This window comes from Molothrus ater, chromosome 24 (genome assembly GCF_012460135.2).
Source record: "Molothrus ater isolate BHLD 08-10-18 breed brown headed cowbird chromosome 24, BPBGC_Mater_1.1, whole genome shotgun sequence".
Taxonomy (NCBI): Eukaryota; Metazoa; Chordata; class Aves; order Passeriformes; family Icteridae; genus Molothrus; species Molothrus ater.
The window spans coordinates 5172884-5238683 of record NC_050501.2 but is presented as its reverse complement, the minus strand read 5'-3'; the positions used below and the strand labels follow the sequence as shown (position 1 = coordinate 5238683).

Sequence of the window (65800 nt, the reverse complement as noted above, 5' to 3'; positions counted from 1 at the left end):
CAAACATCAAGTCCTGCTCCTGAACTTCCCTCAAACAGCAAATCCTGCTCCCAAACCACCCTCAAACAGCAAATCCTGCTCCTTAAACACCCTCAAACACCAAATCCTGCTCCCAAACCACCCTCAAACAGCAAATCGTGCTCTTTAAACACCCTCAAACAGCAAATTCTGCTATCAAACTGCCTTCAAACAGCAAATCCTGCTCCTTAAACACCCTCAAACACCAAATCCCGCTCCTTAAACACCCTCAAACAGCAAATCCTGCTCCCAAACTGCCCTCAAACAGCAACCCCCCCTGGGCTGTGCTGTGTTGCAGCTGCTGGCGCGTGGCAGGAGTGGTCCCCGTGGAGCCTGTGCTCGGTGACCTGCGGGCGCGGCGCCAGGACCAGGACGCGGCGCTGTGCGGCCCCGCGGCGCCCAGGGAAGGCCTGCGAGGGCCCCCAGCTGCAGGCCAAGCCCTGCAATATCCAGAGCTGCCCCGGTCAGTACCTCCCTCCTCTCCCCACGCTCCTTCTTCCCGCTGGGAATGCCAGGAGATGGTGCCAGCTGAGCGCCAGGGCTGCTGCTGGTGCTGGCGTGGATGGGTGGCACCGCCACGGGCTGCTGTGACACTCGGTGTCACAGCGTCCCGTCCCTGCTGGAGATCCTAGAGGAAATTTGGTGCTGTTGGCTGTGCCGGGGTCTCAGGACCCCATCATGGGCAGGGCACCACAGAGGAGGCGGCTCCTTCCCTCCCCTCTGCCGTGCCTGGCACTGGGGTGGCACAGGGACATTGTGGGGCACAGGGAGGTGACAAAGGGGGTTGGCTGAAGGGTCTGCCTGCGCACAGGTGGCAGTGCCACAGCTGTCCCTTCCTCCTGCGTGCCACGAGTGTCCGTGGTGGCGGCTGTGGGGTTTCTGTGCTGACGGGCAGGGATGCCGTGTCTCAGATATTGTTCCTGTGGGGACACCACGTGTGACGTGGGGCAGCCGGAGCAGGAGGGAACGCGGGAGCTGCTCCTGCAGCAGCTCTGACAGGGATGTGGCACCATGGCACGCAGCTTTGGCCATGGCTGTCCTGTGGAGACGCTGCTGGAGTCTTGAGCTTGGCAGGGAATGATGCCAGGGCTGCTGGATTTGGTTGGAAGTGATGCCAGGGTTTCTGGATTTGGCAGGACTTGATGACAGGGATTCTGGATTTGGTTGGACGCAATGCCAGGGATGCTGGATTTGGTAAAAAGCAATGCCAGGGATGCTGGATTTGGCCAGAAGCGATGCCAGGGATGCTGGGTGTGGTTAGAAGTGATGCCAGGGCTGCTGGGTTTGGCAGGACCAATGCCAGAGACGCTGGGTTTGGTTGGAAGCAACACCAAGGCTGCCAGAAACGCCAAGTTTGGTGCGAGCAGCACCAAGGTCCCCACCCTGAGCGTGTCCCTTGTGTCCCAGCCGGCGCAGGGGCCGGTCCCAGTGACAATCCCCCCTCCCAGCATTGCCTGGCCAGGATGAGCTGGCACATCTGTGGCTTGGACCCATTGCCCAGCGAGCCTGAGCCGGGGCCGCAGTGCAGCGGGAGCTGACACCTGTCAGAAAGCAAGGCAGCAAATAATGGATCTGACTCCACTGATATCAGAAGCAAAATTAATTGCTTTATTGTGCTATATTATTCTATACTATATCACACTGTATTACACTGAATCTGCCAAGCACTCAGCTCCACTTAACTGCCCAAAATCTCCTGATTGTCTGTGACAGTGTTCACAGGGGTCTGAGGATGAGGGAAGAGACGAGGATCTGACTCCATGTTTCAGAAGGCTTGATTTATTATTTTATGATATATATTGTATTAAAACTATACTAAAAGAATAGAAGAAAGGATTTCATCAGAAGGCTGGTTAAGAATAGAATAAGAAAGAATGATAACAAAGGCTTGTGGCTTGGACAGAGAGTCCGAGCCAGCTGGGCTGTGATTGGCCATTAATTAGAAACAACCACATGAGGCCAATCCCAGATGCACCTGTTGCATTCCACAGCAGCAGATAACCATTGGTTACATTTTGTTCCTGAGGCCTCTCAGCTTCTCAGGAGGAACAATCCTAAGGAAAGGATTTTTCATGAAAAGATGTCTGCGACAAATGTGAATCCCAGTGGGAAGCTGTGCCTCGCTTTTCTCTGTGAAGGGAAAGTGAATCCCCGCAAACATCCTGGGGAAGCTGTGCCTCGCTTTTCTCTGTGAAGGGAAAGTGAATCCCCGCAAACATCCTGGGGAAGCTGTGCCTCGCTTTTCTCTGTGAAGAGAACCGCGGCTACAGACGCCGCTCTCCTTGTCCCCGCAGTGGAAGGGCAGTGGCTGCAGTGGGGCGCCTGGAGCCGCTGCTCCGTCACCTGTGCCAACGGCACCCAGCAGCGGACGCGCAGGTGCAGCGTCTCAGCCCCCCAGGGCTGGGCCGAGTGCCGGGGGGCCCACGCCGACGCCCGGGAGTGCTCCAACCCCACCTGTCCCAGTAAGGCCCCGCGCGCTGGGGGGGGAGCGGGGAAACGGCACCGCGCACCCAGCACGGGACACGGACAGGGGAACAGGGACACGGACAGGGGAACAGGGACACGGACAGGGGACAGTCACAGGGGAACAGGGACATGGACAGGGGAACAGGGACACGGACAGGGGAACAGGGACATGGACAGGGGAGCAGGGACATGGACAGGGGAACAGGGACACGGACAGGGGACAGTCACAGGGGAACAGGGACATGGACAGGGGAACAGGGACATGGACAGGGGACAGCCACAGGGGAACAGGGACACGGACAGGGGAACAGGGACATGGACAGGGGAACAGGGACATGGACAGGGGAACAAACAGGGACATGGAAAAGGGAACAGGGACACGGACAGGGGAACAGGGACATGGACAGGGGAACAGGGACATGGACAGGGGAACAAACAGGGACATGGAAAAGGGAACAGGGACACGGACAGGGGAACAGGGACATGGAGAAGGGAACAGGGACACAGACAGGGGAACAGGGACATGGACAGGGGAACAGGGACACGGAGAAGGGAACAGGGACACAGACAGGGGAACAAACAGGGACACGGACAGGGGAACAGGGACATGGACAGGGGACAGCCACAGGGGAACAGGGACATGGACAGGGGACACAGACAGGGGAACAGGGACATGGACAGGGGACAGTCACAGGGGAACAGGGACACGGAGAGGAGGACAGGGGCAGGGGACGGCAACACAGACAGGGACACAGGGGCAGCAATGCCACCTTCAGGACTGTGATGGGGACAGGGGGACAGCAGTGCCAGGTCCAGGACAGGGACAGCGACACAGGGACAGGGGACATGGACAGCAACAAGGGGACAGGGACACAGAGAGGAGGACGGGGCAGGGGATGACAACACGGACAGGGACAGAGGGACAGCAATGCCACCTCTGGGACTGTGATGGGGACAGGGACAGGGGACAGCAGTGCCATGTCCAGGACAGGGACAGGGACAGGGACAGGGGGACACGGACGTGTGTCACACAGGGTGACAGGGGCAGCAACAGTGGGACAGGGACAGAGGGACACCCCTGGGGTGGGGACGGGGGGACGGCAGTGCCACCCCCGGGAGGGGGACACGGGGACAAGGACAGGAACTGGGACAGGAGGGTCCCAGTGCCACCCCCACAGTGTCCCCGCGGTGTCCCCGTGGTGTCTCCGCAGTGCCCCCGTCCCTCCCAGCGCTACCAGCTCGGGGCCAGGGGCCGGTCCCCACCCCCGGGAATTCCTTGGGAATTTTTCGGGAATTGGGGGGGTCCCCACGGGCTGGGGGGTCCCGGCTGGGCCTTGGGGTGTCCCCGCGGTGTCCTTGCGGTGTCGCGGCTCAATAAAGGTCCCTGTGCCTCCTGAACTGGGAATACCGGGAATTTCGGGAATACCGGGAATGTCGGTGATGCCAGGGATCACCGGGCACGTCTCAGCTGGAGGAGCCGGGGGTTGGCACTGTCCTCGTCATGGGCCGCGTTGGGGACCCGTCGGTGCCAGGTGGCGGCGGGTCCCGCCGTGCTTTGGGCGTACAAGCACGAGGGAGATGTCACCGTGCACACGGGGCTGGGGACAGCGCTGGGCGTGGGGACACCGGGCAGAGGATGGACCATGAGGTCCTCGTCCTGTCCTTTGAGCCGCTCCTTGTTTGTGGGAGAGGTGGTGGCACCGGTGGCAGCCACAGGGCGGGAGGTGGTGGCTGTGTAAGGTGGCTTTTTCTACACTTCCCACAAATTTCTCCTGAGGAAATCCACAATATTCAGTTTTGGGACAAAGCAGGGCATGAATTGATAACCTTGGGAAAGTCTGGGAATGCGTCCTCAGCTAAATTCGTGTTGTGGAGTCGACAAGTTCGAGCAGCCTTGCTCAAACAAAGGGAAATGGAGAAAAAGTCAAATAACAAGGAATGTACATGGATGGTGGCAGGGAATGAGGGGCATCTGCAGCAGGATGGGCATCATCTGCAGCAGGATGGGCATCATCTGCAGCAGGATGGGCATCTGCAGCAGGATGCCAGTCTGCTCTAAAAGAGATTTGAGATTTCAATCACTGATCAACGCATTTCACACCCCGCGGGATTGCGGCTCACAGCGCGTGGGGCAGCGCCGAGGGTGCCCCATCCCTGTCCCCACGGGTGCCACTCTCTGTGAGCGGAGCCAGGTGTCCCACAGTGTCCCCATCCCCACAGCAGACAGCAAGTGGGGCCCTTGGAACCACTGGAGCCTCTGCTCCAAGACCTGCGACACCGGCTGGCAGCGGCGCTTCCGCATGTGCGAGGGCACGGGCATGCAGGGCTACCCCTGCGAGGGCACCGGCGAGGAGGTGAAGACCTGCAACGAGAAGAAATGCCCAGGTATGGGGTACCCCCCACCCCACAGCGGCCCTCGCCCCACATCTAGGCTGTGCTGATCCCCCCTTCCCCACCCAGCCTACCACGAGATGTGCAAGGATGAGTACGTGATGCTGATGACCTGGAAGAAGACGGCTGCAGGGGAGATCATCTACAACAAATGTCCCCCCAACGCCACAGGTGAGCCCAGATGTCCCCAGGGCCTGGCACAGGGCACAGGGTGGTGGGTGGCTGGGCACCCCAAACCCCAGGGCCAGTGGGTGGCATGAGGGACAAATGGCCCAAGCCCCTCTGGCCTGGAGCAGAGTGGGGGGTGTGGGTGGCATTTGGGTTGAGCTACCCCAAAGCCCCAGGGGCAGGGGGTGGCATTGGGGTCAAGGCATCTGGAGCAGGGCAGGGGGTGGTGGGTGATATTGGGGTCAAGCAGCCCTAAATCCCCTGGTCCCGGAGTTGCTCAGGGTGGCATGGGGGTGCCAGGGAGGGGATGGCAGTGCCAGCCCCAATCCCAAATCTCCGTCGCAGGGACTGCCAGCCGCCGGTGCCTGCTGAGCCCCCACGGGGTCGCCTATTGGGGTGTGCCCAGCTTCGCCCGCTGCGTGTCCCACGAGTACAGATACTTGCATCTCTCAGTAGGTGCCCGCTCTGGCACGGCCCCTTCTGTCCCCTGTCCCTGTCCCTGGGGCTCTGTCCCATCCCTGGTGCTCCAAGAGCCACCTGACCTCATTGGCATGGGGAAACTGAGGCACGGCTCCGTGGGTGGGCAGGGAAAGGGGGAAATGGTTCTTGGGATGGGAAGGTTCCCTCAGATCCCCATGGAATCCCCTGTGGGGTGGGAAGAGGGATCCCATCCCAGAGCTGGAGGGGGGTTCTGCTTGGAGTTGTGTTCCTGTGTGTTTGGGAAAAGGCTTTTGGGATGGACAGGATGCCCCTTGACCCCCATGGATGTCCCCAGACTTTTGTGACCACCCACAGATCTCTGTGGGCTTGGAAAAATATCCCAGTCCCGGAGCTGGCGTGTTTGAGTTGCATTCCCACGGGTTTGGGAAAAATGTGGACAATGACCCCAGACCCCATGGATGTCCCCAAACATCTGTGAATGTCCCCAAACCACCCTGGATGTCCCCAAACCCCTGTGAATGTCCCCAGACCCACCTGGATGTCCCCAAACATCTGTGAATGTCCCCAAACCACCCTGGATGTCCCCAAACATCTGTGAATGTCCCCAAACCACCCTGGATGTCCCCAAACCCCTGTGAATGTCCCCAGATCAACCTGGATATCCCCAAACCCCTGGGACTGTCCTCAGACCCACCTGGATGTCCCCAAACCCCTGTGAATGTCCCCAGACCCACCTGGATGTCCCCAAACCCCTGTGAATGTCCCCAAACCACCCTGGATGTCCCCAAACCCCTGTGAATGTCCCCAGACCACCCTGGATGTCCCCAAACCCCTGGGACTGTCCTCAGACCCACCTGGATGTCCCCAAACCCCTGTGAATGTCCCCAGACCCACCTGGATGTCCCCAAACCCCTGTGAATGTCCCCAAACCACCCTGGATGTCCCCAAACCCCTGTGAATGTCCCCAGACCACCCTGGATGTCCCCAAACCCCTGCTGACTCCCTCAACCTGCACATCCTTGCACCTGCCTTAGTTAACTCCGCAGTGTCCCCCGGGGCTCTGGGGACAACAAGGGACACTCAGCACCGCTGTGGGGTGGTGGCAGCGAGGTGACACCGCTGTCCCCTCCCTGTGCCAGCTGCGGGAGCACCTGGCCAAGGGCCAGCGGGTGCTGGCAGGGGAAGGCATGTCCCAGGTGGTGCGGAGCCTGCTGGAGCTCATGGCCCGCAAGAGCTACTACAGCGGGGACCTGCTCTTCTCCGTGGACATCCTGCGCAACGTCACCGACACCTTCAAGAGGGCCACCTACATCCCGTCCTCCGAGGACGTGCAGGTAGCGGGCAGGGGGACGGAGAGGGTCCCCCCAATCCCCGGGGAGGTGGCGGTCTGTCGGTCGGCCGGTCTGTCGGTCTGTCCCCAGCCCCGCTGAGCCCCGTCCCCGCAGCGCTTCTTCCAGGTGGTGAGCTACATGGTGGATGCTGAGAACCGGGAGAAGTGGGAGGATGCGCAGCAGGTGAGTGGCACAGGGGTGGTGGTGGCAGCTGGGATGTCCCCACCACGGGGGTGTCCCCACCACGGGGGTGTCCCCACTGTGGTGACAAATCCGGAGCTGCTCCCATCTCCCGCAGGTCTCTCCCGGCTCCGTGCACCTGATGAAGGTGGTGGAGGACTTCATCCACCTGGTGGGGAACGCGCTGAAGGCTTTCCAGAGCTCCCTCATTGTCACTGACAACCTGGGTGAGTGGCAGGGTGTGACCGTGCTCACAGGGGTCTGAGGATGAGGGAGGAGACGAGGATCTGACTCCATGTTTCAGAAGGCTGATTTATTATTTTATTATATATATTATATTAAAACTATACTAAAAGAATAGAAGAAAGGATTTCATCAGAAGGCTGGCTAAGAATAGAAAAGAAGGAATGAATAACAAAGGCTTGTGGCTCAGACAGAGAGTCTGAGCCAGCTGGGCTGTGATTGGCCATTAATTAGAAACAACCACATGAGCCCAATCCCAGATGCACCTGTTGCATTCCACAGCAGCAGATAACCATTGGTTACATTTTATTCCTGAGGCCTCTCAGCTTCTCAGGAGGAACAATCCTAAGGAAAGGATTTTTCATAAAACATGTCTGTGACAGCAGGACACGTGCGGAGCCATGATATTTTCTGAAAAATCCTTTCCTATATATATTATATATATATATATAATATATATAATATATATATATTATATATTATATATATTATATTTTTTATATATATATATATAAAATAATAAATCAAGTTCAATCCGAAACATGGAGTCAACATTCTCACCTCTTCCCTCATCCTGGGGCCACCACCACCCGAGTGTGGGGGCCTGAGGGGACCCAGGAGCGGGGAGGTGACCCCGGTGTCCCCTGACAGTGACCAGCATCCAGCGGGAGCCCGTGTCGGCCGTGTCCAGCGACATCAACTTCCCCATGCGGGGCCGGCGGGGGATGAAGGACTGGGCCCGCAGCTCCGAGGACAAGCTCTTCATCCCCAGGGAGGTGCTGAGCCTCGCCTCGGCAGGTGAGCGGGGGGAGCCCAGCTGTGGGCACATCTGGCGGGGCGCGCACAGCTGGAGGCGGGAATCTGTCCACCTGAATGCTGCTGCACGGCCGGGACAGTGCACAGGTGTGTGCTTGCACATCTGGAGCTGTGCGTGGTGGGAGCGTGCAGGTGTGCGCATGAACATCTGGCTGGGCACAGGTGTGTGAGCCTGCACATCTGGAGATCAATGAGTGTGTGTATCTGGGAGCGTGCAGGTGTGTGCACAGGTGTGAAGGTGAACATCTGGCTGTGCACAGGTGCGTGAGCCTGCACATCTGGAGGTGGGCACGTCTGGGAGTGTGCAGGTGTGCGCACCGGTGTGAGCCGGCACATCTGGAACTGTGCATTTTGGGAGTGTGCAGGTGTGCGCACAGGTGTGAAAGTGCACATGTGAGTGCACATCTGGGAGTGCACACACGCCTGCACATCTGGGAGTGTACAGGTGCGTACACACGTGAGAGTGCACATCTGGGAGGTGTACATGCTGGGAGTGTGCACATCTGGGAGCATACAGGTGTGCACACAGGTGTGAATGTGAACATGGTCCTGCACATCTGGATGTGCACAGGTGTGTGAGCCTGCACATCTGGGAGTGTACACACATGAGCGTGTGCATCTGGAGGTGTCCACAAGTGCACACCTGCTGCAGATGTGGGCTCACATCTGGCTCCCATTCACACACACGTGAGCTGCACCCCCGGGCGTGTGCAGGTGACCACGTGTGCTCTCGAGCCGTGTGCCAGCGCACATCTGGGCGCACATCTGGGCGCACATCTGGCCTGCCCTGCGTGTCCCCCACTCCGTGTCACCCAGCCTGTGGCTCTCTCTGTCTCTGCAGAAGCCGAGGAATCGTCGCACTTTGTCATCGGGGCGGTGCTGTACCGCACGCTGGGGCTCATCCTGCCCCCGCCCAGGTGAGTGGCGCCGCCCGCCGTGTCCCCTGCTGTCCCCGGGCCTGTCACAGCCCGTGTCCCTTCCCACAGGAGCCCCCTGGCCGTCACCTCCAAGGTGCTGACGGTGACGGTGCGCCCGCCCACCCGGCCCGCGGAGCCGCTCGTGCTGGTGGAGCTGTCCCACATCATCAATGTGAGTGTCCCCTCCCGTGTCACCAGGAATGTCCCTTCCACATCATCAACGTGAGTGTCCCCTCCCGTGTCACCAGGAATGTCCCTTCCACATCATCAATGTGAGTGTCACCTCCCATGTCACCAGGAATGTCCCTTCTCACATCATCAACGTGAGTGTCCCCTCCCTTGGTATCACGAGTGTCCCTTCTATGTCACCATGTACCCCTTCCCATGTTACCAGTGTGAGTGTCACTCTTCCATGTCACCAACATGAATCCCATGTCATCAATGTGAGTGTCCCCTCCCATGTCACCGGAGATGTCCCTTCCCACGTCACCATGTTCCCATTCCCATGTCACCAGTGTCAGTGTCCCTGTCCCATGTCACCGTGAATGTCCCGTCCCATGCCACCAACATGAATGTCCCTCTCCCCATGTCACCAGTGTGAGTGTCCTTGTCCCATGTCACCGTGAATGTCCCTTGCCACGTCACCAATGTGTCTCCTCCCACGACATCAACCTAAGTGTCCCCCTCCAATGTCATCAATGTGTCCCCTCCCCATATCATCAGCCGGTGTCCCCCCTGCCACGTCTGTGTGACTGTTCGTGTCCCTCACCATCACTGAGTGTCCCCTCCCACGTCACTGTGAGCGTCCCCCTCTGTGTCATCCACACAGGAGTCCCTTGTCCCACATTGCCATCATGACTGTCCCCTCCCGTGGCATTGCCCTTCCTCATCATCAACCTTCCTGTGCCATCAACGAGTTCCTTCACCACCGCCATGAGTGTCCCCTCCCACGCCATCCATGTGTCACCCTGCTGTCCTATCACTGTCCCTTCACCGTGTCCCCTCCCAGTGCCATGTGGGTCCCTGTCACCTGCAGGCACTGAGCCGGGCAGGGACCAGCAGTTCCCAATTCATGGCACGGTCCCTGTGCCCACGGTGGGGACATGCCACCCCTGGGACACCCAGGGAATGTCCCCAAGGGGTGGCATGTCCCTCGTGGGGCGGGGACAGGGCTGGGGGCAGCTCTAACCTGTCCCTGTGTCCGCAGGGCACCTCCCACCCGCAGTGTGTCACCTGGGACTACTCGAGGACGTGAGTGAGGGGCAGGGACATGGGGACACGGGGACACTCTGGGGACAGGGCGGGGCTGGCAGTGCCAGGGGGCTGCTGGGGGAAAGGGGAGAAGGGACTGGGGGAAAGGGATGGGGACAGGGAGGGGAACAGAGATGGGGACAGGGATGGGGACAGGGAACAGGGAACAGAGATGGGGAAACAGGGATGGAAACAGGGACAGGGAACAGGGACAGGGAGCAGGGATGGGAACAGGGATGGGGATGGGGATAAGAAACAGGGATGGGAACAGGGATGGGGACAGGGAACAGCAAACAAGGACAGGGAGCAGGGATGGGGACAGGGATGGGGACAGGGAACAGCAAACAGGGACAGGGAGAAGGGATGGGGACAGGGATGGGAGCAGGGACAGGGAACGGGGATGGGGGAACAGGGATCAAAACAGGGACAGGGAACAGGGACGGGGAGCAGGGATGGGAACAGGGATGGGGAACAGGGATGGGAACAGGGACAGAAAGCAGGGATGGATACAGGGATGGGGGAGCAGGGATATGGGAACAGGGATGGGAGCAGGGATGGGAGCAGGGATGAGGAGCCAGGACCATCCTTTGCCGCATCCCAGCCCCACTGGCACGGGTGAATTGAGCTCCCACGGGATCGATGTGGCCCCGGAGCCGCTGCCAGGCTGCCAGATGTGATTTGTTAGCGCTGGCAGGAATGAGGGAAAGTAGGGCAGGAAGGGGGGCGGGCAGCGCTGCGGGCTGGGGGAGGGCACTGCCAGCCCCCCTGCCCAGGTAGCCACGGGAACCCCACAGTTTGGGGTCACTGGTTCCATTCACCCCCCAAAGCGGTGGGGAGGTGTTGGCTGTGATGAGCATGGCAGGTCTCAGCCCTGCCCCAGGGACAGTCCCCAGCTGTCCCACAGACACAGTTCCCGGTTTTCCTGACGTGCTGGAAGCTGTGGCTGCTCTCCCAGGGCGTGGCAGTGCCACCCCGCTCTCTGCCCCCTCACTGGGGGCATCCCCTGTGGGGTCCCTGTGACAGGAAAGGTCCCCAGGGTGGAGAAATCCCTTTAACAGGAAGGGTCCCCATGGCAGGAGGGGTCCCTGTGACAGGAAGGGTCCCCAAGGTGGAGAAATCCCTTTAACAGGAATGATCCCCATGGCAGGAGGGTCCCCAAGGGGGTGGGTCCCCATTAAAGGGTGGTCCCCATAGTGGAGAGATCTCTCTAACAGGAGAGACCCCATGACAGAAGGGTCCTCAAGGGTGGGAGGGGTCCCTAAGGCTGGGAGGGGTCTCCAAGGGCAAGAGAAGTCCCAAAGACAGGGGTCCCCAAAATAAGGGATCCCCATAATGAGGGATCCCAAAGACAGACGGGTCCCCATAATGAGGACCCCATGGAGGGAGGGGTCCCCATGGAAAGAGGGAATCATCGCCCCCCTGGGAGGGGACACAGGTGCCAGGGGGCTCTTGGGGCTGTTCCTGCCCGTCCTGGCACTGCCCAGCCTCTCTCTGTGATGTTTCTTCCCTCCCAAATCTCTGTGGGATGATTGAACCCGAAGCCTTCCAGGGCAGGGATGGCTTCACCCCTGTCCCCAAGCTCGGGAGGGTCCCCTGGCAGTGCCCCCTCGGTGCCCTCCCCCTGGGCAAGGCCAGGAAGGGGTTAACTCCGGAGAGGCGCGAGGGGCTGCCGTGTGTTTGATCATTTCAAATTGCTCTCCCTCTGCTCTCTCCTGCCATTAATCAGGGATGCTGGCTTGGGAAACTGGGACACGGAGAGCTGCCAAACCCTGGAGACCCTCCCGGCGCACACCAAGTGCCAGTGCCGCCAGCTCGCCACCTTCGCCGTGCTCGCCCAGCTGCCCAGAGACCTGGTAGGGGACAGGGACGGGCTGGGGACAGCCACCAGCCCGCTGGGGACACAGGAAGTGGCTGGGGGGTGACCCCTGAGCTGGGCAGGGGTGGTCCTGAGGGAAGGTGGGGATGGGCACGGAGCATTTCTGGGATGAGGTGGGCACTGGAGGGTGGGGATGGGCACGGAGCATTTCTAGGATGAGGTGGGTGATGGAGGGTGGGGGTGTCCCCAGCAGCAAGGGAAGGGTCCCAGCACCCCCCAGCACCCCCAGCACGCCCAGCAGGGTGGGATTGTGTGGGCAGAGGCTGCCGTGGTCCCTAGAGCTCAATACAGGGCACTGCTGTGTGCCAGGAGGGGAGGGGGCACCCATTGCTATTCCTCCCGTGTCCCCTGTTGGCACAGAGTCCCCTCTGGCTGTGCCACCGCTGCCACCGACCCCTTCTGGCACCCGGGGGCCCCAATGAGGGGCTGGAGGGCACAGAGGGGCTGGCAGGGAGCAGTGGGGAGGGGGCTGGGCTCAGCCTGTGTTGTGTCCCCCCCCAGGCCATGGACCCCTCGGGGACGCCGTCGGTGCCACTGATGATCGGCTGTGCCGTGTCCTGCATGGCCCTGCTGACCCTGCTGGTGATCTACGCCGCCTTCTGGAGGTGACCCCAGGGCACATGGGGACCTGGGGGGCTCCTGGAGCCTGGGGCGGTGTGAGGAGGGGGTGGCAAAGGGGGACAGGGCACCGGGGAAGGCTCAACATCAATGGGATTAATGGGAATGGAAAATCTGGGTGGGAGAAGATGCCTGGGACTGTCCCCGCCCCAGGAGAGTGCCCACCCTGTGGCAGCATGGGACAAGGGATGGGGACATGGGACAAGGACAAGGGACAAGGGACATGGAACAAGGACATAGGACAGGGACAGGGACAAGGGACAGGGACATGGGACAGGGACAGGGACAAGGGAGAGGGACAAGGACAAGGGATGGGGACATGGGACAAGGGACAGGGACATGGGACATGGAACATGGGACAGGGACAAGGGACAGGGACAAGGGACATGGGATAGGGACATGGGACAGGGACAAGGGACAGGGACAGGGACATGGGATAGGGACATGGGACAGGGACAAGGGACAAGTGACAGGGACAAGGGACAAGAGATAGGGACAGGGACATGGGAAAGGGACAGGCTCAGGGACAGGGACAGGGACAGGCTGGCCCCACGCCGCTCCTGCCGCAGGTTCATCAAGTCGGAGCGCTCCATCATCCTGCTCAACTTCTGCGTCTCCATCCTGGCTTCCAACATCCTCATCCTCGTGGGCCAGTCCCAGATGCTCAGCAAGGTGGGTGCCACCACCCTGCCACCACCCTGCCACCACCCTGCCACCTTTGGCGGGGTCCCAGGCCACTCGCCTGGTCCCCTGCCGGCTCCCAGCTGCAGATTGGATTTGGATTAACTCGATCCCGGCATTAAATCCCCCGCGCCCGCCCCTGGCTTTGACACAAACCTCGCCGGGCGTGGGGGTTTAACCACCGCGGTGCCAGACACGCTGTCCCTGTGATGTCCCCGTGTCCCCCCCTGCAGGGCGTGTGCACCATGACCGCCGCCTTCCTCCACTTCTTCTTCCTCTCGTCCTTCTGCTGGGTGCTGACCGAGGCCTGGCAGTCCTACCTGGCGGTGATCGGCCGGATCCGGACACGCCTGGTCAGGAAGCGCTTCCTGTGCTTGGGATGGGGTAAGAGCCCGGCCTGGCTGGCAGGGGGGCACCCCTCACCTGTCCCTGGTACCCCCCAGGCTCATCAGTGTGACCGTGTTCACAGGGGTACGAGGATGAGGGAGGAGACGAGGATCTGACTCCATGTTTCAGAAGGCTGATTTATTATTTTATGATATATATTGTATTAAAACTATACTAAAAGAACAGAAGAAAGGATTTCATCAGAAGGCTGGCTAAGAATAGAATAGGAAAGAATGATAACAAAGGCTTGTGGCTCTCTGTCCGAGACAGCTGGGCTGTGATTGGCCATTAATTAGAAACAACCACATGAGGCCAATCCCAGATGCCCCTGTTGCATTCCACAGCAGCAGATAACCACTGGTTACATTTTGTTCCTGAGGCCTCTCAGCTTCTCAGGAGGAAAAATGCTAAGGAAAGGATTTTTCATAAAAGATGTCTGCGACACATCAGAGGGGAAACTGAGGCACAGCAGAGGAAAGCACACCCAGGTGTCTCAGCTGTGGCACCCTCAGGCTGTGGGGAGCTGTCAGAGGAGCTCCATCACTGTCCCCACCCCTGGGTCTGGCACAGGGGGGACAGTGCCACCTTCCTCCAGCTTCTCCAGCCCTGTGTCCCCTCTCCAGGGTTGCCAGCCCTCGTGGTCGCCGTCTCTGTTGGATTCACGAGGACCAAAGGCTACGGCACAGCGAGCTAGTACGTGGGGACAGGGGCCATGGGGTGGGGACAGGGGACACAGGGTGGGGCACGGTGGCTGCTGCGGGCTGGCTGGGAGCAAGGGACAACCACAGCGCTGTCCCCTGACACGCCACCCTCTGTCCCCTACAGCTGCTGGCTCTCCCTGGAGGGCGGTTTGCTCTACGCCTTCGTGGGACCCGCTGCTGTCATCGTGCTGGTGAGCCCTGGAACCCCCCAAAACCCACCCTGGGGGGGGGCTCATGGCAGCTGCTGCCGTGGGCAGGGGGCTCCGTGCCAGCCCTGAGCCCACGCTCCCGCAGGTGAACATGCTGGTGGGCATCATCGTCTTCAACAAGCTCATGTCCCGCGACGGCATTTCAGATAAGTCCAAAAAGCAGCGAGCTGGGTAAGTGCCCTGCGCCCCACAAGGGGGGGGGGAGGGTCCCGGGGCTGCCCCCCGACCCCCACAGCCTGTCGGGGGCTGGGCATGGGGTGCCCAAGCGGCGGGCACGGGCTGGGGCAGATTTCATCAGTGGGCGGCGGGGGCCAAGCCCGGGGTGAGCACAGCCCCTCCTTGTCGGGGGCTGCTGGAGGGGCAGAATTTGGGGGGCAGCCCCTCGGGGAAAAGGGGGGGGGGGTCCGCAGGCCGCAGCCCCCCCTCCGTGCCCGCCCCCTCCCCTGCCGCTTGGCCACCCCCCCTCGCCATTAACAGCCGCCGCCCTCGACTAACCCGACGCTCTCTTTCTCTTTCTCTCTCTCTTTCTTCTCCTCCTCCCATTTGCTTCTTGCCTGTGTCCGTCCATCCCTCCATCCATCTGTCCGTCCATCTGTCCATCCTCCCCGCCCTCCTGCCTTGCTCCCTCCCCTCTCCCCGTGCCTGCATCCCTCCTCCTCCTCCTCCTCCTCCTCCTCCCCGCGTGGCCCGGTCCTGGCCGCGGGGCGCCGGGGGGGCGCTGGGCTCGTAGCTCCAAGCCCCCCCCGTGCGGCAGCCTGCTGCTGAAATGCACCAAGTGCGGCGTGGTGTCCAGCGCGGCCATGACCTCCGCCACCGCCAGCAGTGCCATGTTAGTGCCCGTCCCGCGCCCCCCGCCCCGAGCACAGCGCGGCGAGGGGGCTCTGGGCATCTTATGGGGCGGGCTGGGGGTCCCCGAGGGGAAGGAAGGAAGGAAGGAAGGAAGGAAGGAAGGAAGGAAGGAAGGAAGGAAGGAAGGAAGGAAGGAAGGAAGGAAGGAAGGAAGGAAGGAAGGAAGGAAGGAAGGAAGGAAGGAAGGAAGGAAGGAAGGAAGGAAGGAAGGAAGGAAGGAAGGAAGGAAGGAAGGAAGGAAGGAAGGAAGGAAGGAAGGAAGGAAGGAAGGAAGGAAGGAAGGAAGGAAGGGTGACGCTGTGTGCTCGGGGCGGGGTGTCCCATCACGTCTGCATGGCATGGCTTCCCATGGCAGGTCACCTCATCGCTGGGGTTGGGGGGCTCGTCTGGCCTCGGGGTGGGGGGGGGCAGCAGCTCGGGATGTCCCCTCCTCCTGGAGCGTGGCTGCCAAAGTCCCTGCTCACGGGGGTTTGGTCACAACACAGGCAGCCCCAAAATTCTCGACTAAAAATATAAAAAAAATAAAAAAAAATCCCCTCTGTGCTGTTCTGGTGGCCGTGGGAGGGTGGCGGTGTCCCCCACGTCCCCCCAGCACCCTGTGGCTGTGTGGGAACAGGGACACACCCGGGGGGCTGGAGCCCGCAGATCCGCTCAACCCTCAGTTCCCAGCCAGCGCTGGCTTGGGGACACCGAGGGAGAGGGGACAGCTGTGTCACACAGCCCCGGCCGTGCTTGTGGGGCGCGGGGCAAAGCTCGGGGGGCCGCTGTGGGGAGGGGGGCGATGCTCGGGGGGCTGTCCCAGGGCAGCCCCACCCCGTGGGCTCACCCCGGCCCCTCTCTCCCTGCGCCAGGGCATCGCTGTGGAGCTCCTGCGTGGTCCTGCCTCTGCTGGCGCTGACCTGGATGTCGGCCGTGCTCGCCATGACCGACCGGCGCTCCATCCTCTTCCAGGTCCTCTTCGCCGTCTTCAACTCCGTCCAGGGCTTCGTCATCATCACCGTGCACGGCTTCCTGCGCCGAGAGGTGGGGGCGGCGCCGGAGGGGCGCCGGGGGACAGCCCTGGCCGCGGGGCCGTGACCGGCTCTGTCCCCGCAGGTCCAGGACGTGGTCAAGTGTCAGATGGGGGGGTGCAGGAGCGAGGAGAATGAAAACTCGCCCGACTCCTGCAAGAACGGGCAGGTGCAGATCCTGGTGAGTGGGTCCCCCCCTGGAGACCCCCGCCGCTGCCCGTGCCCGGCCATGGTGCTTCATTTCCCCGTCTCTGTCCCTCTCTTTCTCTCCTCTCTGTCTCGCTCTCTCCCTTCTTTCTGGATTTTTATAGACAGATTTTGAAAAGGACGTTGACCTGGCGTGTCAGACAGGTGAGCTCCCCCCTGTTGTCGCCGTGCCACACCTGGGAGGGACAGGCAGCACGGGGGGGAGGGTCTCTCCTGTGCCCCCCATCCTCCGTGGGACCCTCAGGGCCGGCTCTGACCCCGCTCCCCGCCCACAGTGCTGTTCAAAGAGGTGAACACCTGCAACCCCGCCACCATCACGGGCACCTTGTCCCGCATCTCCCTGGACGGGGACGAAGACCCCAAGCTCAACACCACCTCGGAGGGCGGCCTGGGCTTCTCCAGCCTGCCCGGGAACATCCCCCCCGCCAGCATCCTGGTGCAGGTGCCCAAGATGACGCCGAACGTGGTGGCGGGTCTGACCGAGCTGGGCGAGCCGCCGGCGCAGCAGCTCGGCCTGGAGGCGCCGGGTCCCGTTTACCTGTGCACCGAGAGCAGCCTGAGGCCCCTGGAATACGGCTGGATCCGGGCTCCCGAGCCCCCCCGAGAGAGCGATTACATGATGCTGCCCCGCCGCACCGGCAGCCTCAAGCCCTTCCCCCGCGAGGAGGGAACGCTCGGTGCCGGCGCGGAGGAGGCGGTGCCCGGCGGGACGGGGCGCCCGGCGGCCGAAGGGGACGCCTATCCCGGCTTTGTGGCCGTGGATCACGTCAATGTGAACCTCAACCAGCCCTACGCCACGGTGAAGGCGCCCTACGGCCTCCAGTTCAAGCAGCACCCCACGGTGAGGCAGATCCTGGCCTCGGAGCTGTCGGAGCGCAGCCGCACCATGCCCCGCACCGTGCCCGGCTCTGCCATGAAAGTGGGGTCCCTGGAGGTGAGCGGGGGGCTGGTGCCCGTGTGCAGGCGTGTGGGGAGGGATCCGTGTGCCCGGGACACGAGTGCACGTGTAGGGTTGCATGAATTCCCCCCTGTGCTGCCCCCTGGCCATCCCAGCCCTGGTGGGATGAGCTCCGTGTCCCCGGCCGGGCATGGATTGGGGCTGGCATGAGCCCCTAAACCCTGTTCCCCCTCATCCTGGCCATGCAAAGAACTTTCCCTTTTCTTCTCCATCTCCTCCCCTGCTCCTGCCTGTCCCCCTGCCAGAGGAAGAGGTTGCGGTACTCTGACCTGGACTTCGAGGTAAGTCCTGCCATGGAGGTGGCACCGGTGCCATCGTGGGGGACTGATCCAGGTTGTCCCCACTCCCTTTGCTCCGCCAGCAGCTCCTGAGCTCTGAGGGGTTTAGACCAGGCAGTACCAAGCGTTGGCTCTGGATTCAAACACCCGTGATGAGCCTGGAGCGGGCTCTGCTGCTGGTCTGGGGTGCGCCAGGAAGGCAGGGATGGGGACAGGGATGGGGACAGGGGGCAGTGCCGAGGGACAGCGGGCAGAGCCGATGGCCACAGGCCCTGCTCTGCCCCCGCAGAAGGTGATGCACACACGGAAACGCCACTCCGAGCTCTACCACGAGCTCAACCAGAAATTCCACACGCTGGACCGGTACCGGGCTCCGTCCACCGGCTCCTCCAAGGTGAGGTCCTGGAGGCCCCGTCCTGCCCTGGTGTGCACCCTGCCAGCCTTTTCCTCCTCCTGCATGGACTGTGGCACCCCGGGGACACTCAGGGCACCCAGGGGCGCCGCCGGGGCTGAGCGCTGGGGTTTTTCTGCAGCGAGAAAAGCGGTGGAGCGTCTCCTCGGGCGGCGGGGACAAGAGCACGGCCAACGTAAGTCCTGGCTCCCCCTGGGGGTGCTGTGGAGAGGGCAGGAGGTGGCTGTGCGGCAGAGCCTGGCCACAGCTGCCCCTCACCGTGCAGGATGTGACCAGCCCCGAGGAGCAGCGGCCGAAAGCTCCGGCAGCGCCGCCCAAGCCGTGGAGCACATTCAAGGCGATGACGCTGGGCTCGCTGCCCAGCGCCCAGCGGGACCGGCTGGAGCTGTGCAGGGCAGACTGGGACAGCCCCTGCGCTGGCCTGGATGCGGCCGACGGCGATTTCCAGACGGAGGTGTGAGCCCCGGGGGTGTGAGCCCCGGGGGTGTGAGCCCCGCGCCCGCCGCCGCCGCCGCCCCGTGCGCGGCCCCGCTGGTTTTGCTCCGTGCTCCGGGGCAGCCGGGGGGTCCCTGTCCCCCGAGAGAGCCGCCTCCCACTCGTCCTCGCGCGGTTCCTCCTCCTGCCACCCCCAGGACGCGGGTGTGGAGGGGACCCGCGCCCTCTCCCCCCTCCCCAAAATGCTCACCCACGCTCACGCCTGCACCCCAACCCCCGGGGCAGGACCGGCCCGTGGAGGCCCTCAGACCTTTGTTCTTTTCTACCGGGATGTTTCTTCACGCCGTGCACCGTGTGCACGCGAGCGGCCGCCCCCCGGGACCCCCCCCGACCCCGGGAGCCCCGCGGCCGCCCCCTCCCAGCCCTCCCCACCGTCCCCCACCCCACGGGGCAGGTGCTGTCGTTGTTGGAAATAAAAGTTCACTCTCTGTGGTGCCGTGGGGCCGCGGCCGCCGCCTCGTGTTTCGCCTGGGGGTGGCTGTCACCCATTGTCACCCATTGTCACCCAGTGTCACCCATTGTCACCCAGTGTCACCCTGCTCTGCCTGCACCCCCCTGCCCCAAAAAAACCCCCCCTGAGCAGGGCTGATCCTGCACCCCCCGTGCTGCAAATGAGCGCCTGATCATGGGAGCCAGGAGTGGTAATTATAGAGTAATTAATCTGTGAGTAAATGAAGGAATTTCGGAGGTCATCACCACGTGGAGTCGCTCCAGGTGGGCTGCACAGCACTGTGGGAGCTTCCCGGCATCCAGAGATGGAGGTGGGAGCTCCAGCAGGAGCAGCAGCTGAGTGTGGGAATGCCCAGAGCAGGAGCTGGGTCAGGACATCTCTGCTGGTGGCTCCGGGCACATCTGGGATGAGAGATTCGGATCCATGGTGGGACCACGGCACCAAAACCCTCCTGCTGTGAGTGCCATGGCTGTGCCGTGGTGGGAGCAGATCCCTTTCCCTCTGGGAAAAGCCTCCTGAGCTTCCTGAGGGCTTCCCTTGGACAGGACAGGCTTGGGAGGAGCAAAGGGCACAGGCCGGGCTGGGCTGGTGGCCACTGACCATGGGACGGGACAGGACAGGGCTGGGACACTGGGACAGGATGTGACCCTTGGAGTGGGGGGTCCTCTCCCCAGCCCCCCCAGGGCATGGAAATCCCAATTTCATAACCCAGTTCATCCCAGCAGTGCCCAGTTCAGGTCTGGGGCTCTGGAAGAAGCCATTTGGGTTCCCACGTGGTGATGGGAGTGACGAGGAGGGGGTGGAAGGAGCCAAATTGTTCCACTGCCACCTCCTAAGGGGGATCCAGCTGTGTGGGGAGGGGGCTGGCACAAGCACAGACATTTTTGGCTGCCCATGCCAGGGGGTCAGAATCACGAGTGGCTGCTGTGGGGCTCCCAGCCCCATGGAGGGTGCGGGTCAGGGGCACCATCCCCTCCTTGGGGTGTCCCCCCCTGCTGGTCCCTGTAATTCTGCTGGAAAATTCTGCTGGAAATTAATTCTGCTGGAAATTAATTCTGCTGGAAATTAGTTCTGCTGGAATTCTGCAGCCACATCCTCCAGCTCTGGTTTCTCAGAGCTGCCACGCACTGGGATCCCCCTGCCCGCTCCCCCTCCCTGCTTTGGGGGATCCGGGGCCTGCTCCAGCTCCCCTCCTCTCCTTTCCCAGCCAAACACAGCCGCGAGAGGCAGCGTCAGGGTTTCCTGGGGCATCTGTTGGCAATTAGCAGCTTTTATTACTCATGGAGACGCCAGATGGGGCGAGGGAACGGAGCCCGGGCCAGAGGCACAGGCCCGTGGAGTGTCCCAGCATGAGGGGACAAGGGACAGCCCCCAGCCCTGCCGGACAGGGTGGGTCAGAGCAGATCCCAGAGCTCTGGAGCCGCTTTCCATCAGCCGGACTGAGTCCCTCCAGTGCCAAAAATGTGAATTTTGGGGGGCGGAAATGATGGAGAAGCAGCTCTGAGGCTGCGCGGCCGCGGGGGGAACGGGAGCTCGCATCGGAGCTTCTCCCCCCGCTCCCCGTGGAAGAAACTTCACCAAAAAGAGGCAAAAAGTGCTGTTCTAGCACCGCGGCTACAGACGGCCCAGGGAAACTGGAAAGAATTCCTGCAGCGCTTTCCTTCCTGGCTGGAATTAGGCAGGGAGGAGCGGGGAATTGTGCCTGGATTGGAGCAGAAATTAATGCTGAGCCGCTGAAGCCCTCAGTCCTGCCAGACAGGGGGTACGGGGTGAGTCAGAGCAGATCCCAGAGCTCTGGAGCCGTTTTCCATCTGCAGCTCCCATCGGAGCCGTGCTGAGTCCCCCCAGTGCCAAAAATGTGAATTCTGGGGGGCGGAAATGGTGGAGAAGCGGCTCTGAGGCTTCTCCCTCGGCTCCCCGCGAGAGAAACTTCACCAAAAAGAGGCAAAAAGTGCTGTTCTAGCACCGCGGCTACAAACAGCCCTGGGAAGCTGGAAAGAATTCCTGCAGGCGCTTTCCTTCCTGGCTGGAATTAGGCGGGGAGGAGGGGGGAATTTGTGCCTGGATTGGAGCAGAAATTAATGCTGAGCCTCTGAAATCCTCACCGCAGGAATTCCCTCCTGTGCCTTGCCCAGGCCGGCAGCTGCCTCTGAGCCAGCGCGGTCCGGACGGCGTCATCCCAACCCTCATTCCATGGATTTGGGGAGCCTTTCGGGGAAGGGCTGAGCTCGGGGTGAGACGTGGGGAGCCCCAGGGTAACAAAACCGCCGCGTTGCTCGGAGGCAAAATTGTCTCCAGCCCCGAAATTGCCGGGCTCTGCTCCGGCTCGTGTTTTTTGGCAGGCGGCGCGGCAGTTTCTTGGAAGCGCAGCGCGCCTCTGCTTTTTCCATGATGGGATGGAGGGTGGGCAGGGGCTGCTTGCTGCAGGATCCTGCTTTCCATCCCCCCGCTGGGCGCCGCTCCAAGCCCGAGGTCTGGGGAGGCGGGATCCGGCTCCTTTCTCCCTCTGGAAATGCCGATCCCGTGCTCTGGAACAGCCAAGGGAAGCAGGAGCTGCACGGAGCCGGGGTTTTCCACGCCGCTGCCACCCCTGGGGATGTCGGGGTCGCTTTGTGCCACCGGGCTGGGGACAACGAACCCAGGGGAGCACCCTGGGAAGTGAGGGGAGCTCCATTGTAAACCCTCCCAAGTGTTTTGCAGATGGACTGAGGGTCCTGGGAGATGCAGAGGATGGGACGAGGCTTCATCCCTGCTCTGCTCTGGGCTTGGGGTGGGATGTGGGGCCAGTTTTGGGGCCGTGCCCCGCACTCACAGGACACACAAACCCAAGTTTGTGGCCCCAAACAAAGAACAGCTCGAGGAGAACAATCATCCCAAACGAGAGAACAGAGGAAAATTCGCTGTGTTTTCGTTCCCACTTGCTTTAATTACCCTTAATTACCTCAGCAGGCACCTCGCGGGAGCGTTGTCACCACGTCGCCGGGACTGGCTGGGCTTGCCCACGACAGCTTATTTACTGCCTGTGCACAAGCAGCAGTTGTTAATTAGCGACTTTATTGAGATCCATGCGTCCCTCACGCGTCTCTAAAGCTGCAGCCTGAATAGATCCGTCACAACTTGGGAGAAAACGCAGCTGGGCCATCCTGAGGGTCCCTGTGCCACCCCAGCGCGGTGACACAGCCATGGCGATGCCAGGGGATGCTTTGCACCCTCCAGATCTAAAATTGCACGAGCTGAGCTCGTTCCCTGCCTGTTTTTGGGGGGTCAGGGCGGCCTGGCACGCACGGGAACGGAAGGATGGGGCAGCCAGGCCCCGGGGCAGCATTCCAGGCTGGCACATCCCGGCTGGGATGGGCCGGGATCCCTCCAGGGCTTGGCAGGGCTCTGGGAAATCAGCAGGACGCGGGAGCGGCGGCGGTGGCAGCGGCAGGGATGGTGGCAGCGGTCCCGTCTCGTCGCTCTGACCCCGGGCACCTCGCCCTGAGCCAGACTGTCCCCAAGCCACCCCCGAGGCTCAGGGAGGGGACAGCAGCTCCGTGTCACACGGCGGGATGGCCTCGGGGGTCTGCCCGGAGCTGCTCCGGGGGCCGTGCCCGTGCAGGAGCATCCTTGAGGGACACCCTCCTTCCTTGGGGACACATTCTGGCCGCGCTGCCACCAGCGCTGCCACCCCCGGGTGCCCTCAGCTCCCTGTGGGCAGGAACAGCCGCTCCACAGGGGGGACAGCCAGGGAATGGGATCCCCCCCAAATCTGGGATTGGGGCCGGAGGGGGGAAGGAGGGCGGGGAGGGAGCGGAGGCGCTGCCGGGGGAGGCGCCCGGAGGAGGAGGAGGAGGAGGAGGAGAAGGGCGGGGATGCGAAGGCGGCCCCCCGGGTTTGGGGGGGGGGTGCGGGGGGCGGGCAGCGCTTGGGGGGCGGCTCGGGCTCCCCCCGGAGGGAGGCGGGGAAGGCGGCGGGGGCGGCGCGGCGGCTCCCGGTGTCCCGCACTGCACCGGAGGTCCCGGTGTCCCGCACTGCACCGGAGGTCCCGGTGTCCCGCACTGCACCGGAGTTCCCGGTGTCCCGCACTGCACCGGAGGTCCCGGTGTCCCGCGGTGGAGCTCCCGGTGTCCCGCACCCCCCAGAGCCCCGTCCCCGCCGAGCCCCGCGCAGGTGAGCCCCGGGCAGCGCCGCACCGGGGGCGGACGGAGCCCCGGCCCTGCGGCGGGACGGGACGGGACGGGACGGGACGAGGGGGGATTCCCGTTAATCCCCGGCGTTAATCACGCCCCGGGGCCGCGGGGACCCGCCGGTGCGGAGGGTGCGGCGCGGGGAAGGCGGGGAGCGGCCGGGGGGAGCTGCGGGGGTGGGCGAGGGCAGTGCCAGGCCAGCGGAGCCGGGGGGCAGCACAAGGGACAAGCGGTGAAGGGGGGCTGGAAAGAAGAGCTGGGGGTGCCAGAGAGCCCCGGGCAGGCAGGGCAGGGGTGGCCCCGCTGCCGGGGGTGCCGGGGGCTGTGCGTGGGTGAAGGACGGGGATGTCCCGCTCCGGCAGCAGCTCCGGAGCCGAGGGTGTCCGTCTGTCCCGGCTCCGGGCCCCGCTGCAGCCCCAGCTTGCCTCGTGGCAGGAAGCAGGAGGGAGGCCAGGTCGGGGTGACCTGCAGGGACACCCCCGGGGATCCACACGGGACCGGGAGATGGAACGGGAGGTGCTGAGCCCTTCCCGGGCGGGTACACCCGGTTCCACTCTGGGGAGCTCCAGTCACTGAATTTCTGAGTGTTTGGAGTAAATTCGGGTGCTGGCCTTTGACACCCAGGGATGCTGGGATGCTGCAGCTTGGGCTGGGTGTGGAGCAGAGGGATGGGGGCCACAGTGACCCCCCAAAACATCACCGAGCCATGGCCAGGAGGGTCAGTGCCACTCCATGCTGGTGGCTTCCCTGGTGTGGGCAACCTCATGGGCCACCAGGTGCCCATCTCGGGGTCTCTCCCTTGCAGGTGGCCCTGAGGGCCCTGAGCCTCTGCCACAGGCACCATGAGCAGTCTCTGGGCCCTGGTGCTTGCCGGGCTCCTCAGCGCCTGCCAGGGGATGGAGCTGCTGCCAGCAGAAGGTAAGGACCAGCAGGGGCTTGGGAGCCACCTCCCTCCTCCTCTGTCCCTGCCACAGCTGGGTCAGTGCCAGGGGTGGCAGGGCAGAGATGACAAACACCGTGAGCTGTGCCAGGACTCGAGTGGTGGCTCCAGACTGAGCTCTGGGCTTTGCTCAGCATCCCCCGTGGGCAGGGGGCCAGGGAGAGCAGATCCGAGTGATCCCGGCTGCGGGGAGCCAGCCAGGGACACCCCAACACCGCCCCCACAGCCTGGCCATGGGCAGGGATGGATGGGGCTGGGCCACTCTGGGGACACTCGGTGACAGCCGGGACAGCGCGGCTGGAGCCGGGTCCAGGCGGGGCAGGTGAGCCAGGACAGGGCAGGGTGAGGATGCACGGAGCTCCCGAGGGACGTTTGGCCATGACCCACACCGTGGTGGAGGGCTGGGGGGGGTCCAGGTGCAGCTGGGGACACGGGGATGGTGGCAGAGGATGGGAACAGGGATGGGAGCAGGGATAGGGAACAGAGATGGGGGAATGGGGATTGGGGAATGGGGATGGGGACAGGGAACAGGGATGGGGTTGGGAACAGGGATGGGAGCAGGGATAGGGAACAGGGATGGGAGCGGGGGTAGGGAACAGGGATGGGGGAACCGGGATGGGGAAATGAGGATGGGAAAAGGGATGGGAACAGAGATGGGAACAGGGATGGAAACAGGGACGGGAACAGGGATGGGTCCCGGTGTGGGATGAGCCCCGGGCCCCGGGGGAGGAGCCGCTGGAAGCGACACCGGGGTTGCATCAGGCTCGGTGGGGGTGGAGCGGTGGCTCGGCCCGCGGGGTCTGCCTGGGAGGGGACACTGACACTGTCACTGTCACTGTCACTGTCACTGTCACTGTCACCCACTCCTGCTGCCCGGCACGGTGTGGGCTCGTGTGTCCTGGCCTTTCCTAAGGGACAGAGGGTTGGACAGGCAGGATTTTCCCTTCCCAGGGCTGGGAGAGGCTGCAGAGCGATGGCATGGGGTGGTTTAGGCTCCTTGGTGTCCCCTGCCCTGCTGAGGGTGATGTCAGCGCCGGCGGGAGGGGACACTGCCCTGGCTGTGACATTCTCTGCCGTGACATTGGCCCAGGCATGTCCCCACATCGCTGCTGGCCCCTGGTCAGCCTGGACCACAAGCCACGGTGGTGCCAAGCTCCTGACAGAAGTGGGGAGGGTCTGGAGGGGGTCAGAGACCCCCAGGAACATCCTAGGAAGGGGTGGGAGAATCTTTGGTGCCCATCCTGCTCCAGGGCCGCTCTGCATGGAGACAAAACCAATCCTTCCCTCCCCCCTTGTTTACTCCTTTATCTCGCACCTCCCAACATCTGGCGCATCTGGAGGTGGCTCGGTGCTGCCGGGGCTGGGATTTATCCCTGCAAGCAGCAGCAGCACCCCCGTGACCGCTCCTGACACGGCATTTCCTGCTCCTCAGCCTCGGGCTGGACCCTCGCGCCTGTCCCCGAGGGCCACCGGCTCTGAGCTGTCACCGGGAAGGGGCAGGAAGGGACAGATGTCGATGGCGCTGTGGGTGTCCCTGGCAGCCGTCCCAGTCTCCTGACGCTGATTGCAGCCGCGGGGCTGTCTGCAGGCAAAGCAGCCAGGGCTGGGAAAGCGTTTCACCTGTGGGAGGCAGCAGCGCCAGCTCTGTCCCCTTTGATGCTCTGTTCCCTCTGATACTCTGTCCCTTCCCAATCTCTGTCCCCTCTGATGCTCTGTCCCCTCCCAGTCTCTGTCCCCTCCCAATCTCTGTCCCCTCCCAATCTCTGTCCCTTCCCAATCTCTGTCCCCTCCCAATCTCTGTCCCTTCCCAATCTCTGTCCCCTCCCAGTCTCTGTCCCCTCTGAAGCTCTGTCCCCTCCCAGTCTCTGTCCCTTCCCAATCTCTGTCCCCTCCCAGTCTCTGTCCCCTCTGAAGCTCTGTCCCCTCCCAGCTGCTCCTGGAGCACTCCAGTCTCCTCCTCCCGACTCCCGCGATTGGGGTTTGCTTGGTCAGCGCTGCCTCGGGAAGCTGGGGCTGGCTCCCTCAGCACCCCCAGACGCTCCTGGGCTTGGGGAGCTCTGTGCAGTGCCGCCCTACTCGTCCCACCGTGCCTGGGGACACGGCAGTGACAGTGATGTGCTGGTTTGCCTCACAGGAGAGCTGTGCCCGCCGCTCTGGGACGAGGATCTGGTTGGGGACAAGTACGAGAATGTCACAGGTAAGGAAAGGCCCTCTCAGGGATCCTCTGACACCCCAGGATGGGCTCTGGGGACTGTCACCTGTGCCAGGGCCAGGTCTCATGTCCCCTGCTCTATCCTGCAGGTTTTAACCTGGTTAAAAGGTTCGACCTGCTGAAGATCTCGTCGGTCAAGAAGATCCGCAGCGCCCGGGGGCCGGTGGTGCTGCGCCTGGGCACTGTGCCCCTGGTCCAGCCCACGCAGTGAGTGACCCTGGGTGACCTTTCAGGTGGCCTTGGGTGACCTGTGGGGTGGCCCTGAGTGACCCTCAGGTGACCCAAAGCTCCTCCAGGTGTAAATTTGGGGTCTGGATGCAGCTGAGGTGTGCTGGTGTTCACAGGGGTCTGAGGATGAGGGAAGAGACGAGGATCTGACTCCATGTTGGAGAAGGCTTGATTTATTATTTTATGATATAAATTATATTAAAACTATACTAAAAGAATAGAAGAAAGGATTTCATCAGAAGGCTGGCTAAGAATAGAATAGGAAAGAATGATAACAAAGGCTTGTGGCTCAGAGTCCGAGACAGTTGGGCTGTGATTGGCCATTAATTAGAAACAACCACATGAGCCCAATCCCAGATGCACCTGTTGCATCCCACAGCAGCAGATAACCATTGTTTGCATTTTGTTCCTGAGGCCTCTCAGCTTCTCAGGAGGAACAATCCTAAAGAAAGGATTTTCCATAAAAGATGTCTGCGACACTGGGTGGGCTTTGCCCTTAGCTCGTGCCAGGGATGCCAGGCAGCTCCGTGTCACCCCTGGGGACACTGAGGACCCCGAGGCTGCCCCAACACCTTTCTCCTCGAAAGGAAACCCCAGGCTGCCAGGGCTCTGCTGGCTGGTGGCCAAGCCTTGCGCAAGCAGGGCTCTGTGGCTGCTCTGTGGTTGCTCTTGGCAGAGCCTGTGGGGTCCGGACGAGCTCCAGAGGCTCTGAGCAGGCACTGCCGGGTGTGTGGGGGGCTGCTGGGGGGCACACGGGGCCTGGCCCTTGTCCCCTCAGTGCCCACGGTGCCAGGGCTGGCAGGGACAGTGCAGCGTGGCAGGGCGGGAGCAGATCCATGTCCTCGGGAGCTGCTCCTGCAGGAAATGGCTGTGGCGTGTCCCCACATTGCCCCGGGGCTGGCACAGAGCTGTGCCGGGCATGGGGCTCTCCAGAGGGCCAGGAGATCCAGCCTGGGCAGCCAAATCCTTGGATGGCTGCGGGATGGATGGTGGAGAATCCAGGCTGCTGTTGCTCTTGGCTGGGGCATCCCAAATCCAGCTTTGGGGAGTCTGGAGATGGGCACAGCCCAGGCTGTGAGGTCCCATGGGTGCCCACGCACCTCAGCGCCCTGTCAGGGTGTCCCCGTGCCCCATGGAGAGCAGAGGGCACCGCTGGCCCTGTCCCAGTGCCCATCCCTTGGTCCAGCTCCAGAGCAGTGGCTTGGAAAGCTGCGGGTGCGGAGCCAAGGCTGGGAGCGGAGCGGAGCCCGGAGCAAATATTTCCAGTGGTTGAATGGGCTGTGGGAGAGCTGGGAAAGGCTGCCAGGGCCTCCCTGGGGATGATGGATGCATTTCCTGGCTGCCCTGGGACAAAATTTTGGGATGAGAGCTGCAGCCACACCAGCAGGGGTGACAGTGAGGGGCAGAACCCACTGTGATGCCATCTGGGGTGCCACCGGTGGGGACAGCTCATGGCAGGACCCACAGGGGGTTGTTGGGGTGGTGCTGCCACCTGTAAGTGCCCTACAGATGGGTGCCACCGGTGGGCACAGCTCATGGCAGGACCCATTGGGGTTGCTGGGATGGTGCCACCACCTGTAAGTGCCCTACGGATGGGTGCCACCCTCCTGGGTGCCAGCTCCGTCCCCAGAGCACCCCAAGAGCTGTCCCCACAGGCAGGTGTTCCCGCGGGGGCTGCCCCCCACCTTCACCCTGGTCCTCACCTTGCTGCTGAAGAAGAACAGCACCGGGGAGCACTGGTACCTCTTCCAGGTCACCGACCGCCAGGGATACCCCCAGGTACACCCCGGGGACATGGGGGGACGCCCCAGGAATGAGCAGGAGCCGTCCCTGAGCGCGCCACTGTCCCCTCTGTGCCCAGCTCTCCCTGTCCGTGCACGGCCCCGAGAGAAGCCTGGAGTTCCAGGCGCGGGCACCGGGTGCCAGCTTCGTCAGCGCCACCTTCGCGGGCAAGGCGGTGGCGTCGCTGTTCGACGGGCGCTGGCACAAGGTGGTGGTGGCCGTGCAGGGCCACGCCGTGTCCGTGCACCTGGACTGCGCCTCCATCGCCTCCAAGCCGCTGGGGCCGCGGAGAGCCCTGGCACCCGAGGGCAACGCCTTCCTGGGGCTGGACGCCGTGCGTGGCACCCCAGTCAGGGTGAGTCGGAGGGGTCAGTGCCCCTGAGTGCCAATGAGTGCCAGTGAGTGCCAATGAGTGCCAATGAGTGCCAGTGAGTGCCAATGAGTGCCAATGAGTGCCCCTGAGTGCCAATGAGTGCCAATGAGTGCTCCTGAGTGCCACTGAGTGCCAATGAGTGCCCGAGTGCCCGAGTGCCCCTGAGTGCTCCTGAGTGCCACTGAGTGCCAATGAGTGCCCCTGAGTGCCAATGAGTGTCCCCGAGTGCCCCTGAGTGCCCCTGAGTGCCCCTGAGTGCCAATGAATGTCCCCGAGTGCCACTGAGTGCCCCTGAGTGCCACTGAGTGCCAATGAATGCCAATGAGTGCCAATGAGTGCCAATGAGTGCCAATGAGTGTCACTGAGTGCCAATGAGTGCCCCCGAGTGCCAATGAGTGCCAATGAGTGCCAAGGAGTGCCAATGAGTGCCCCTGTGTCAGCACCCCCGAGTGCCAATGAGTGCCAAGGAGTGCCAATGAGTGCCCCTGACTGCCCCTGAGTGCCAATGGGTGCCCCTGAGTGCTCCTGAGTGCCAATGAGTGCCCCTGGCTCTGCCCGCGGTGTCAGGGCCACCCCTGACCTGTCACCCGTGTCCTGCTGCAGTTTGACATCCAGCAAGCTCAGATCTACTGCGACGCCGAGCTGGCCAGGCAGGAGGGGTGCTGCGAGATCTCGGCCAGCGGGGTGAGTGCCCTGAATGCCACTGAGTGTCCCTGAGTGCCCCTGAGTGCCCCTGAGCATCCCTGAGTGCTCCTGAGCATCCCTGAGTGTCAATGAGTGTCCCTCAGGGCCCAGGAGTGCCCCTGAGTGCCCCTGAGTGCTCCTGAATGCCACTGAGCTCTCCTGAGTGCTCCTGAGCGTCCCTGAGTGCCAATGAGTGTCCCTCAGGGCCCAGGAGTGCCCCTGAGTGCCACTGAGTGTCCCTGAGTGCCCCTGAGTGCCCCTGAGTGCCCCTGAGTGCTCCTGAGTGACCCTGAGCACCCCTGAGCACCCCTAAGTGTCCCCACCCCAGCCGCAGACCCTGGAGCTGCCCTGTCCACACTCAGGGTTTTCCCCACAGGGGAAACTGAGGCGCAGCGAGGGCAGGTCTGTCCCCTTTGTGTCACCGCCTCGTGCTGCCCGTCCCCAGGAGCTGGCTGTCCCCCGGCAGCCTCCCCGTGACCCCGCTGTCTCCCTGCAGTGCCAGACAGAAACGCCCAAGACCCGCCGGCAAGCGGAGCTGATGCAGAGCAGCAACCTGATCGAGATGGTGCCGCAGCCCGAGGGCAGGGTGTTCACCCGCTGCTTCTGCCTGGAGGAGCCACTGGGCACCGTGAGCTCTGCCAGTGCCACCCCAGCCCCATCCCAGTCTCCATCCTCACCCTGTGCCCATCCCGGCCCCTGTTCCCATCTCCATCCCCATCCTGGATCCCCATCCTGTCCCTGTCCCTGTCCCCGAGCTCAGCTCCATCTCCATCACCAATCTCATCCCAGTCCCCATCCCCATTCCTATGTCCGTTCCTATCTCCATCCCAGTCCCATCCCAGTCCCCATTCCCAGTCCCCATCCCTATCCCAGTCCATCCCCAAGCCAATCCCCATCCCATCCCATCCCAGTCCCCATCCCATCCCATCCCATCCCATCCCATCCCATCCCATCCCATCCCATCCCATCCCATCCCATCCCATCCCATCCCATCCCATCCCAGTCCCCATCCCATCCCATCCCATCCCATCCCATCCCATCCCATCCCATCCCATCCCATCCCATCCCATCCCATCCCATCCCATCCCATCCCATCCCATCCCATCTCCATCTCCATCCCAGTCCCCATCCCTGTTTCCATCCCCGTTCCTATCCCAGTCCCCATCCCCATCCCCATCCCATACCTGGCCGGTGCAGCCACCTTGCTCCAGCCCCTGGAAAATCCTTCCTTACTTTTTCCACCCAATTTGAGGCTGGGGAGGGAGGGAGGGAGAGAGGGAGGTGTCTGTGACCTGAGGGGACAAGGGACAGGAAGGTCCCACCTGGGCAGGGAGGTCCCGGTCCCACCTGGGCAGGGAGGTGTGTGTGACCCGAGGGGCTGAGGGACAGGAAGGTGCCTCCTCCTCCTCCCTGGCTTCCCGAGCAGGACAAACCCAGGATTCACGGACAGGGCTGGGATGCTCCAGGCAGGTGCCAGCACCAGCTCTTCCCTCCCTGCAGGAGCCGGGCAGAGCCTCGGGAAGGAGCAGCCTGAGGGATGATGCCAAGGACAAGGTGAGCGTGTGCCAGCCCTGCTCCCCTTCCAGTGCCACCCACGGTGCCACCCTCTGTCCCACACCCTGGCTGCCTCTGTCCCTGCCAATCTGGGATCTCCCAGCGCTGCAGGGACGCCGTGAGGAGCGGCTGCTCTGCTCCCCCTGAGCAGGGATTGAGGCCCCACTGGCTCCGTGCTGCTGCTGGAGCCATCCCAGCTCTGGCCAAGGGCCTCTTTGTTCCCTCTGAGCGACTCCAGAGCACTGCCAGAGCTGGGAAATGTCTCCAGAGCTCCTGTTCCTCATCCCTGAATGTTTCTGGGATCCCTCATCCCACCACGGGGATGTCCCAGGGTGCAGACCGGGGTGGGTGCAGATCTCCAGAGCTCCTGTTCCTCATCCCTGAATGTTTCTGGGATGCCTCATCCCCGTGGTGATGGTCCCAGGGTGCAGATCAGGGTGGGGGGTGATACATGGTCTCATAAGCTCTTGGAGATCTATTTCACACCCAAGATAGCTCAGCTAAATTAGAAGGTATAAAATCATCAGGGTGGCTTCTGTGGGAGTGGTGGAAACAAAAAAGTTTTAGTAAAAGGCAAAATAAAATAATTCTTTACAGAGAAAAACCGAGCCAGGTGCAAAAGGTTCTTGCTCTTGGTAAAACACCTCACAAAAGCAATTAGTGTCTTTGTTCTCTTCTTTTTCTAGTAAATTGCTCAGGCAGTTTTTTGGTTTCTGTCCAATTGGCCATCCTTAAGTTTGAGGTGAAGTCCCCCAAGTCCTATGAGGTGTCTTTTCAACTAATTAAGGAGAGAAATTTCTGAGCTTTTTTAAGGAGACAAAGATCATTTTGTCACTCCATCGAGGGGGCTGGAGGTCTTGGGGACAGAGCCACATCCTGCCTGTCCCCAGTCCCATGGGTGTCCCCAGTCCCGTGGATGCTGTGGGGTTAGGGGTGCTCTGGGTTTGGGGTGCTCTGGGTTGGAGCGCTCTGGGGTTTTGGGGGTGCTGTGATGTTTTGGATGCTCTGGGGTTTAGGGAGCTCTGGGGTTTTGGTTCACGGGGGTTTTGGGAGTGCTGTGGGGTTTGGGGTGCTGTGGGGTTTTGGCTGCTGTGGGGTTTTGGGTGCTGTGGGTTTTGGCTGCTGTGGGGTTTTGGGGCATTGTGGAGTTTTGGGTGCTGTGGGGTTTGGAAGTGCTGTGGGGTTTGGGGTTGCTGTGGAGTTTGAGGGTGCTGTGGGGTTTTGGGGTGTTATGGGGTTTGGGGCATTGTGGAGTTTTGGAGTTCTGTGGGGTTAGGGGTGCTCTGGGGTTTGGGGGTGATGTGGGGTTTGGATTGTTGTGGGGTTTAGGGCATTGTGGAGTTTTGGAGTTCTGTGGGGTTTAGGGGCGCTGTGGGGTTTAGGGGTGCTCTTGGTCTTTGGGTGCTCTGGCATTTGGGGTGCCTGGTGTTTGGGGTGCCAGGGGCAGTGCGTGCAGCTGCCCCAAGCTCCCATCCCTGTCTCTTCCAGTGCCCTCCCTGCTCGCCCCAGGTGGCACCAGGAAATGTGAGTGTGGCACCGGCCATGGGGACCCGGAGCTGGCCAGGCTGGGCTGTGACCTGGGGGTGGCAAAAGCCACCGGGGTGCTGTCACCAGCCCCCCATGACCCCACAGTTTCTCCAGGCCCTACAACATCTGGAAGGCCGCTGATCCTTTCCAGATGTGGCCCCATTCCTACAGCAACCTCTGGCTGGGGTTTGGGGGGGACGGCAGGGGGTGGCAGCCATTGGGACACCTCATGTCCCATGGAGGCACTTGGGGACAGAGTGCTGGGACAGTGGGGACTGTGCTGGGCTCAGGGCTCTGCTGCTGCCACCTTGGGGGACACCTTTCTCCTGTGTCCACAGGTCACCCTCGGTCCCCCAGGTCCAAAGGTTGGTTTGTCACCTCCCAGGACACCCAGCGCTCCCGCAGGAATGTGGGGATGCTGTGCCAGAGCATCCCTGCCCGGAGCTGTGGGCACACACGGGGACGTGGGGACGCCCTGTGTCTGTCACCTGTGCCCATTTCCACCCATCCTGTGCCCACTTGTCCCCCTCCCTGTGTCTGTTTGTCCCCCACCCTGTACCTGTTTGTCCCCCACCCTGTGTCTGTTTGTCCCCCACCCTGTACCTGTTTGTCCCCCACCCTGTGTCTGTCACCCTCCCTGCGCCCGTTTTTCACCCACCCTGTGCCCCTTCGTTTGTCACTCACCCTGTGCCCCCTTGTCCCCCACCCTGTGCCTATTTGTCCCCCTCCTTGTGCCCATTTTTCACCCACCCTGTGCCCATTTTTCACCCTCCCTGTGCCCGTTTGTCACTCATCCTGTGCCCGTTTGTCCCCCACCCTGTGCCCATTTTTCACCCACCCTGTGCCCATTTTTCCCCCACCCTGTGCCCGTTTTTCACCCACCCCGTGCCCCTTTGCCCCCCTCCCTCCCTCCCTCTCTTGCAGGGCACCAAGGGCGAGCGGGGCCTCCCTGGCACGGCGGGTGGCAAAGGGGAGAAGGGTGACCGTGTGAGTGTCCCCGGTGTCCCTGTCCTGCCTGTCCCCTCCTGCTGGCTCCCTGGCACACAGGGATGCCCTGGGGGTGCCCCTGTGCCCCCAAAGCCCCCACCCTGTCCCTGAGCCACCTCCCCCCTCCGCAGGGCATGGACTGTGTGCGCACCCACCCCGATGGCCCCGTGCAGGTGAGACCCCCCCAAACCCTCCCCAAAGCCGCTCCCCATCCCTCCCTGCCCTCTCACCTCCTCCTCCTCCTCCTCCTCTTCCTCCCAGTGTGCCGAGGGGCCGCGGGGTGAGAAGGGGCAGCGTGGGCAGGTGGTAAGTGACGCTGCGGGGACACTGCGGGGACACTATGGGGACACTGTGGGGACACTGTGGGGACACTGCAGGGACACTATGGGGGCATTGCGGGGACACTGCGGGGACACTGTGGGGACACTGTGGGAACACTGCAGGGACACTGTGGGGACACTGCAGGGACACTGTGGGGACACTGCAGGGACACTATGGGGGCATTGCGGGGACACTGCGGGGACACTGCGGGGACACTGTGGGGACACTGCAGGGACACTGTGGGGACACTGTGGGGGCACTGCGGGGACACTGTGGGGACACTGTGGGGACACTGTGGGGACACTGTGGGGGCACTGCGGGGACACTGTGGGGACACTGTGGGGGCACTGTGGGGGCACTGCGGGGACACTGTGGGGACACTGTGGGGACACTGTGGGAACACTGCAGGGACACTGTGGGGACACTGCAGGGACACTGTGGGGACACTGTGGGGACACTGTGGGGACACTGCAGGGACACTGTGGGGACACTGTGGGGGCACTGTGGGGGCACTGCAGGGACACTGTGGGGACACTGTGGGGGCACTATGGGGACACTGCGGGGACACTGTGGGGACACTGTGGGGACACTGTGGGGGCACTGCGGGGACACTGCAGGGACACTATGGGGACACTGTGGGGACACTGTGGGGGCACTGTGGGGGCACTGCAGGGACACTATGGGGACACTATGGGGACACTGTGGGGACACTGCAGGGACACTGTGGGGACACTGTGGGGGCACTGTGGGGGCACTGCGGGGGTCCCCCTGCCCTGGGATGGGATGGGGGGTCCAGCTCTGCAGGTCCAGCTCCGTGTGGGCATGAGAGGAGCAGGAGGTGACCCTGCATGAGCCCACCTGGGCACCCTCATGAGCCCACCTGGGCACCCTCATCACGAGCCCACCTGGGTACCTGCATGAGTCCACTTGGGCACCCACCCAAGCCCACCTGGGCACCCTGCAGGAGCTCACCTGGGCACCCTCATCAGGAGCCCACCTGGGCACCTGTACGAGCCCACCTGGGCACCCTCTTTGTCCCCTTTTTCCTGTGCAGGGACTCCCAGGCCCGGCTGGCACTGAGGGGCAGAAGGTGAGTCCAGCCCACCTGGGGGTCCTGGCATGGCAGGAGGGACACCTGCGATGGTGGCAGAGGTGCCAGGACCTGCCAGTACCAACCTTGGGTGACACCACGGGTGACACCAGAGGTGACATCTGTCTGTCCTGCAGGGCCAGAAGGGTGAGAAGGGTGACGGGGGCCTGCAGGGCAAGCCCGGGCGCCCTGGGCGTGATGTGAGTAGTGCTGGGGGGTACCTGGGCACCCCCTGGGCACCCCCTGGGCATCCCCCAGGCCAGGGGGGTCTGGCCACAGGAGCCTTCAGACCCCACTCCCCTCCTGGCAGGGCCGGCCCGGAGAGATCTGCGTGGTGGGACCCAAGGGACAGAAGGTACCAGGGGGGTTTGGGGGTGACAGGGGGGACATGGGGCACCTGGTGGCACTGCCAGCACGGCCACCCTCCCCTCAATGTCCTGCAGGGTGACCCCGGCCTCGTGGGACCAGAGGGTTTGGCTGGTGAACCAGGACCCCCGGGCATGCCAGGCTCTCCAGGGGTTGGCATTCCAGGGAAGCCGGTGAGGAGCCCTGTGCCAGGGTGGTGTCCCCACGGTGGGCATTGCCATGGGAAGGGCAAGGTGCCACCCCACAGCCAGAGCTGGCTGGCCAGGGCACCCCAGCAGGGTTAACACCTCCCTTTGTCCCTTTCAGGGTGACCCTGGTGGCCCCCCAGGTCCGAAGGGAAAGAAGGTGAGTGCAGGGAAAGGGGTCCCAGGTGTGCCCCAGTGCTGGGAATCCCATCCAGAGCTGGATCCACCAGAGCTGAGCTGCACCTCAACCACTGTGGGTGGCCCAAGGACCTGGCTTGGGGGGCAGGACACCCCTGGGGGGACAGGGGTGTCACACCCAGGGCTGTGGTGTCACCCCCATGGGGACAGGGGTGTCACACCCAGGGCTGTGGTGTCCCCTGGCTGAGCTCAGGATTTCCCATCTCTGGCTCCAGGGCAGCCCGGGAGCTCCTGGACCCGGAGGATCGCCTGGGACACCCGTGAGTAGCAGAGGCAGGAGCCAAAGCCGGGGTCAGGGCCGGGTTTTTGGCTCGGGGTTGGGGCTGCTTGGCCAGAGAGGGGCTGGGATCAGAGCCCAGGAGCTGAGAGGGCTTTGGGAAATGAGGGAGCTGAGAGGACTTGGGAAAAGTGGGAGCTGAGAGGGATTTGGGAAAAGCGGGAGCTGAGAGGGCTCTGGGAAATGAGGGAGCTGAGAGGGCTTTGGGAAAAGCAGGAGCTGAGAGGATTTTGGAAAAATGGGAGCTGAGAGGGCTCTGGGAAAAGCAGGAGAGGAGCCATGAGGACTTTGGAAAAGTGGGAGCTGAGAGGGCTTTGGGAAAAGTGGGAGCTGAGCCAAGAGGGCTTTGGGAAAAGTGGGAGTCGAGAGGGCTTTGGAAAACCAGGAGCCAAGAGGGCTTTGGGAAAAGAGGGAGCTTTGGGAAAACCGGGAGCGTTGCTCGGGGCCGGGATCACCCATGACGGGGCTGGTGGCCAGCTGAGGGTGCAGGGTGGCACTGCTGGGGCACAGCGTGGCCTCCCTGGAGCAGCCCCGTCCCCGCTTTGCTCCTGCAGGGTCCCCCCGGAGCACTGGGGCCGAAAGGAGACAAGGTGGGTGCAGTGACGGGGTGGGTACGGTGACACACAGTGACACCACGGGTACGGTGACACCACGGGTACGGTGACACGGTGGCCACGGGCACATCCCCCGGCCCTGGGGCTGCCTGGGACACCCTGGGGGCCACCACAGGCTCTGTGTCACTGCTGTCACCGGGCAGGGCGAGCCGTGCCAGGCGTGTCCCACCGAGGGGATGCTCGGTGCCATCGGAATTCCCGGAATTCCCGGCCAGCCGGGGCCGCGGGGGGAGCCCGGAGCGCCCGGCAGGGACGGGATCTCGGTGAGTCTGAACCCGGGGATGGGGGGCAGAGCGGTGTCACCTCAGCATCCCTGATGTTCCCTCTGTTTCCCCCTTCCCAGGACACACCCGGCCCCGCAGGACCCAAAGGGGACAGGGTAGGTGACACGGGCTGGGCTGGCTTGTCCCCACCTGGGCGACACCGAGCCCGCGCCCATCTCCTGCTTTTCCTTCTCAGGGCGATCCCGGCATCCAGGGCATGAAAGGCGACAAGGTGAGTGTGTGACCCTCCGTGCCACCCCTTGCTCGGCCACTGCAGCCCCTGAGCTGTCCCCTGCTGTCCCCACCAGGGGGACTCGTGCCAGCCCTGCGATCATCTCCGCGTCCTCGCCGCGCTGCGCCTCGAGGGGGAGCCGGGGCTGCCGGTGAGCGGCGGGGAGGGACCCCCCTGTCCCGGGCTGGGGTTGGGACCTGGGTGTTGTCACCTGGGCAGGGTGACAACCTGGGGTGCTCTGGGTGCCGGGACAGTGACCACACGTGTGTCCAGCAGGGCCAGGAGGGGCTGTCCGAGCTGGCCGGGATCAAGGGTGACAAGGTGAGTGACCCCTGTCCCCTCTGGACATCCCAGGCTTGGCTGATCCCGAGCCTAATTCTGATCCTGGCCCTGCTCTGTTTCAGGGGGACAGTGGCCATGTGGGACCCACGGGCAGGCCGGTGAGTGGGGACACTGTGGGGGTGGGTCTGGGGTGTCAGAGCTGAGTTTTGGGGACCGTGGTGTCACCTGTGCTGTGGTTTCTCCGTGCAGGGAATGCCAGGAGAGAAGGGAGACCCAGGTGTGAGGGGGCTCAAGGGAGAGAAGGTGGGTGCAGCACTGGGGACACCCCTGTCCCTGCTCTGTCCCTGCTCTGTCCCTGCCCTGTCCCTGCCCTGTCCCTGCTCTGTCCCTGCCTTCTCCCTGCCCTGTCCCTGCCCTGTCCCTGCTCTGTCCCTGCCCTGTCCCTGCCCTGTCCCTGCTGAAATCTGGGTTGGAGAGGTCAGGGGGCCGTGTCCAGGTCCCCAAGGCCACCTCCCAGCCAGGATGTCCCCCTGCAGGGTGACCAATGCGGGCAGTGCCCTCCCACCCCTCAAGCCCTCCAAGGGACAGCGACAGTGGTGGCAGTGCCGGGGCCACCGGGTGAGAGGGGTCCTGCTGGCCCCCCGGGCAGAGCGGTGAGTGCCTCCCGTGCCCCCCGTGCCCCCCGTGCCCGTTTTTGGGGGGGATGCCCCACCCTGACCCCTTGCTGCGTTTCCCCAGGGCAGACCCGGCGAGGCTGGTGACAAGGGACAGAAGGTGAGCAGAGGGGCTCGGGGTGGCTCAGCAGTGACAGAGGGCACTGTGACCTCTGTGTGTCGTGTGTCCCCTCCCTCCCCACGCCACCTTTGTCCCCTCTCTTTGCCAGGGTGACGCTGGCAGCCCGGGGGACCCGGGCACGCCGGGCATGGCCGGTGTCCCGGGGCTGGCGGGTGAGCCTGGCATCAGGGGACCAGCCGGTCCTAAAGGTGACAAGGTGAGGACAGCCCCAGTTCTGGGCAGCTGGACCCTGTCCCTGCAGTGCCACCCACCCCTCTGTCACTCTCCTGTCCCCTCCCTGCAGGGAGAACCATGTGAGCCTCACCCCGCCATGCTTGGGCACCTCCCGGACGCCGAGGGCATCCCGGGAAAAGCCGTGGGCATCCCAGGAAAAGCTGGGCCCAAAGGGGAGCAGGGCCCGCCGGGCATCGGGCAGCCTGGCAGACCCGTGAGTGTCCCCTCCCCATGGCCACAGAGCCCCTGGCACCGTGCCCTCGGGGTGACCCTGCTGTGTTTTAGGGCAAGCCGGGGCTGCCGGGGGTGCGGGGTCCTGCCGGGCCCAAGGGGCTGCAGGTGAGTGGGGTGCAGGGGTGGGGTGCTGGGGACAGCTCAGTGTCCCCTCTGTGTCCCCAGTGGGGTTCTGGGGACACCTCCCTGCCCCTCTGTGTCCATAGGGTGAGCCAGGACCTCGGGGGATCAGCCAGCCAGGACCACAGGTGGGTTTTGGGGTGCCTGTGCTGTCCCCTGCTGTCCCCTGCTGGGTGGCTCTGGTGCCTTTCACACCCTCTGCTTTCCCCAGGGAGACCCCGGGAGCCCCGGACCCCCTGGACCCCCTGTGAGTAGAGTTTGGGGTGGGCTTTTGGGGTGCCCAGCCCTGGCTGATGGGGTCACACCCCTGCCAGCCCTCTGTGTGCCTCGTGGTGGCTCTGGGGACAGCATTGTCCCCTCCATGGAGGGGGAACCAACACCCTGTCCTGCCCCCAGGGCCCCCCAGGACCGCAGGGACCCCCGGGGATGGCAGCAGAGAAAGGTGCCAAGGTAAGGGAGCGTCCCCCAGCCCTCGGTGTGCCCCGCTGCCTTGGTTTGGAAAAGCCAGGAGGCTGCTAAGGAAGGCAGGAGCCTCCCCTGAAATGGAGAATGTGAACCCTCCCCACCCCTCTGAATTGCTATAAACTTTAAATTAAGGGGCTCTCAGGCAAAAAATATGGGAGCAGGAAATAACAGTTCTTTAATAGGGAAAAGAAAAAAATAAAAGGATAAAAAGGATAAAATGAACAATGCAGTACACTAGAACAACAGTGCCAGAGTCAGAGCCCAGCCTGACACCCTGTGGGTCAGGCTGTTGGCAGCAGAACCATTGGAATTGTGGCTCGGCCCTCCTGCAGTGCCAGGGCTGGTTCTGCTGGAGCAGGGATCCTGGAGAAAGGTGCAGTCTCTGCCTCTGCAGATCCAGGGCAAGAGGCAGCTGCTGCTCCTCTGGGCAATCCAGTGCAGAAAAGCTGTGCTGGTGTTCCAGAATCTCCAGATTATATCTGGGTAGGAATGTTTGAAATCTCAGATTATATCCAGGTAGGAATGTTTGTAATCTCAGATTATATCCAGGTAGGAATATTTGAAATCTCAGATTATATCCAGGTAGGAATGTTTGAAATCTCCAGATTCTATCCGGGTAGGAATGCTTGGCTCCTCCCTCTGGGCTCCCATCTGCCAATGGGATGCTGTAGTTCTTATCAGCCATGCAGGGACATTCCAGAGCTGTTATCAGCAGGTGTCCCCTCCCAGAGAGGAGTGACTGTGGTCACTCAGAGAGAGAGATAAGGCAAACTGCCCACTTGACCAAGGCAATCTGCCATGCAGATGGTAATAGAAAACATCTTGCATTGCAATCTTCAACACCCGTGCTCCCCATTCCTGCTGTCCTTCCTCTGCAGGGCTCTCCGGGTCCCAAAGGTGCCACGGGACCCCCTGGGCCACCAGGGAGCAGCGTCACAGGGCCACCGGTAGGTCCTGCCCTGGGGGTGGGCAGTGCCACCCTGCTGGCACCTTGATCCTGGTGCAGCCAAGCACTTCCCTCACCCTCCTCTTCCTCGCAGGGCCCCGAGGGGCAGCGGGGGCTCCCTGGCTCCAGCGGGCAGCCGGTAGGTGAGGGGGGTGCCAGGAGGGGGTGCCAGGGGTGTGGGGGGTGTGACCGTGTTCACAGGGGTCCCAGGATGAGGGAAGAGACGAGGATCTGACTCCATGTTTGAGAAGGCTTGATTTATTACTTTATGGTATATATTACATTAAATATATATAATGTATTATATTATATATAATATATATTTTATAATATATTAATATGTATTATATTATATATATAATATATATTTAATGTATATTATAATACATATAATATATATAATTCTATAATAATATTATAGAATTATATATAATATATAATTTATATAAAACATATATATAATATAATACAATACAATACAATACAATACAATATAATATAATATATTAAAACTATACTAGAAGAATAGAAGAAAGGATTTCATCAGAAGGCTGGCTAAGAATAGAAAAAGAAGGAATGATAACAGAGGCCTGTGTCTCAGACAGAGAGTCCGAGCCAGCTGGGCTGTGATTGGCCATTAATTAGAAACAACCACATGAGCCCAATCCCAGATGCCCCTGTTGCATTCCATAGCAGCAGACAATCAATGTTTGCATTTTGTTCCTGAGGCCTCTCAGCTTCTCAGGAGGAAAAATCCTAAGGAAAGGGATTTTCCATAAAATGTGTCTGTGACAGGGGGGCACTGGGGGTTGCCCTAACTGTGATTGGCCCTTAATTAATGCCCTTACACCCATCTCTGTTTCCCTCTGGCAGGGGGAGAAGGGTGCCCAGGGAGAGAAGGTGAGTGGGGGTGTCCGGGTGGAGCCATGCCCCCCGTGCCACCCCAAACCCGCCCTGCCCTCACCCCCTGTGCCCACAGGGAGACCCTGGCGAGTGCTCCTGCCCCTCCAGCCCCCGCCAGGACCCCAGCTACAACGGGATGCCGGTGAGTGTCACCCCCCTGGCACCGTGCCACCCTCATGGGCACCCCCAGCCCCGTTCCACCCTCTGGGATTCTCTCACCCCCAGGGAGCACCAGGATTATGGACTGGGATGTCCTGGCAGCCCCAGCCTGGCCCTCAGGTCGGTGCCATGCCTGTCACCCCCTCACCCCTCACCCCTCACCCCTCTCTGATTGGTTTTTGGGGTCTTTCAGGGCCCTCCTGGAGCTCCTGGTCCCCCCGGGCCGCCCGGTGCCCCCGGTCGCCAGGTGAGCGCTGGGAGAGGGGAGCGGGGCCCATCCTGAGCTTTCAGGGCAGGGTTTGAATATTCCCCTGGGATTTAGGGAATGCCAGGACACAACGGCCTGCCCGGACTGCCTGGACCAGCTGGAGACCTGGTAGGTGGTGGCAATTCCCGTGGCAATGTCCCCCTGTCCCCATGGCGGGGACAATCCCTCCCTCCATCCCTCCCTCCATCCCTCCCTCTCTTCCAGGGACCTCTGGCCGTCATGGCTGAGAGGAACATCGAGGTGCTGAAGGTGAGAGGGTGGGGACGGGGTCACCCTCCTGCCTTTGGGGACCCCTCAGGGCACCCCCTGACTCCCCTTTTCCCCCCCTTTTCCAGACTCTCTGCGGGGACTGTGCCCAGCTGCAGGCAGCCCTGGAAGCTCCCGAGGGAGTGGAGGGGGAGAAAGGGGATGGGGGCATGCCAGGCGCCCCTGGCAGTGAGAACTGTGCCAGGGTGAGTTTCTGAGTGGGGATTTGGGTGCCTGGATGTGCGGGGTGGGGTTGGAGAGACGCCCCCAAGTCCCAGGGAATTGGATTTGGTGGCAGTTGGGGTGGAGGGGGAGAAAGGGGATGGGGACGAGGGAAGAGATGAGAATCTTGACTCCATGTTTCAGAAGGCTTGATTTATTATTTTATGATATATATTATATTAAAACTATCCCAAAAGAACTGAAGAAAGGATTTCATCAGAAGGCTAGCAAGGAATAGAAAAGAATGATAATAAAATCTTGTGACTGACCAGAGAGTCTGAGCCAGCTGGGCTGTGATTGGCCATTAATTAGAAACAACCACATGAGCCCAATCCCAGATGCACCTGTTGCATTCCACAGCAGCAGATAACCATTGGTTACATTTTGTTCCTGAGGCCTCTCAGCTTCTCAGGAGAAAAAAAAAAATCCTGGCAGAAAGATTTTTCATCAAACGTGTCTGCGACACCGGGGAATTGGATTTGGTGGGATTTGGGGGAAGTGCCGCCCTCTGGGGACACTGGCCCCTCTGGGAACGTGGGCACAGCCCCAGGGAGGATGCCAGGGAGGAGGGACAGGCGGGTCCTTTGTCGCACTGGGTGACTCCGGGGCTCTCTTGCAGTGCCTTGCGCAGTTCCCGCGAGCGGAGGAGGCGCGGGTGAGTGGCAAGAATTAAATTGTTTAACCAGTCCTGGTGCCCAGGGACGGCCCCTGCCGGGCACCCAGCACCGTGGGGGCTTTGGGGGGGCTTGGCAGGGCTCAGCGTGGGTGGCAGCGCCACCTCGGTGTGCTGACGTGTCCCCACCCTCCGCAGGGTGACAGCCCTGACTGCGCGGGTCACCCCGGGCTGCCGGGAGCGCCGGGGATGCCAGGAGAGCGAGGAGAGCAGGTGGGTGAGCCCCGAGCCATCCTCCCTGCCAGCCCAGCCCTTCCTGGGTGCTGTGCCACGTCCCGTGGTGCTGTGCCCACCTCGGTGGTCACACCTGGCACCTCCATCCCCACCTCAGGGCTCCCCAGGGCTGCGTGGACCCCCAGGACCACCTGGACCCATTGTGAGTACCCCTACCCGGGCTGGGGGGGTCTGGGGGGCTCAGAGCCCCTCAAAGCAAAGGTTGCCAAAGGCACCTGGCACCCTGCCCTGAGGCAGAGGGCCATGGCCGTGGTGAGGTGTGACATGGCACGGCACGGATGTCCCCACGGATGTCCCCAGGGAGGCTGGAGAAGGAGGTGACGCTGCTGCCAGCCCGGAGGTGGAGCAGGAGCTCTGTGGCACCCCCAGGGCTCAGGCCAGGCTCCCCAGCTCCTTTTCCAAGCTGTGACCTCCCTGTTTCTCCCCTCAGGGCCCCCCAGGCTTTCCCGGAACGCCGGGCGCCCCCGGACTGCCCGTAAGAACCCAGCACGGCTCCGCTCTGTGCCCCTTGTGTCGCTGCCGCTTGGTTTGGCTGTGTCCCCTGTCCCTGTCCCTGCTGGGGACAGCCCAGCACAGCTGCGCCTCCCCTTCCACTCCATCTCCATCCCACCATTCCCGCTCCTCCATCCCAAAGCAGGGGGTCCCGGCGGGCCCGGATTTGTCTGGGATGATTTGGGGATGATCTTCCTCAGCTCAGGGACCTGGTGGTGGCACTCGCCACCTGCTGGGTCCCCTCGGCACCGCGGGAGCTGGTGTGGCTCCAGGGAGGTGCCACCTGGGCCAGGTGACCCTGTCACAGCTCCCCTGATGGCCACCAGGGACACCAGGAGGATCCCGTGTGCGGCCTGAGCTCCTCCTCTGGTCACTCCTGTGTGGTCACTCAGCCTCCACCTCCATCTCCATCTTCATCTCCATCTTCATCCTCACCACCATCTCCATCTTCATCTCCATCTTCATCCTCACCACCATCTCCATCTTCATCTTCATCCTCACCTCCATCTCCATCTTCATCTCCATCCTCATCCTCCCCTCCACCTCCATCTCCACCCTCCTGCTGCCCCCTGCTCACTGCCCACAGGAGCTGGTGGCGGGGCTGTGCCGGCGGCTCTCGGAGGATCCCGCGCTCCTGCTCGTGTCCCCTCGTCCACTAATGTCACCGTCACCCCAGGCCCCCTCAGGGGCTCTCTGTGGGCCGTGCTCTGCGGTGTGCCAGCGTGTCCTGTCCTTCTCTGTCCCCTCGGTGCCACATCACCCCACTAACCCACCCCGTGGCGCCCCAGGCTGTCCCTGTGTCACCCTGGGAGGACGGGGGGCACCAGGCTGGAGCTGAGGGCTGCAGCCAGACCTGGGCACCCCACACAGCCCCCCCAGGGCTGGCATTTCCATGGCATCAGGGTTTGAGCGTCCCCACCACGCCTGGGCACCCACCCCGGTGCCCGCAGGGGTGGAGGGAGCCCAGGCAGGTCCCAGCAGGCTGGCAGAGGTCACCGAGCCCACGGGCTGTGCCCAGGTCCTGCTGCCAGGTGGGCACAGCCCTGGGAGGGGCTCTGGGAGGACCCTCCTGCATCTCCTCTCTTCTCCCCACCAAGGGTCTGCAAGGGGAGCGTGGCCCTGCCGGGCTGGCTGGAGCCAAGGGGGAGCCGGTGAGTGCTGTGGGACCAGGGGACAGGGGACACTGGTGGCCCGTGGGGGTGGCACCTGGCCGGGGCGCTGCAGGTGCTTCAATGTCATCCTCACACACAGGGACCTCCAGGACAACCTGGATACCCCGGGGCCACGGGGCCCCCCGGCCTTCCTGTGAGTGCTGGGGGACCAGGCAGCCCCTGCCAGCCCCCATGCCCCAACCCGGCCTCAAATCCCACCCCTGCCCCAAATCCCACCCATGTGGCAAGTCCTGTTCATGCCCCATATCCCATCCCTGCCCCATATCCCACCTGTACCCCAAATCCCACCCATGTCCCAAATCCCATCCATGCCCCAAATCCCACCTGTGCCCCATGTCCCATCCAATGCCCCATATCCTATCCATACCCCATATCCCACCTGTACCCCAAATCCCACCCATGCTCTATATCCCACCCATACCCCAAATTCCTCCCATATCCCAAATCCCACCCGTACCCCAAATTCCACCTATGCCCCAAATCCCACCCATGCCCCAAATCACATCCATACCCCATATCTCACCCGTGCTCCAAATCCCACCTGTACCCCAAATCCCTCCCATGCCCCAAATCCCACCCATGCCCCAATTCCCACCCTGTCCCTCCCCTCGCAGGGCATCAAAGGCGAGCGAGGCTACGTGGGTCCCCCCGGCGAGAAAGGGGAGCTGGTGAGTCCCTCAGGGCCCTGCTCTGGGGGCAGTGGGGCCGGGGGCTCCCCCAGGTGCCCCCTCTCCGTGGGCACCGGGGCTGGCACCTCCCATCCGCCTCCACCTGATCCCATTCCCGTCCTTCCCAGGGACCCCCCGGCGTGGACGGGCTGCCCGGTCCCGTGGGGCCAGCGGTAGGTGCCCCCCCCGGGGGCTGTGGGGAGGGAGGGGGGTGGCTGGGGGGGTTTCGGGGTGCTCCCACCACCCCATCCCATCTCTTTGCAGGGTCCCAGGGGTGAGCGTGGGCTGCCAGGAAGCGCCGGAGAGAAGGGGGACCAGGTGAGTGTCCCCAAAGGGGACAGGACCCCCAGGAGCCCCCCCCTCACCATGGGCTGTGGGGTCCAGCTCAGCTCCTGTCTCTCCTCAGGGTTTCCAGGGCCAGCCTGGCTTCCCGGGACCACCGGTGAGTAAATCCCACTGGGAATTCTGAGTAAATCCCACTGGGAATTCTGAGTAAATCCCACTGGGAATTGAGTAAACCCCACTGGGAGTTCTGAGTAACCCCACCAGGAATTCTGAGTAAACCCCATTGGGAATTCTGAGTAAACACCATTGGGAATTCTGAGTAAATCCTGCTGGGAATTGTGAGTAAATCCCACTGGGAAGTCTGAATAAATCCCACTGGGAATTCTGAGTCAATCCCACTGGGAATTCTGAGTAAACCCCACTGGGAATTCTGAGTGCACTCCATTGAGAATTCTGAGTAAATCCTTCTGGGAATTCCAGCACCCTGGGAGATAGATCTCATTCCTGGCTGTGTGTCCCCATGTCCCCACAGCACCAGGGATGGGGACAGGGGGTTCCACAAGGGGGACACGAGTGGGATGAGGAGCAGGGAGCAGCCCCAGATCAATCCCATAAAATCAAGCCGGGAAAGAGCGGGATTTATGGGCTGGGATCCCCCTTCACTCAGCACCCCTCTCCTCTTCAGGGCCCTCCTGGTTTCCCAGGAAAGGTTGGTCCAGCCGGGCCACCAGGGCCTGTGGCAGAGAAGGTGAGTGCCACCTTCAGAGAAGGTGAGTGCCGCAGGTGCCACCGGGCAGTGGCTCCGTGCCGGCCCCGCCTGTCCCTCGGGCTGGGACCGGGTTTGGTGGCCCTGCCTGTGACCTCCTGTGGCTCTTGCAGGGCAGCGAGGGCATGCGGGGCCCCACGGGGATGCCAGGGCCCCCCGGGCCCCCTGGACCCCCCGGAATCCAGGTATGACCCCCCCATGTGCCACCCTCAGGTGCTCCTGAGGCTGTTCCCATCCCCAGGGACCTGTTCCCATCCCCAGGGACCTGCTCCCATCCCCTGGGGTCTGTTTCCACTCCCAGGGATCTGTTCCCATTCCCAAGGATCTTTTCCTATTCCCGGGGATCTGTTCCTATTTGCAAGGACCTGATCCCATCCCCAGGGACCTGTTCCCATCCCCTGGGGTCTGTTCCCATTCCCTGGACCTGTTCCCATCTCCAGGGACCCATTCCCATTCCCAAGGACCTGTTCCCATCCCCAAAGACCTGTTCCCATTCCCTGGGGTCAGTTCCCATCCCCAGGGACCTGTTCCCATCCCCAGGGACCTGTTCCCATTCCTGGGATCTGTTCCCATGGCCTGGGGTGCCCTGAGCAAGTCCCTCAGGCACCCCCAGAGCTCCCCAATGCCACCCTCCCTCTGTCACTGTCACCTTGTCCCCACAGGGCCCTGCTGGCTTGGAAGGACTGGATGGCAAGGATGGCAAGCCAGGGCTGAGGGTGAGGCTGGGTTTGGGTGGGGAGCAGCCACCCTGCACCCCCCAGGACACCCCCAACCCCTGTCTCTCTCTGTCCCCAGGGTGACCCCGGTCCCCCCGGGCCACCAGGGATGATGGGTCCTCCGGTGAGTGACAGCCCTCCTTGTCACCTCTCGCTAGTGCTCCGTGCCTGGCATGTCCCTTCAGCCAAGCCAGGCTCCCCTGAGCCAGGACTGTCCCCTGTCATGTTCCTGCTGACACCGAGCTGAGGGTGGTGGCCCTGGACCAGCACTGCAGGGTCAGGGTCACCGGGCATCACCTTGGCACCCCCACCCAGCTCTTTTCTCTCTCCAGGGCTTCAAGGGCAAGACAGGACACCCAGGGCTGCCAGGACCGAAGGTGAGCGCTGGTGATACTGCCTGGTGACATCCACAGGGACCTCAGGCCTGGCCAGGACTCCCCTCACTGTCCCTTCTCCTTTTAGGGTGACTGTGGCAAACCCGGCCCCCCGGGCAGCACGGGCCGGCCGGGAGCTGAGGTGAGCGAGGCCTGGGTGACCCCGGGCACCCCCTTGTCACCATCCCCTCTTCCTCCTCATCCTCACCTTGCCTTCCTCAGGGTGACCCCGGACCCATGGGACCCCAAGGCCGGCAGGGACCCCCAGGGCTCATCGTAAGTTGCTGCCCCCATCATGGGGGGATCCCTTGGGGACACCACCTGTGACCCCCAGCTGACCCCCCTGTCTCTGTCCCCAGGGTCCCCCTGGCAGCCCAGGACAGCCGGGGCCCGCTGGCCTGGCTGGGGTGGTGAGTACAGCCAGGGCTGGAGCTTTGGGGGTTTGGGACCCCCTGATCCTGGTGCTCCTGGTGCTCCTGGTCCCTCCTCCCTGCAGGGGCTTTGGGGGTGGGGATTTGGGGGTTTGGGACCCCCTGATCCCGGTGCTCCCGGTCCCTCCTCCCCACAGGGGCTGAAGGGTGAGCGTGGCTCCGTGGGCGAGCGGGGTCTGCCAGGAATGCCAGGACAGCCGGGACCCCCGGGACACCCAGGACCACCGGTGAGCACAGCAGGACCCTGTACCCTGGAGCGTGGGGACCTCGGGGGTGGCCCCGTGGTGTCACCACCTCACGCTGCCCCTCTTTGTCCCCGTAGGGAGAGCAGGGACCGGACGGACCCATTGGGAAGGAGGTGAGCAGGGTTCTCTGGAGCCTTTCTGCCCTGCTGGACACAGATTTTGTCACCCCCTGGCATGGGTGGGGTCACACCCCTGTCACACTGCTCCTGTTTTCCAGGGACCCCCAGGAAAACCGGGCATTGCGGGCCCAGCCGGACAGAAGGTGAGGCTGTGACACCTGGCAGTGCCACCACGGCCACCACAGCTGTCCCGGCACACCAGGACTGACCTTTCCCATCCACAGGGTGACGCTGGAGCTCCGGGCGAGCGCGGCTACCCCGGGGAGAAGGGCAGAGCTGGAATGCCCGGGGGGCCGGGCAAAAGCGGCTCCATGGGGCTGGTGGGGCCGCGGGGACCCGCGGGGGAGAGGGGACCCCCGGGCTCGCCGGGCCCCGCGGGCAGCCCCGGCCTGCCGGGACCCCCGGGCATCATGGTAAGGACAGTGGGTGGCCCTGCTGGGGGGCAGGACGATGTCCCTGTGGCGGGCCTGGTGGCCGTGTCCCCTCGTGTCCCCTCACCTGTCCCCTCCTGTGTCCCCTCGCGTGTCCCCTCCTGTGCCCCTGGCGTGTCCCCTCGTGTCCCCACAGGGAGACGTGGTCAATTACGACGAGGTCAAGCGCTTCATCCGCCAGGAGCTGAACAAGATGTTTGATGGTAACGGGGGGGGGGGGGGGTGGTGACCCTCCCCGTGTCCCCACCCTGTCCCCGCCGTGTCCCCGCCGTCTGAGCTCGGTTTTTGTCCCCGTTTTTGTCCCCGTAGAGCGGATGGCGTATTACACCTCCCGGCTGCACTTCCCGGTGGAGATGGTGGCGTCCCCGGGCAGGCCCGGTCCCCCCGGCAAGGACGGGCTGCCCGGCCGGCCGGGACCCCCCGGCTCCCCGGGGCTGCCGGGGCAGATCGGCAGAGAGGGGCGGCAGGGCGTGCCGGGCATGCGGGGTACGCGCTGCTCCCCGGGGCGTCACCGGAGTCCCTGTGGTGTTCCTGGTGTCCCCAAAAATTTCCTGGTGTCCCCATCATGTTCTCGATGTCCCTGGGGTGTTCCTGGTGTCCCTGGGGTGTTCCCGGTGTCCCCAGGATGTTCCCAGTGCTCCTGGGCTGTTCCCAGTGTCCCCATCGTGTTCTTGATGTCCCTGGGGTGTTTCCAGTGTTCCCGGGACCTTCCCCATGTCCCTGGGATATTTCTCAGTGTCCCTGGGGTGTTCCCATTGTCTCCATCATGTTCTCAATGTCCCTGGAGTGTTCCAAGTGTCTCTGGGTGCTCCCAGTGTCCCCAGCATGTTACCAGTGTCCCCATCATGTTCTCGATGTCCCTTGGGCATTCTCACTGTCCCTGCAGTGTTCCCGGTGTCCCCAAGATGTTCTCAATGTCTCTGTGGTGTTCCCAGTGTCCCCATCATCTTCCCAGTGCTCCTGGGGTGTTCCCAAAGTCCGCAGCACCTTCCCGGTGTCCCCGGGGCCTTCCCGGTGTCCCTGGGGCATTCCCAGTGTCCCTGCGGTGTTCCCGGTGTCCCCAGAATGTTCCCAGTGCTCCTGGGCTGTTCCCAGTGTCCCCAGTTCATTCCCAGTGTCCCTGGGCTGTTCCCGGTGTCCCTGGCACTGGGATCCTGTGGCTGTCCCAGGTTCTCACCCTTCCTCTCCCTCCACCTCTCCGCCAGGTGAGCCGGGTGCCAAAGGAGAGAAAGGCGAGAAGGGCGTGGGGCTGATGGGGGACAGCGGCCCCCCGGGACCCCCAGGTGAGCCCCCTCCCTCTGCCTGGCCCCCAGTCCCACTCTGACCTTTGCTGCCACCCCCTCACCGTGTCACCCCACTTTTCTTTCACTCCATCTCTTCCAGGTCCCCAAGGGCCACCAGGCTACGGCAAGATGGGTCCCCCGGGCCCCGTGGGGCAGCAGGGCATCCCCGGCATCCCCGGCCCTCCCGGTGCCACGGGGCAGCCGGGCAAGACGGGGCACTGCAGCCCTGCCGAGTGCCTGGGGGCTGTGCCCATGGAGCAGCCGCTCTTCCAGCCCAAGAACGTCAAGGGTCCCTTTGGCTGAGCCCCCCGTGCCCCCCGAGCCCCCCCAGATTTGCTGTTAATATTGTTCATGTTGTTCCCCCGCTGTGCCGGGGCCGTGCCCGTGGTAGGGGGCTCGGGGCTTGTACAGGCAATGGTGGGGGCAGGTGGATCCTGCCCCAAAAATACACCTGTGAGTGGACACGGGTGGGTCTGTGCCTCATCCCCTGCCTGTCCCCAGCCCTGTCACCACCCTGTCCCCATGGTGGGGGGCTCAGGTCTTGTACAGCTCTATGGCAATGACAGGGGCGGGTGGATCCTGCCCCAAAAATACACCTGTGAGTGGACACGGGTGGGTCTGTGCCTCCTCCCCTGCCTGTCCCCAGCCTGTCCCCAGCCTATCCCCACCCTGTCACCAAGGGATTGCTGCTCGGGCTGGTTCTTGGGCCACTCTGGTTGGGGACATGGTGACCCTGAGCTCCCTGGGATGGATGGGGGAGTGCCAGTCCTGATGCCAGGGGATCCTGGTGCTGTCTCAGGGCAATCCCAGCCGTGATTTGGGGGTATCCCAGCGCCGTTCCTGGGGATATCCCGCTCTCATCCCAGTTCCAGATCTGGGATGGGTGGGATCCCAGCCTTGCCTCTGGAGGAATCCCAAACTAATTCCCGTGGTCTTGTGGGGTTGCCAGCCCTACTCTCAGGCTGACCCCAGCGCTGCTCTTGGATTTTCTGGAATCCCAGAAAATTTTGCCATCCCAGCCCTGCTCCTGGAGGGATCTCGGTCCTACTGCCAGGGGAATCCCAGCCCTCATTTTGTGGGGTCGCCAGCCCCATTCCCGGGCTGATCCCGGCTGATCTCCCGGGGAATTCCAGCCCCATTCCCGGGCTGATCCCGGCTGATCTCCCGGGGAATTCCAGCCCCATTCCCGGGCTGATCCCGGCTGATCTCCCGGGGAATTCCAGCCCCATTCCCGGGCTGATCCCGGCTGATCTCCCGGGGAATTCCAGCCCCATTCCCGGGCTGATCCCGGCTGATCTCCCGGGGAATTCCAGCCCCGCTCCTGGGCTGCTCCCGGCGCTATCCCCGCTCCCGGTGGGCCCCACCCCGCCCAGCCGCCGTTGCCGTTTTAAGGCCTCCCTCGGGCGCGCGCTTCCCGCGCGTCACCGCTCTGCCTCCGCCCCGCCCAGGGGCGTGGTCACCGGCAACCGTAGCCAATGTGTGCGTGTCTTTTGTGTGACGTCATCTGGGCGTGGTCGGGGCGGAAGACCCGCTATGGCGTACCCGGGGCAGGTGCGGGACCGGGACCGGGACGGGGACCAGGACGGGGACGGGGACGGGGACGGGGACCGGGACGAGTACCAGGAGCGGCGGCGGGGAACGGGAACTGGGACCGGGACCGGAGGAGTGGGAGGGGCGGCAGGGACCCCGACCGGGACCGGGGGGCAGGGAATGGGGACCGGGGAGCGGAACCGGAGAGGCAGCGGAGAGTGGGACCGGGCAGAGGGACCGGAACCCGGAGCGACGCCGGGAACCAGGGACCAGGATGGGGACTGTGACCGGGATCGGGAGTGTGATCGGGACCGTGACGGCGATCCGGACTGTGACCGGGATCGGGATCGGGATCGGGGTCGGGGTCGCGACCGGGGTCCGGACCGTGACCGGGACCGGGATGTGACCAGGGCGGGGTTCGGACCGGGGGCTGGTCCGGGGGTCGGACCGGGGGAGGCGCGCGGGTCTCCAGGGTGAGCGACACGAGCTCCGTCCCCGCGCCCATCCCGGTGCCCGGTGCCCGGTGCCCGGTGTCCGGTGCCCGCCTCACACCGGCTCTGTCCCCTCCCCAGGGCTACCCCGGCGCAGGACAGCCCCCCCCGGTCGGGCCCTACCCCGGGGCTCCCTACGGCGGGGGGCCACCCCCGGGACCCTATGGGCACCCCCCGCCCGGGGGTCCCTACGGCGGCCCCTACGGCGGCCCCCAGCCCGGGCCCTACGGTGGGCCGGCCCCGGGAGGTGAGTCCGGGGGTCTCCGGTACCGGGACAAGGCGGGGAGAGATGGGGTTCCCAGCCCGGTGCGGGGTCGGGGGGCTGGGGAGTCCCCACCCCGGTGCCCGGGTGGGGGTTGAGGGGGTCCCCAGCTCAGCAGAAGCCACCACGAGGATGAAATTGGGTGTCCCGGTTTATTATTTTGAAATCCTGGAGGAGGAGGAGGAGGAGAGGGAGGAGAAGGAAGAGGAGGAGGAAAAAGAAAAAGGGGAGGAAGAGGAAGTGCCAGGCAGCCCTAAAACTTTCACCCCACACCAATCTCCCGGCGCTGCCGGCTTTGTGGGGCAGCACCGTGGCTCTCTGTCCACCCCAGGGCTCCACCAGGCTCAGGTTCCCAGCCCATTCCCGGCTCCAGCTGCTCCGTGCCCATCCCAGCCCTTCCTGCCCCGTTCTCCCGGGGAATTTTACCGGGCTGTAAATCCCGTGGGAGGAGAAGCTCTGCCCGGCCCTGGGAGCCACCCCCGGGGCCAGCCCAGCCCGTGGCCTGTGCGAGGGGAAGGTGACAGCTCCGATGGCCTCTCCCCGAGCAGGGAATGCCCCCCCAGGGGTGGATCCCGAGGCGTTTTCCTGGTTCCAGACGGTGGATACGGATCACAGCGGGTTCATCTCCGTCAAGGAGCTGAAGCAGGCTCTGGTCAACAACAACTGGTCCTCGTTCAACGATGAGACCTGTCTGCTCATGATCAGTGAGTTTGGGGTCTCCTTCCCCTCTTCTCATCTGGTTTGGTTGGATTTGGGGTGAAGCCCATCCTGGCAGAATTCCCTTTTTTCCCTGGGTATCGTTCCTGGCTGGAGCCGGGCAAACCAAGCAGTTCCCAGTGGTGCAGGACAGAGGTGAAGGGCCCAAAATCCTGCTTGGGAAAGGAAATCCCAGCTCTGCACAAGCCCCAGATCCCAGAAAAAACAGGGAGGAAAGGGAGGAAAGCCCAAAAAATGCAGAGACTCACCCAAAGCTTGCCCAAACCTCAGCTTTTGCTGCCGATTCTTACCAGCCTTGGGGCTTGAATGGTCCCGGACGATTGCAGTCCTGGCCAGGGGGATTTTTGGGATCAGAGCTGGATTCCAGGGAGCCACGGCGTGGATCCTGAGCTCCCTGGAAGCTTCTGCAGCTTTTCCACTCCCTCCTCCCTGCCCAGACATGTTTGACAAGACGCGGTCGGGGCGCATCGACGTCTACGGCTTCTCCGCCCTGCTGCGCTTCATCCAGCAGTGGAGGAGCCTCTTCCAGCAGTATGACCGGGACCAGTCCGGCTCCATCAGCTTCAGCGAGCTCCAGCAAGGTGGGTGAGGGGCACAGCCACCAGCCTGGCCCCTCCAGGCCCCCTCCCCATAAGCACTGCCAGGCTCTGTTCCCAGCTGGAAACTGGAATTCCTGCTGGAGTGGTCCCTGCAGCAGCCAGGCTGGAGGGCTCTGAGCTCCTGGGAGGTTTCCTTGGGAATTGTCCACGGGATAGACCAGGAGCTTCTCAGGGGACAGGAGGTGATAAGCTGCAGCAGGGGTGGGGCACAAAGTTCCTTCAGGAAGCTCAGAATTCCCCCTCAACGATGAGTGGCTGGAGCCTGGTTTTTGGGGAGGAGCTCCTGGGTGTGTGTAAAAGGGAAAAATGCCTGGAATTTGTGGCTTGATTCCTCTGGAGAGCCCTGCCCGTGCACACCCTGAGTGGGAAGTATGGGAAGGGTGGTGGGAGTGGGAGATGGGGTGTGTGGGGCACGGGGGAGGAGGACACAGCCACTCCCTCTCCATTTGGGAAGGTTGAATCCGAGTTTTTCTTCCTCCCAGCTTTCTCCCAGATGGGCTACAACCTGAGCCCCCAGTTCAGCCAGCTGCTGCTGGCCCGGTACGCCCAGCGTTCCCCCAATCCCAGTATCCAACTGGACCGGTTCATCCACATCTGCATGCAGCTGCAGAGCCTCACCGACGCCTTCCGGGAGAAGGACACGGCCATGGTGGGGAATGTCCGCCTCAGCTACGAGGATTTCCTCGCCATGGTGGTGACACGGATGCTCTGACGTCCCCACTCCAAAGGCTGGCAACTCTGGAGCTCTCCAGAAGCTTCAGCCGTCCTCATCTTCGCTGTTGGATGATGCTGAGCCCTTCTGAGAGCTCCCCCCGGGGCCAAATTTCCGGCTTGATCCACCCCAAATCCTGCTGGGGTTTTCCTGGCTTGGATTCCTTGTGTCCGTTTTGTGGGAGTCAGGGTGAATCCCACGCCAAACTGGGACGGCCAAAACAGCTTAGATCCCATGCCAACCCCAAATTCCAGCTTCATCCCGAGGTGCCTGCAGCAGAACATCCCCGTTTCGGGGAGGAAGAGCTGAGCCTTGGGTTTGGAAGCAGCAGGAAAAGGGGAAAAGTGAGGACAAAGCTCCTTCCTTCCCTCCCTGAGTACCCTGGGAGCGCATCCCACCCTGGGAATGCATTCCTGGGGGTCTCATCCCTGTTTTTCCAGGGGCTGCTGGAGTGGGATGTGCTGCTGCAGCCCCATGGGACCGTCCCCTCGCTGTTGCCAATCCTGAAGCCAAATCCAGACAAAGTTCAGAGCTCAGTTTTTCCAGCTTTGGAATAAAATGTGTTCTGCTCCGAGTGCTCTGTGGTCTCTGTGTCCAGGGGGGGCTCCAGGGGACGTCAGGTGCCTCCCGTCCCCTGTGGTGGCACCAGGGGACACGTCCCAGGGCTGGACACCATTCCCTGAAATCAATTCCTAGGAGTTTCATGTCCAAATATAGGAAATAAAGAATCGGGGGAGGCTCCAGAGGCACAGAAAAATCCCATCAATGCCGGAGTTTTCTTCCCGAGTGATGAGCCTGGAATTTACCCTGAGGAATCTCCAAGAGCTTTGGAGGAATTCTTAAGGAATGAAAAGTTCAAAGGTCTGAGATGAGCAGGAGGAGCCCAGGCTCGGTGTTTTCTGTGACCTCGGTGTTTTCCAGCCCCGGGCAGGACTGGCTGTTCCCAACCATCCCCAAGCATTCCAAGGATATTTTCCCCTGAGCATTTCCAATATTTCTGTTGAGTCAGAGCTCAGCCCTGCTTGGGCTTGAGGCAGAGGGGTTGTAAATACATATAAATATATTTATATGTATACATATATTTATAAAAATATAAATATCTATTTCATAGATGTATGTTATATATTTTATACATGCATATATGTATTTTAATATATTTTATGTGCTATATATATAAAATACATATATGTAAAATATATATAAAATACATATAAATATATTTAAAAATACATACCTGCATTATATATTTGTATATATATTTACATATAAACACACATACAGTATACATACACTGGTGTACATATAAATACATATATAGGTGTGTATAGATGCATATTTTCACGTATAAATATATATATATAGACTTTTAAAAATATATATATATGCATGTACATATATAGGTACACATAAACATATAAAAACCTGTTTACATGTATATATACACATGTAAATATATATAAGGGAATGTGTTTATATATATATTTACATGTGTATATGTAAATACATAGACACACACGTTTTGTATTTAATATATTAAATATATTATAAATGACATATAATATATTTTATATCTTATATAATATACATAATATATATTATATACTATATACTATGTTATACATAATCTATAATGCATAATACATTATATATTATATTATATATTTTTTATATTATGTATATTATATCTGTGTTATTACATGTATGTATATACACATATAAAAATATATACAGGGTGGGTTTTTTTGCATATATACAAATATACAGGTATATATACACACAGAGAGATGTATATATATAGACATATTGATACATATATCTAGGTATATATTGATATATATAGATAGATATACAAAGGGTAGTGTTCACGTCTGAACACAAACAGCCACCTGTATATATATATATATATAGATATATATATAGATAGATATAGATATATATATAGATAGATATAGATATACACATCTGTATCTCTATCTATACATAATAGAGATATTTTTTCATATTTTAAAATATATAAATAAATATATAAATATATAAATATATAAATATATAAATATATAAAAATATATAAATATATAAATATATAAATATATAAAAATATATAAATATATAAATATATAAATATATACGCGCCCATCCCTGCAGTTGCACGCAGCCACCACCAGGTGGCACCGCCCTCCACCCTGTGAGTGTCCCCTGCGGGGGGACCCGGGGGTGACCGAGGGAGGGGACGCGGACAGGGACAGGGACCGCCAGCAAAACGGGCCTTTGGAAAAGGCGACAACGGCCCCAGCGCCACCCCAGGGAGGGCGCGGGGTGGCTGCGGGGACACGGGAGCTGTGGGGACAGCGTGGATGTGGTGGCGCATCTCACTGTGGTGGCACTTGGGGTGGCACATTACATTGTGGTGGCGCTTGCAGCTGGCATTTGGCCGCCCAGCTGCACGGTGGCTGTGGTGGCAATAGCTGGCTGTGGTGGCACAGCTGGGTGCGGTGGCACAGCTGGCCGTGGTGACATAGGTGGCCATGGTGACATAGGCGGCAGCCGTGGTGGCCCGAGTGGCTGCGCGTGGCCAGCGCTGGCCGCGGTGACCGGAGCGGCGGGGCCGGAAGGTGGACAATGAGCGGGGCCTTATCTCACCCCCCCAGCCCTTCCCGAGGCCACGCTGGGCCCCCACACGGGGGTGACAGGGGCCACGTGTCCCCCTCGGAGCACTGAGTGCACCCTCTGGCCTCTGAGGCTTCCATAACTTTATTTACAAACAATAAAAAGCAAAATAAATACAAAAAAATTGTCTTAAAAGTACAGCCCTTGGGTTGGGGGGGAGGGGGCTGTGCTGGCTGCGTGGACCCCATTTGTGCCCCCCAGGACATGGGGACACCACGGGGCTGAGCCCTCCCTTGTCCCTGCTGTCCCCCAGGGGGGTGGCAGGGCCATAGCACCATAGGGACGGGCTGGGGGGGACGGTGGGGACCCCATCCTGGCGACACCCAGCCCTGGGGGCTCAGGGGACCCCCGCCACGGGGTTATTTCACCCCCGAACTCCAGCGCTGCCCTGCTGGGGGGAGCTGCTGGGGCCAGGACGGGAAGGGCAGGAATATGGGGGGGAAAAGGGGGGGGAAAATCCCACAGCCAGGATTGGGGAGGGGGGTGCAGCTGCCTTTGAAGAGCCCCCGGCCACCACCGCAGCCCGGCCGAGCCCCCGGGCAGGGGGGATTAGCGGGCAAATCCCATGGGAGACGGGAGCAGCCCCCGGGGCACCCCCCTCGCACGCCCCACTGCCCCCAGCCGCTGTGTCAGCACGGCGGGGACACGCAGCCCCCTCCAGGGGACACGGGGGACAGCGCCAGCCCCTCCAGGGGACACGGGGGACAGCGCCAGCCTCCTCCAGGGGACAGCGCCAGCCCCCTCCAGGGAACACAGGGGACAGCGCCAGCCTCCTCCAGGGGACAGCGCCAGCCCCTCCAGGGGACACAGGGGACAGCGCCAGCCCCTCCAGGGGACAGCGCCAGCCCCTCCAGGGGACACAGGGGACAGCGCCAGCCCCTCCAGGGGACACGGGGGACAGCGCCAGCCTCCTCCAGGGGACAGCGCCAGCCCCTCCAGGGGACACGGGGGACAGCGCCAGCCCCCTCCAGGGGACACGGGGGACACGCAGCCCCCTCCAGGGGACACGGGGGACAGCCCAGCGTGCTGTGAGCTGGGCGGGGCCGCGCTGGGGACATCGGGGCGGGGGGGGCTCACTTGTGGGGCATGTCCTCCATGCTGACGCGGCCCCAAACCCCCACCACGAAAGTCTCCACCTCGCACTCGTTGACGCCGCGGGCGATGCGAAAGCGGCCGCCCTCGCCCCACGCCGTGCCCCACGAGTTGGCCGCCGTCTGCAGAGGGGACAGGGGACACGGTCAGAGCGGTGACACCCCCGCCAAAAAAAGCCAAGCATGGGTGCAGGGAATGGCAGCGCCCCCGTGGCTGAGCGTCCCCCCCAAACTCACCCAGTATTTTTGGGTCTGGCCATCAGGCAGCTGCTCCTCTCCCCACCTGCAGAGGGACAGGACAGTGAGCGGGTCCCCAAGCACCCCCAGACTTTGGGGTCCCCCCAAGCACCTCCAGACCATGAGGTCCTCAAGCTTCCCCAGGCTGTGGGGTCCCCAAGCTCCCCCAGACTGTGGGGAGGATTCCCAAGCACCCCCAGACCATGGAGTCCCCCCAAGCACCTCCAGACTGTGGGGTCCCCAAGCACCCCCAGACTTTGGGGTCCCCCCACCCAGCATCGTGGTGGGATTGGGGCACGGGGGGGCTGACCCTGCTCATTTCCTGCTCCCGGCACCTCCCCAGGGCCAGGCCGAGGTTGGGACATCCGCTCCCGGAATAGGGGCAGGAATATTTAACCACGGCAGGAGGAAGGAAACAGCACAGGGCAGATCCATCCCCTGCCCGGTGTCTGCACCTCCAAACTCCCCCTTTTCCAGGGTGCTGAGCATCACACTCGTATCCCTTGTGTCATCATTCCCATCCCTGCTCCCTTTCCCAGCTCGGGGACACCCAAAGGGAACATTTTTGCCACCCTGAATGGGATAGGGAATGGGATAGGAAAGTTGTGGGGTGGGATGGGAAGGGAGTGGGATGGGACAGGACAGGATGGAATGGGGCAGGGTGATATGGGACAAGATGAAATGGGAATGGGAGAGAATCGGATGGGGTGGAACACGAAGGAGTGGGGATGGGATGGGATGGGATGGGATGGGGTGGGATGGGATGGGATGGGATGGGATGGGATGGGATGGGGTGGGATGGGATGGGATGGGGTGGGATGGGGTGGGATGGGATGGGATGGGATGGGATGGGATGGGGCGGGATGGGGTGGGATGGGATGGGATGGGATGGGGTGGGATGGGGTGGGATGGAGCGGGATGGGGTGGCTCACCCCCCTGTGAGCCCCCCCAGACCTACCCAGTGATTTTCACCGAGTGGGTCCCGTGCCTCTGGTGCTTCGGCCCCTTCCCCTCGGCCACGGGCGTGTGCCGATAGATCCCGCTCTTGTACATGAAGAAATCCTCGTGCACCTCCAGGATGGCTGTGGGGATGGCCAGAGGGTTTGGGGACACTGCCCCTGTCCCGAGGGAAGGGGATCTGTGTCCCCGTGGGCACAGAGGGGTGTGGGGGCATCGAATTCCAAACGGGAGGGGAGGCAGCAGCTGGAGCCTCCCCGGGGCCATGCAGCAACACTCCCAGGAGGTTTCAAAAAGCACAAATAAAGTTTAAACAAACGCAGCTGCCAAGGCGGTGATTAAATCTCAGGAGTTAATGAGCAACCCAGTGCCCGCCGGGGTGGGCAGCGTGACGGGCACTGGGGCAGCCCCGCCCGGGCACGCAGGGGGAGCAGCTCAGGGGGGTTCTGGCTGCCACCACAGCTCCCCCAGCATGGACAAAGCCGTTTCCCCCTCCTACTTTGTCCCCCCGACCTTTTGGGATGCACAGAGAGGTGCCTCTGCCTCCCCCATACCTTGCACGGGGCCGTTCTCCAGCAGCTCCTTCATGATCTCCTTCTCCTGCAAGCACAGAACAGGGTGGCACCGGGTGGCAGCGGGTGGCAGCGAGGCCGGGACCCCCGGCACTGCCCTCCCCAGCCCCGGGCATGCAGCAGAGCAGCTCCAGCACCCACAGGCGGCTGCCGGGGAGGAGCCGCTCCCCGCGGGCTCCGCAGCGGGGTTTTCCCAGCCGCATTCCCAGCCTCGGTTCTCCCAGGTAAAGCAGCCCGAGCCAAGCCCCCTCCCGCTCCCGAGGGCTCCCGCTCCGCCCCGGGCCCGGCGCTCACGCTGGAGGAGAGGCGGTAGGCGGGGGTGGACTGGTAGATCTCGTTGGAGTGGGTCCGGGGGTTGGGGCAGCGCGCTGTCGCCTGTCGCTTGCCCCGGCCCGTGGAGCGGCTGTGCATCATGCAGGGCGGCGCCGCGGGCTGGCTCTGCTGGCTCGTGAACGGGTAGCACTCGTCTGTCACCACCCTGGGATGCAGGAGGGGAAGGACCGGCTCCATCCTCATCCCAAACCGAACTTCCAGTCCCATCCCAATCCCATCCCCATAGCGAACCTACTCTCCATCCTCACACCAAATCCCTCTTCCATTCCCATCCCAAAACCCGCTCTCATCCCAATCCCAAACCCCACTCCCATCTCCACTCTGATCCCCACTCCCATCCTGATCCCAAACCCCACTGTCCATCCCTGTCCCAAACCCCACTGTCCATCCTGCCATGGCAGCCTCATTCCCCAGCTGTCCAAGGCACAGGATGAGCATGGGGATCCCATCCCATCCCATCCCATCCCATCCCATTCCATCGTGTTCCACCCCATCCAATTCTCTCCCATTCCCATTTCATCTTGTCCCATATCACCCTGCCCCATCCCATCCTGTCCTGTCCCATCCCACTCCCTTCCCATCCCATCCCACAACTTTCCTATCCCATCCTATCCCATTCCATCCTGTTTGGTGCCCTCCCCTCCAATCCCATCCCATTCCCATCCCATCCCGTACCATCCCCTCTTATTCTCTCCTATTCCCATTTCAGCTTGTCCCATCCCATTATCCCATTATCCCACCCCATTATCCCATTACCCCATTATCCCACCCCATTATCCCATTACCCCACTCACCCCCTCCTGCGCAGGTACCACCAGGCTCCGTCCAGGCGCCCCCCGCTGCAGCCGCGCTGGTTTCGGGTGTCACAGGACAGGAGATTTTGGGGGGACAGCGCGGGGGTCATGTGGCCCATGGAGTGGATGGAGATGCGGTCCGAGGCCACGGCTGGGGAGGAGCCGCGGCTCAGGGGGAGGCGGCTCCGTCCCTGTCCCCGCTGTCCCCACTGTCCCCAGAGCTAAGAGGGACGTGGCTCTGCCCCTGTTCCCGCTGTCCCCGCAGCTCAGGGGGAGGCGGCTCCATCCCTGTCCCCGCTGTCCCCGCAGGTCAAGGGGAGGTGGCTCTGCCCCTGTCCCCGCTGTCCCCGCCCTGCCGCCCCTCACCGGCCGTGGAGAAGGCCCAGGAGCCGGCGCAGTTCCCCTGGTCCAGGGGCTCGTGGATCATCCCGGGCCACTTCTCAGCAGCGTCGAAGTGACGCGGCAGCACCTCGTTGGAGTCCATGTTCATCTGCGGGCCAGAGATGGGGGGCTCAGCTCACCAGGACCCCCCCAGCTCCTCCTGCCACCCAACCATCCTCTGAGATGCTCCCCAGTGAGCTTTAGTGTCCCCCAGTCGCACTGTGGGACCCCATGTCCTCCTCCTGCCACCCAACCATCCTTTGAGGTGCTCCCCAGTGAGCTTTAGTGTCCCCAGCCCTGCTCCTCCTCCTGCCACCTCTGAGCAGTGTCCCCACCCAGTTTTGTGTCCCCCAGCCCCACTGTGGGACCCCATGTCCTCCTCCTGCCACCCCAGCCATCCCATGAGATGGTCCCCAGTGAGCTCTAGTGTCCCCAGCCCCCTATGGGACCGCTCAGGACAGGGAGGTCACCCTGAGAGACAAAGATTTGGGTTCCCCGTTATCCCAGAAGGGCCACACCCCTCAATTTCCCCTAAATTTGGGCTCCACATCCCCAGCAGCTCCTTAGACAGCACCAGCACCCCATGTCCCATCCCAGAGCCCAGCAAGGCCCTCGGTGGCCGCCCCGAGGGTGACCCAGCCCCTCAGGGTGGCCTCTGGCCCTGCCTTTCCTCCCTGGAGCGGGGACAGAGCCCCCGCCCTGGCCTTCCTGGGGAGGACAGGGCCACCGCTGCCCGCAGGAAACGCCTCTAAAATTAAACCTCGGGCTCCAGAGCCGGGGCTGGGGGTGCACCAAGCCCTGCCAGCACCCCGGGGACCCCCGGCGGGTGCCCAGCCCGGGTTTGGGTGCGGGCAGAGGCAAAGAGAGGCGGCTCTGCTGAGTCAGCAGCGGCGGGGCCGGCGTTCCGATGGGAAACCAGCGCGGAGGAGAGGGGGAAAAAACAACACTGGCAGCCCGGGGATTGTCCGGGGGAATTTGCTGAGCTGCTGTCTCCAAACGCGAGGGCTGCCCTGCCTGCCCCCCTGCTCTGGGAGCCCCTTCGCAGCCGTGGGCGTGCCTCAGTTTCCCCCCCGGGGGCACTCACGTGCATCTCGTTCATGTTCATGACGGTGGGAGAGGGACGGAAGGTGCCCAGGCGGTGCCGGATCCCGTCCTCCAGGGTCATCCCCCAGAACTGGCTGTAGTTGGCGGCTCTCCAGCTGCGCGGGGAGCGGGGACACGGCTCAGGGGTCACCCCGAAAAGCACCGAGGGGTGCAGCATCCCTGTGCCCGCTCCTTACCCGTAACTGCCCCTGTTGACGGCATCGATGAGCTCCCCATCCATCAGGCAGGCGTGGTCCTCGCACTGCCACTGCCCGCCGGGCCCGCAGGTGCTGCAGAGGGGACAGGCGGCGAGAAATGATGTCCCCAGGGTGACCGGGGGGACACTGAGTGGGCGCTGCCCTTCCCAAACTGGCTGCTTCTGTTAGGGGTCACCAGAGCCTGGCACCTCACAGCGGGGTGAAGCCGTGGGCAGCCCTTTGGGTGACACTGAGTGGCCTCTGGGTGACACTGAGTGGCCTCTGGGTGACACTGAGTGGCCTCTGGGTGGCCCTGGGAGCTGTCCCCCCCTGCCCCAGCCCCCGCAGGAGCCCCGAGGGCAGCCAGGCCATGGGACAGAAAACCTGAAAAGCTGCCAGGGCTGCAGACATCAGAGAGGGGCTTGGACAGCAGCCCGGGGCTGGGGGTCAGGGCTGGCTGTCCCCATGGGTGACCCACAGTGACCAGGGCACCCCATGGGGACAGCTGGGCCAAGGGGGGGGCTCTGGGGGTGTGGTGGGTCCCCAGGGGAGCCCCGGGCTGTGCTCCCCCCGTGCACTGAGCAATGCTTGGCATGCTCAGATCCCGGCACATTTCCCTTTTATGGAGCTGAGCGAGGCCGTGTCCCGCCAGACACCCCCATCCCGATCCCGGGGCAGCACCTGGATTCCAGCCTTCCCCCATCCATCCCTGAGCGCTCCCGGTGCTCTGGGTGACACCTGGGGGCTTGGGAGCACGTCAGGGTGCCACCAGATGGGTGCCACACACACCCTGTGTCACCCCGCCATGGGTTTTGTCCCCTGGCACCCCCCCAGTGGGACCCCAGCAGGGACAGGGCTGGGGGTGACACTGCAGAAATTCCTCTTCTCCCGGCACCAAGTGTGGGGGAGGAGGGTTTGGAAGGGTTAGGAAGGGAAGAGATGGGTCAGAGATGCTCCCCCAGCAGCAGAGAGGTGACATCCACCTGCGGGGCTCGGGGACATTCCCAGGGGAACGGGGACCTCCTCCATCCCTGAGTGCTCCGTGCCACGATCCCGGATAAACTCCCCAGAGCTGCGGGGAGGCTCGGGCTGGCTTTTCACCCGCAGCCCCAGCGCACACACACATGTTCCCACACGTGCCCCTGCCCACGCCCCAGACGCTGCCTTTGATTTCCGCTTATCTGCAGCAGCATCGCCCCTCGGGCTGCAATCCTCGTCTCCAATCCCCCACCTCCGCATGCCAGCAATACCAGTACAGGAACAGCAGAATTCCCAGTTAACCCCGAGCTCCGGGAGCGCCCAGCAGGAGGCACAGCTGGCACGGAACCCCGGTCAGGCTTGGGCAAGCTGGGCTGGGACCAGCGTGACCAAAACGCCCCTTGGGCAGCGCCGGGGCGAGCGGCTCCCACGCAGGCGTGCGCTGGAACCCGGGAGAGGCTCAAGGCCCTTTTTGGCTCCGGATTTGTTGGAGCAAAGGCATTTTGGCAGCAGCTCCCGCCACCCAGCTCGGGCCTCGCTCGCTGAGGTTTACAGGAGCATGACACCTTCCTCTGGTGACATGCTGGTGACATGCCACAGGTGCCCGCACTCACCACAGGTTGCAGTTCTCCCGGTACGTGGCTCCCGTGGGATAATTGTGTCCGGCACGGGCACAGCCTGCAGGGGAATGGGAGAGCCCCTGGTGAGTGCTCGGGGTCCCACCAGCCCCCCAAATTCCCCCAAATTCCCGGGGCGGGGGGGGCAAACCAAAGGGAAAATCAACGCTGTTCTTAAATCCAGGCTGCACCTGGGCACCCCAAAGTTCTGCTGGGGGTTCGTGGGTGCAGGGCGGCAGCCTGGCTCGGCGCCGGGAGGGTTAAATGTGCTCAGCCTGGCGGGACAGGGGATAAAGGGGCCGGTTGTGCCCGGGAGCTGGCTCTGCTCCGCTGCTGGGACTTCTGAGACAGCCTTGTGCTGGGAGCCGGGGGCTGCCCGTGCCCCCAGCTGCCGGCAGGGTTAAGCCAGGGCCAGCATCTGCCTGCCCCAGACGTGACCGGGCAAGCTGGGATGGTGTCCCCTCGTGTCCCCCTTCGTCCCTGCTCTGCCTGCAGGCACTGATGGGAACGGGCTCTGGGATCACCGGCTGCTCCCACACCTCTTTTTGAGGGAATCTGTCCCCATCCCGGACACTCTGTAGGAGTTCCCACGGCTTCGAGGGCTCTGGGGCAGCTCTGCAGCGAGGGCAGGACCGCGGGGTGCCACATCCATCACCCCGAGCAGCAGCAGCAGCACCCCAGGGCTGAACCCCAGCACCTGGGTGCACTCACCGGGGGCTTTGGGGAAAGGGGCTGGAATTCCCAGGCAGTACTCCCAGAAGTCGGGGCAGCAGTCGGACACGGTGCGGTTGCAGAAGAGGTCGCAGTAGCAGAGGGTGTCGTGGTAGGGCACGGTGCAGCCGTCGTCGCGGCCGTGGCAGCACACGTCCCCGCGCTGGCAGTAGGAGCCGCCCGCGTCGTAGACGCCGTGCTGGTACAAACCGGGACCCAGCTCCCGGCGGGCGCGGACCCGCGAGGACAGGGCCACCCGGGCCACCTGGGCCACCAGCCAGAGGCACAGCAAGGCCCGCATGTCCCCGCTCATGTCCCCACACCTGCGGAGGGAGGGAGGGCGGTGAGGGCACGGCGGGGTGGGCGCTGCTCCCACCCTGCCCTCCCCAGGCTCCTCAGGGCATTCCGGTTTTGTAACTCCCCTTGTGACCACGCAGCTCAAGCTCCAAAACAGCCTTTCCTTCACCCATTCCTTCACTCCCGGCTCCAAAACCAAACCCCCACGGGAAGGGGCTCCCTGGACACTCGGGGCGCTGCCCGGGGCCGTCCCCAACGCCACCCCCAATCCCCACCGCGGGCAGCGCCATGAGCTGCCAAATAGCCCGCGGGCTTCGGGGGGTGATGGGGGACCCCAAAACGGGGCGGTGGGGACAATCCGGGGGCACACGGGGAAGGACCCCCTCCTGCCGCCTCCGTCCCGCGGCCGTGCAGCCTGGGGGCTCCCGGGACCCCGATAAAGCGGAGAAGGTGACCCAAAACCCCACGGGGACCCC

The 65800-nt window shown here is 62.5% G+C and overlaps 4 protein-coding genes across 11 annotated transcripts in view; 3 read left to right on the top strand and 1 right to left on the bottom strand.

Moving 5' to 3' along the window:
- The window catches only part of ADGRB2 (adhesion G protein-coupled receptor B2), a 36834-nt gene extending 17489 nt beyond the window's left edge, over positions 1-19345 (top strand). For 3 of the 7 annotated variants that reach the window (XM_036396949.2, XM_036396948.2, XM_036396943.1), the window contains exons 5-31: positions 2313-2480; positions 4705-4869; positions 4945-5046; positions 5389-5495; positions 6624-6818; positions 6930-6998; positions 7114-7222; positions 7890-8036; positions 8896-8971; positions 9041-9143; positions 10179-10222; positions 11949-12075; positions 12600-12703; positions 13286-13388; positions 13631-13781; positions 14408-14477; positions 14610-14676; positions 14780-14865; positions 15425-15523; positions 16395-16566; positions 16639-16734; positions 16865-16904; positions 17036-17694; positions 17964-17999; positions 18286-18390; positions 18530-18583; positions 18674-19345. In XM_036396949.2, coding sequence (XP_036252842.1) covers positions 2313-2480; positions 4705-4869; positions 4945-5046; positions 5389-5495; positions 6624-6818; positions 6930-6998; positions 7114-7222; positions 7890-8036; positions 8896-8971; positions 9041-9143; positions 10179-10222; positions 11949-12075; positions 12600-12703; positions 13286-13388; positions 13631-13781; positions 14408-14477; positions 14610-14676; positions 14780-14865; positions 15425-15523; positions 16395-16566; positions 16639-16734; positions 16865-16904; positions 17036-17694; positions 17964-17999; positions 18286-18390; positions 18530-18583; positions 18674-18868 — 3449 coding nt within the window. In that variant the 3' untranslated portion in view covers positions 18869-19345. The remainder of the gene's footprint in view (positions 1-2312; positions 2481-4704; positions 4870-4944; positions 5047-5388; positions 5496-6623; positions 6819-6929; positions 6999-7113; positions 7223-7889; positions 8037-8895; positions 8972-9040; positions 9144-10178; positions 10223-11948; positions 12076-12599; positions 12704-13285; positions 13389-13630; positions 13782-14407; positions 14478-14609; positions 14677-14779; positions 14866-15424; positions 15524-16394; positions 16567-16638; positions 16735-16864; positions 16905-17035; positions 17695-17963; positions 18000-18285; positions 18391-18529; positions 18584-18673) is intronic. The other 4 variants (XM_036396944.2, XM_036396947.2, XM_036396946.2 and 1 more) reach the window with 4 other exon arrangements.
- Positions 19346-24339: 4994 nt separating this feature from the next.
- Positions 24340-50560, top strand: COL16A1 (collagen type XVI alpha 1 chain). Its single transcript, XM_036396988.2, has 70 exons — positions 24340-24441; positions 26598-26660; positions 26765-26882; positions 28559-28682; positions 28765-29040; positions 29662-29742; positions 30239-30370; positions 31243-31296; positions 32785-32820; positions 33162-33188; positions 33748-33810; positions 33942-33983; positions 34072-34116; positions 35186-35221; positions 35359-35421; positions 35532-35576; positions 35665-35760; positions 35894-35932; positions 36186-36230; positions 36802-36837; positions 37005-37124; positions 37205-37240; positions 37321-37356; positions 37433-37507; positions 37633-37677; positions 37761-37796; positions 37888-37941; positions 38175-38291; positions 38377-38412; positions 38522-38629; positions 38717-38860; positions 38932-38985; positions 39087-39128; positions 39212-39247; positions 39397-39450; positions 40344-40412; positions 40506-40550; positions 41285-41311; positions 41391-41456; positions 41540-41593; positions 41667-41720; positions 41796-41849; positions 41946-41990; positions 42077-42193; positions 42829-42864; positions 43021-43095; positions 43214-43258; positions 43547-43591; positions 44706-44759; positions 44860-44913; positions 45395-45448; positions 45577-45621; positions 45713-45766; positions 45855-45890; positions 46419-46481; positions 46613-46684; positions 47162-47215; positions 47295-47339; positions 47548-47592; positions 47678-47731; positions 47812-47865; positions 47949-47999; positions 48158-48247; positions 48343-48378; positions 48483-48527; positions 48609-48797; positions 48952-49018; positions 49125-49301; positions 50021-50098; positions 50199-50560. The coding sequence occupies exons 1-70, from the start codon at positions 24366-24368 to the stop codon at positions 50399-50401; spliced, it is 4842 nt and encodes a 1613-aa protein (XP_036252881.1). The 5' UTR covers positions 24340-24365; the 3' UTR covers positions 50402-50560.
- A 1019-nt stretch (positions 50561-51579) lies between these two features.
- PEF1 (penta-EF-hand domain containing 1) lies at positions 51580-54983 on the top strand. Of its 2 annotated transcripts, none has more exons than XM_036397279.1 (5): positions 51580-51649; positions 52201-52366; positions 52930-53085; positions 53536-53679; positions 54180-54983. In XM_036397279.1, exons 1-5 carry the CDS (start codon positions 51632-51634, stop codon positions 54407-54409), a joined length of 714 nt encoding a protein of 237 aa, XP_036253172.1. In that variant the 5' UTR covers positions 51580-51631; the 3' UTR covers positions 54410-54983. The 2 variants fall into 2 exon arrangements, with proteins under 2 accessions (XP_036253172.1, XP_036253170.1); XM_036397277.1 differs by having other exon boundaries at positions 53509-53679.
- Positions 54984-57144: 2161 nt separating this feature from the next.
- Positions 57145-65350, bottom strand: TINAGL1 (tubulointerstitial nephritis antigen like 1). Its single transcript, XM_036397283.2, has 11 exons — positions 65028-65350; positions 64314-64377; positions 62722-62814; positions 62526-62640; positions 61427-61550; positions 61061-61211; positions 60228-60411; positions 59916-59961; positions 59363-59486; positions 58405-58450; positions 57145-58290 (listed from the first exon to the last, which is right to left on the bottom strand). Exons 1-11 carry the CDS (start codon positions 65338-65340, stop codon positions 58150-58152), a joined length of 1401 nt encoding a protein of 466 aa, XP_036253176.1. The 5' UTR covers positions 65341-65350; the 3' UTR covers positions 57145-58149.
- Between the last annotated feature and the right edge of the window lie 450 nt (positions 65351-65800).

What these genes read in the sequence shown, in the direction of transcription:
- COL16A1 (XM_036396988.2), top strand. Translation starts at nt 24,366, where the DNA reads ATGAGCAGTCTCTGGGCCCTGGTGCTTGCCGGGCTCCTCAGCGCCTGC. An exon ending in ACCCCGATGGCCCCGTGCAG is followed by an intron (nt 33,984 to 34,071) that starts GTGAGACCCCCC and finishes TCTTCCTCCCAG; the next exon opens with TGTGCCGAGGGGCCGCGGGG. An exon ending in GGAACATCGAGGTGCTGAAG is followed by an intron (nt 41,991 to 42,076) that starts GTGAGAGGGTGG and finishes CCCCTTTTCCAG; the next exon opens with ACTCTCTGCGGGGACTGTGC.
- PEF1 (XM_036397277.1), top strand. An exon ending in GACCTGTCTGCTCATGATCA is followed by an intron (nt 53,086 to 53,508) that starts GTGAGTTTGGGG and finishes AAGCTTCTGCAG; the next exon opens with CTTTTCCACTCCCTCCTCCC. An exon ending in CTTCAGCGAGCTCCAGCAAG is followed by an intron (nt 53,680 to 54,179) that starts GTGGGTGAGGGG and finishes TCTTCCTCCCAG; the next exon opens with CTTTCTCCCAGATGGGCTAC.
- TINAGL1 (XM_036397283.2), bottom strand. Translation starts at nt 65,340, where the DNA reads ATGAGCGGGGACATGCGGGCCTTGCTGTGCCTCTGGCTGGTGGCCCAG. An exon ending in CTGGGCCTTCTCCACGGCCG is followed by an intron (nt 61,212 to 61,426) that starts GTGAGGGGCGGC and finishes GCTCCTCCCCAG; the next exon opens with CCGTGGCCTCGGACCGCATC. An exon ending in TGGTACCTGCGCAGGAGGGG is followed by an intron (nt 60,412 to 61,060) that starts GTGAGTGGGGTA and finishes CCTGCATCCCAG; the next exon opens with GGTGGTGACAGACGAGTGCT.